This window comes from Scyliorhinus torazame, chromosome 14, assembly GCF_047496885.1.
Source record: "Scyliorhinus torazame isolate Kashiwa2021f chromosome 14, sScyTor2.1, whole genome shotgun sequence".
In the NCBI taxonomy this organism is placed as follows: domain Eukaryota; kingdom Metazoa; phylum Chordata; class Chondrichthyes; order Carcharhiniformes; family Scyliorhinidae; genus Scyliorhinus; species Scyliorhinus torazame.
In genome coordinates, this window is record NC_092720.1 from 192,697,346 (window position 1) to 192,769,434 (window position 72,089).

Below are 72,089 nucleotides of genomic sequence, written 5' to 3' on the forward strand. Positions count from 1 at the left end.
TTCCCCTTAATGCCATTCATCTTTATCTTATGCAACAGCCTTTTGTGTGGCACCTTGTCAAAGCCTTTCTGGAAATCCAGATATACCACATCCATTGGCTCCCCGTTATCTGCCGCACTATTAATGTCCTCAATAAATTCCACTAACTTAGTTAGGCACGACCTGCCCTTTACCAACCCATGCTGCGTCTGCCCAATGGGACAATTTCCATCCAGATGCCTCGCTATTTCTTCCTTGACGATAGATTCCAGCATCTTCCCTCCTACTGAAGTTAAGCTCACTGGCCTATAATTACCCGCTTTCTGCCTACCTCCTTTATTAAACAGTGGTGTCAAGATTGCTAATTTCCAATCCGCCGGGACCACCCCAGAGTCTAGTGAATTTTGGTAAATTATCACTGGTGCATTTGCAATTTCCCTAGCCATCTCTTTTAGTACTCTGGGATGCATTCCATCAGGTCCAGGAGACTTGTCTACCTTTAGCCCCATTAGCTTGCCCATCACTACCTCCTTGGTGATAACAATCCTCTCAAAGTCCTCACCTGCCATAGTCTCATTTCCATCAGTCACTGACATGTCATTTGTGTCTTGCACTGTGAAGACCGACCCAAAAAACCTGTTCAGTTCCTCAGCCATTTCTTCATCTCCCATTATTAAATCTCCCTTCTCATCCTCTAAAGGACCAATATTTACCTTAGCCACTCTTTTTTGTTTGATGTATTTGTAGAAACTTTTACTATCTGTTTTTATATTCTGAGCAAGTTTACTCTCATAATCTATCTTACTCTTATTTAAAGCTTTTTTAGTAGCTTTCTGTTGCCCCCTAAAGATTTCCCAGTCCTCTCGTCTCCCACTGATATTTGGGACTTTGTATGTTTTGTCCTTCAATTTGATACTCTCCCTTATTTTCTTAGATATCCACGGTGGATTTTCCCTCTTTTTACCGTCCTTCCTTTTTGTTGGTATAGACCACTGTGAAAAATCACTTGGAAGGTTCTCCACTGTTCCTCAACTGTTTCACTGTAAAGTCTTTGCTCCCAGTCTACCTTAGCTAGTTCTTCTCTCATCCCCTTGTTATCTCCTTTGTTTAAGCACAAAACACTAGTGCTTGATTTTACCTTCTCACCCTCCATCTGTATTTTAAATTCCACCATATTGTGATCGCTCCTTCCGAGAGGATCCCTAACTATGAGATCCTAAATCAATCCTGTCTCATTACACAGGACGAGATCTAGGACCGCTTGTTCCCTCGTAGGTTCCATTACATACTGTTTTAGGAAACTATCGCGGATACATTCCATAAACCCCTCCTAGATTAAAATCCCCCATGAGAGCTGCTGTACCATTACTACATGCATCTGTTATTTCTTTGTTTATTGCCTGCCCCACCATAATGTTACTATTTAGTGGCCTATAGATTAATCCTATCAGTGACTTTTTCGCGTTACTATTCCTGATTTCCACCCACATGGATTCAACCTTCTCCTCCATAGCACCGATGTCATCCCTTACTGTTGTCCGGATGTCATCTTTAAATAACAGAGCTACACCACCTCCATTACCATCCACTCTGTTCTTCCGAAAAGTTTGATACCCTCGGATCTTTAACTCACAGTCGTGACCATCCTTTAACCATGTTGCAGTAATGGCCACTAAATCATTGTCATTCATGATGATTTGCGCCATCAACTCATTTACCTTATGACGAATACTACAAGCATTCAAGTAAAGCACACTTATGTTGGCTTTTTTACCTCTGTTCTGAATCTTAACACCTCGATCAGTAACCTCTCCTAAGTTATATTTCCTCTTAACCTTTCTCCAAAGTTTCCTTCTCGTCGAACCCATATCTTCATGTAACAACCTGCCGCGTTGCTTACCATTAATGTTTACACTTGCCGTTTTATTTCTTTTAGTATTCCTGGTCCTATTCACTGAGCTCCCCTCAGTCACTGTACCTTGTACTGTCGTCCTTTTTGATTTTTGACTATGGCTTCTCTGCTTTACACTTTCCCCCTTACTGCCTTTTATTTCTGCCCCTGTATTACTACCTTCCAACTTCCTGCATCGGTTCCCATCCGCCTGCCACACTAGTTTAAACTCTACCCAACAGCTCTAGCAAACCGCCCCCCCCCCTTCCAGGACATCGGTTCCAGTCCTGCCCAGGTGCAGACCGTCCGGTTTGTACTGGTCCCACCTCCCCCAGAACCGATTCCAATGTCCCAGGAATTTGAATCCCTCCCTCTTGCACCATCTCTCGAGCCACGTACTCATCCTCTCTATTATGCCATTCCTACTCTGACTGGCTCGTGGCAATGGTAGCAATCCTGAGATCACTACCTTTGAGGTCCTACTTCTTAGTTTAACTCCTAGCTCCCTAAATTCAGCTTGTAGGACCTCGTCCCGTTTTTTTACCTATATCGTTGGTGCCTATGTGCACCACGACAGCTGGCCGTTCACCCCCCCCCCCCAGAATGTCGTGCAGCCGCTCCGCGACATCCTTGACCCTTGCACCAGGGAGGCAACATACCATCCTGGAGTCTCGATTGCGTCCGCAGAACCGCCTACCCATTCCCCTTACAATTGAGTCCCCTATCACTATAGCCCTGCCATTCTTCCTCCTGCTCAGCTGTGCAGCACAGCCAGCCACGGTGCAATGAACCTGGCTGCTGCTGCCTTCCCCTGGGGGGCCATCTCCCTCAACAGTAGCCAAAGCGGTATATCTGTTTTACAGGGAGATGACCGCAGAGGAAACCTGCACTGCCTTCCAACTCTTGCTCTGTCTTTTTGTCACCCATTTTCTATCTCCCTCAGTACCTTTCACCTGCAGTGTGACCAACTCGCTAAATGTGCTATCCACGACGTCCTCAGCATCGCGGATGCTCCAAAGTGAGTCCATCCGCAGCTCCAGAGCCGTCAAGCGGTCTAACAGGAGCTGCAACTGGACACACATCTTGCAGCTAAAGGAACCAGGGACCGTGGACGTGTCCCTGAGCTCCCACATCGCACACGAGGAACATGACACGGATCTGAGATCTCCTGCCATGTCTTAAACCTTCGCTTAACTTCAACAACTACAATTTCAACAAAAAAAACCAAAGAAAAAATAAATAAATATACCGATGAAAAGAAACAGAAAAACATAACGTGGTTTATTTGTATGCTAGAAATTATGCATCGGAATGGCTTATTTCAGTCTTTCTTTTCCAACTTTGAATGTCTGCTCTTCTGACATCTGAATGTCGTGATCAAGCATTGAAAATCACGCTTCTTCCTGATACCTCTATACTTTTCAAGTCAAATAGTTGCAGCAATACACTCCATTGAAACAGTTGATCAATAAGATTCTCGTAGACCGTCACTGCATTATCGTCTGTACAAACAATTATCTCTGACGAAATATTAACATATATATCAACATGTTGCAAAGAAAATACCAAACTGAATGTCTGCCTCAAGACTATCGACTGTGTCAAACAAAATCAACAGGTATTTCTATACCTGTGTCATCTTCTGCAACAGTCCAGCACCAACGCCGTCATTACTCACTTCAATGGTCATCTTCAATTACTTGATGTAATATGGTGTCGCCAAAATTCTAACGGTGGTTAGTACAGTTTTCAGATTGTTAAATCACTCCTAATATTTTGACTTCCAGTGACATTTCCGGTTCTTTCTTTAAAGTTCAATCAGTGGTTCAACGACTCTGCTGAAATTTGGCACGGACTTTTTCCAGAAGTTCTCTTCTCATTGATAGTGTTGGGGACTACTAATGGCTTTCGTTTTCACATTTCTTGGGACCATCTAAACATGTCCAATATGATGGCCTAACATATGACTTGGACTTGCTGAAACACATTATCATTCAGTTTTACCATTAATCCAGCCGAAAACAGCTCATTTAAATGTCCCAAGTACAGCTTCCACATTTGATTGAGCACCAAAAAAATTGTCTATGTCCATTGCATTATACATTACGACAGAAATTATCTTATTGGTTAATTTTTGGATGAAGCTGGCGCATTGTTCACGCCCAATGGAATAACTTTAAACTGATACAAACCATTTTGCACGAGAGAAGCCGGCACCTCCTTTTCCTTTTTGATAAAGAAAGTTGCAGTATCCTATATGTAAGCTAATTTTGGTTTAAAAAAAAAACTTTGCTCATGTCATTTGTTCAAAGCAATCTTCCAAATCAGAAATATGGTATATCTGACTTTGTTACGGCATTGAATTTCCTACAGTCCACACACAACCGTTGTTTTCCAAATGAGTTTGGTGTCATCAGAAAAGCTGAGCTCCAATCGCTGCTAGTCTCTTGAATGATATGAATTTTAAGCGTGCTTTCATTCTTCTTCTCTGCACCTGCCAACGTTAGCTGTTTGAATCTACCTGGAAGTTGCTTAATTGGAATATAATGTGCTACATCTGCAGCATATATCATTCCTTTTGTACTTACTAGTTCGCTCCCATTTTATAGTTATTATAGTTACAAGTTTGTGTGACTATAATACCTCTCTGACATTACTCAGATTTTCGTCAGGAAGCAACTCATTAATTTGTCCAAATCATCGAATCATGGACTTTACAGGACAGAAGGTGGCAATTCGGCCCATCGAGTCTGCACCGGCCCTCGGAGAGCACCCTACTTGAGCCCACGCATCTCCCCTTCCCCGTGAACCAAATAACGCGACTTAACCTTTTGGATACGAAGGGGCAATTCAGCATGTCCAACCCACCTAACCTGCACATCTTTGGACTGCGGAGCACCCGGCCGAAACGCACGCAGACACGAGAAAGAAGTGAAAACTGCAGACAGACAGTCATCCGAGGTCGAATTGAACACGGGTCCCTGCACCTGTGAGGCAGCAATGCTAATTACTGTGCCATCGTGCCCACCAAATGTCTTATTACTTTCTGATTGTCCAATTATATTTGATGAATGTCAAATTCAGAATCGTCTAAATGTTTCTCTTGTGACTAATTTATATAAAATTGACACAGCCGCCCTTTCCCCCCTTCCTGATCAATATATATTTGGAGCATATTAGCACGACACACTCTGTGAGTTTCCATCTATCTGGCAATTTTTCGCAATTTTTTCACGTCACAACTTCCGGTTGTGGCCATGAACTAAGCAGTCGCACGCAGGGTGGCTTTCATTTAAATATCCGTTTCTTTCACCGCAAGAGGCACAGCTGTGGTAAAAAACGCTCCTTTTGTTCCTCGGAACTTCCCAGTGTCAGATTATTCATTAAACACTTCCTTGTTGCATTATATCTTCCAAAGTCTGTCACCTCACACTTTTCCGGTATAAATTCCATCTAACACTAGGCTGCCGAACTGAGCATCCCATCTATATCTTCCGGCAACCCAAGACACTGAACCTCACTGCCAACCACCCGGCCACCCTTTGTGTCATCCGCTAATACACTAATCCTACCCCCGACATAGACACCTCTGTCATTTATATCCATGTCCAATATAGGGACCCAGCACAGATCCTCCTGGTGCGTCACTGGACACTGGTTTCTAGACAGTAGAGCCACCGTGTGTGATCACCCTGTTTCCTATATGTCAGCCAGTTTTAATCTACTTTATCAATTTATCCTGTATCCCGTGTGCATTTACCTTCTTTATAAGTCTCAATGATCGATTTTGTCAAAGGCGTTTCTGAAGTCCACGTAAACTAAATCAACGTCTGTGTGCTCATCTACACACCTGTTCAAATGCTCAAAAAAATTAACCAAATTTGTTTAGCATGACCTCCGTCTGAGAAGCCATGTTGACGATTCCTAATCAAATCGCACCTCTTCAAATTTCGATGGATTATCTCCTTCAAAATGATCTCCATTGTTTTTCCCACCACTGACACGAGACGTACTGATCTCTAGTTCCTTGACTTTTCTCGACAAAACTTCTTAAATACTGGAAACACATGAACTGTTCTCCATAGTCTGGCACATCCCCCGTGGCCATCGAGGAATTTAATGTTTAATGCGGAGCTCCTGCAATCCCCACTCTCGCCTCCCACAGCAGCCTCGGACACAATTCATCCGGACCTGTAGATTTTCCCACTTGTAAACCTGCCAATACCTGCAATGCCTTGTCGCTTTGTCCGACAATTTGCTCAAAAACCTCATAGTCTCTCTCTCCCCGGGTTCAATATCTGCCTCCTCATTCTCTTGATAACCACTTTTTTCTCTCCTAATCGTTGTGAAAATTCCATCCTGCACTTTCTGCACTCCACTGATGCCTCCCTTGATTGTATCCCCTGTACTGACTAACAGTTTCGATTTTGCTTCACATTGTATACTGGTGTCTCTGGTCATTCATGCGTTTCTGGTCTTTTTACTCCATCCTATTGCCATGCTGGCTCCGAGCAGCCGTTGGATAACCTCGGTTTGCTCTCACTGGAACGACGGACGTTGAGGGGCGACCTGATAGAGGTCTACAAAACTATGCGGGGCATACACAGTGGATAGTCAAAGGCGAATTCCCAGGGTTGAGAGGTCACTTACTAGGGGGCATAGGTTAATGGTGCGACGAGCAAGGTTTAGAGGACATTTACACGGCACGTCTTTTACACAGAGGATAGTGGGTGCATGGAACTCGCTGCCGGAGGAAGTGGTGGGAGCAGGGTCGACAGTAACATTTAACGGGCATCTTGACAAATACATGACTAGGATGTGAACAGAGGGATACGGACCCAGGACGTGTAGAAGATTTTAGTTTAGACGGGCAGCATGATCGGCACAGGGTTGGAGGCCGAAGGGCCTGTTCGTGTGCTGTACTTTTCTTTGTTATTTGTTTTCGGGAGCTTGCTGGGCCTGTAGTCTTCCCATTTCCTATTTGAACGCACCCCGCTGCTGTTTTGTCGTGTTCCACACAAATAACTATTTCCTTACAACTCGACCAGATCCTGCCTTATTTTACTCAAATCCGCTCTTCCCCAATCCCAAACCTTTATTTTTGCAACTAGCTGTTACTTTGTCTATTCAACATTAATTGTAGTATCTTGTGATCAATATCGCGAAAAGTTTCCCCTACCAACACATCAACAACCTGTCTGGCTTCGTTTCCCAGAATTAGGTCCAACAGTGCACAATCGCTTATTGGAACCTCAACATATTGAGCTAAAATGTTATTTTGTTGAGCTAAACAACGCCATTCCATCTCGGCCCGTAACGCGATGATTATCCCAATTATTGTTGTGAAAGTGGAATAAAAGTACGCGATTATTAGTTTTACACTACTCTGCGAATTGCACACATATTTGGTACAAAATTTCCCTATGGCTATCTGCGGGTCGATTCTTAACAGGAAGAACTGTGGCTGTCCCTTTATTATTGTACGCTTGACCCATAATGCTGAATTTGATGCTCCCTCCAAGATAAAATCTCTCTTTACCGCAGTAACTGATTCCTTAACTAATGACTTATGCCTCATTCTCTTTTAACCCCTCCTCTATCTCGCCGAAATGTTGTATATCCCAGGATGTTGAGCTGCCAATCCTGCCCCTACTTCAACCACGTCTCCTTCATGGCTACTACGTCTCATTTCCACGTGTCAATCCTCGTCCTCAACTCATCCGTTTTAACTGTAATACTCATGGCATTAACCCTGAGACCAGTCAGCCTTATCTTACGACCTTGAATTTCCGAAGAGTTCTGACTTGATGGTTTTTATATGAGGAAAATGGGATGCAGTCCCGCTCTCACTGGGGGTGAAAATGAATGTATTACCAAAATTCCTATTTCTGTTTCGATCGCTTCTGATGTCCCTCCACAGTTCCTTCTTCGCGAAAGTGGATCAATTGGTTTCGACCTTTCTGTCGCCAGAGACGACATCGAGGATTCGGAGAGCCATGTTAAAGAGGAGACGGCATTTCGAACGTAGAACCTGACCAACGATAATGTTTTTCTACTTTGCAGTGAATACTGAATAGGAAGGGGATGACTTGGGGAATTAGGTTCGTAATGGGTCCAGATGGAGGAGGCCTCCTGTGTATGGTTGTCCTTGCACGCCCTTATTACGGCTCCGCTCCCCTATTTTCATCGGAAATGCCCAAGACAATTACACATTTGTCCCAATCTGCTATTAAATTGCACCAAAGACGCAAATTTACCAGCTGCCCAGTAATGCTATCTGTCTAAATCATTCAGGCATTGTGTCAAACGTGTCAAAAATGTCCCAGATTTAGTAAACACAAAGCATGACTTAATTGTACGACAGTAATATCGTGAAAAGTCTTTGTTCAAATCACGCCCATAAATTCTCTGTCGTAAAATGAATCTTGCCAATTTGGTGGCCATGTCTGTGCTGAGGATCGTCAGTTTCTTCACAGCACCCCATTCTGGCTTGAGGATCTTCTGCGACGTTTGCTGCAGAAGTGGGAGGATTTTAAGTATGGTCCCAATTACTGGACTTCGTTTTCTTCGGATCGTCTTGTCGCCCAGTTGAAGTTTTGCTTTCTTCCATAGCTCTTCCAAATAGTCCACTTCCAGAGTTCATGGCATCAGATCCTGTCTTTCAGTTCTTCTTGATAATACTGGAAATCTCCAAATCCCGCTCACATGTATTCATGTACTGTTCTTCAGAAATAAATCATTTGCAAGATGTGGACGTTCAGAAGTTGTGGGTAAGCTGCCTTCTTGAACGGATGCAGTCCACGAGGTGCAGGTAAACTCACGTGCTTTTAGCGTGGACGTTTCAGGTTTTTGCCCCAGTGACAGTCAAGAAGTGACAATATATTTCCAAGTTCAAGTGCTGAATAACATGGAGGGGAGCCTCTGGAGGGAATTCCCAGGTATCTGCTGTTCTTGCCGATATTGATGGCACTGGTCCTGGGTTTGGGAGGTGAGGTATTGAAGCAGGACGGGTTATCACCCAGTGGTCAATTGACCGTGCATGTTGCCGCTGGGTATTCTGTCTTTATCCATCAAATGCACGAAGTCGAACCAACTTTGAAGTCGTTCGTTTCGCACGTCGTGTGCTCTGATCACATTAGCCCTATGGTGAACGAGTAAGTTCTTGATTTAAGCAATGCCGGCCGCTTGTTGCAGGCAGTGAATGTGGAAACAGTTCAACTTTTATATATCCGCACACTTGTCCAGACATCACTACTGCAGAGCAGTGAGCTCAGGGTTGATTAGCTAATTGATTTTCAGTTTTTAATTTTCAGATTACATCCGTTTCTCTCTCTCTTACTCAGCTTGCTATTTTATAACGGGAATGAAGATATTAGAGTTATCTTCAGCTCCTGCGTTGTGTGGACAATTGTTGAGGACGGATGTACGGCGATATTCTGGCTGACGACACATTTTACTGATACTGATGGTTAAAGCTTTTCACAGGCATGGGATCATCTGTATATTTACTACAGAAGGTTCTCGTGGTCCTGAAGTGTTAGTGTGCTATCGTCCGAATGATTATATTTCACATTAGAAATTCTGAATTATTTAACCATCAGTTATGCAAGTAGTCACGCTCTGCTGCTGAACCGAAGGCTCCGGACATCAGCATATATCACTGACTGTCCGTAGCAATGAACACCACTGCTGGACCCCACTGTGAATCGCAAATGTATCTAATTGTCCTAATCACACGTGCCCTCGCCGTGTTAGCATGGAGTGAATAGTTTACGTTGAACATTGTTACCGCACAATCATATTCTCTAGAGGCTTACACAAACCTCCGCTACATCCAGTGTCGCACGTTTTAGTGGGGTTCGTGGAAGGAATTCGTCGTGGTCTGCTGTGCACAGCTTTCATTTGACAGCTGCCAGATTGAGAAAATTGCAATTATGTTTGTTCCCATTATTGAATAATTTAAAAATATATTTGAACTTGGGATAGATATGTGCAGCTACGGGTTTTTATGGTCATAATTCAACAAAATGTATTTTCCCATGATGCTCAGCAGGGCGATGAACAGATGGTACTGTGCATGCGTGACGTCGCAGTTCTTGCAGGTTTACTGTTAATGCATCCCAAATGTTATGGCGTCCGAAGTCGCATTCTCAAGCAGAGTGAAACAATTCCCTGCAGATCCTGTAGCAGTGCAGGTTTGCCATGCTTACTGATATCAGGCGATTTACCGCCAGGAACTGGAGCTTTAATCTGTGCAAGTCAGTCCCTTGCTTTGCTGAATTTTACGAATATAAAATATTTTCATACTTGGTAGTTTTATTTTCAGCAATGTTATTAAAACATTTGTTCAAATTCTTCCTGAGAATATGCGCGCTAGATTTGTGATCAAAAGCCCTTTAATCTGTATGCAGATAGAGAGCTAATTTAATGTTGTAGCTGTTTGAACCTGGCTAAAAGCATCATGGTACAACATAGGTCCGATCAAGGACAGTAGCGGGAGATTGCGTATTGAGTCTGAAGAGATAGGAGAAGTCTTGAACGAGTACTTTTCTTCTGTATTTACAAATGAGAGGGGCCATATTGTTGGAGAGGACAGTGTGACACAGACTGGTAAGCTCGAGGAATTACTTGTTAGGAAGGAAGATGTGTTGGGCATTTTGAAAAACTTGAGGATAGACAAGTCCCCCGGGCCTGACGGGATATATCCAAGGATACTATGCGAAGCAAGAGATGAAATTGCAGAGCAGTTGGCAATAATCTTTTCGTCCTCACTGTCAACAGGAGTGGTACCAGGGGATTGGAGAGTGGCGAATGTCGTGCCCCTGTTCGAAAAAGGGACTAGGGATAACCCTGGGAATTACAGGCCAGTTAGTCTTACTTCGGTGGTAGGCAAAGTAATGGAAAGGGTACTGAAGGATAGGATTTCTGAGCATCTGGAAAGACACTGCTTGATTAGGAATAGTCAGCACGGATTTGTGAGGGGTAGGTCTTGCCTTACATGTCTTATTGAATTCTTTGAGGAGGTGACCAAGCATGTGGATGAAGGTAAAGCAGTGGATGTAGTGTACATGGATTTTAGTAAGGCGTTTGATAAGGTTGTCCATGGTAGGCTTCTGCAGAAAGTAAGGGGGCATGGGATCGTGGGTAATTTGGCCAGTTGGATAACGAACTGGCTAACCGATGGAAGTCAGAGAGTGGTGGTGGATGACAAATATTCAGCCTGGATCCCAGTTACCAGTGGCGTACCGCAGGGATCAGTTCTGGGTCCTCTGCTGTTTGTGATTTTCATTAATGACTTGGATGAGGGAGTTGAAGGGTGGGTCAGTACATTTGCAGACGATACGAAGATTGCTGGAGTTGTGGATAGTAAGGAGGGCTGTTGTCGGCTGCAAAGAGACAGAGATATGATTCAGAGCTGGGCTGAGAAGTGGCAGATGGAGTTTAACCCTGAAAAGTGTGAGGTTGTCCATTTTGGAAGGACAAACATGAATGCGGAATACAGGGTTAACGGTAGAGTTCTTGGCAATGTGGAGGAGCAGAGGAATTGTGGGGTCTATGTTCATACATCTTTGAAAGTTGCCACTCAAGTGGATAGAGCTGTGAAGAAGGCATATGGTGTGCTAGCGTTCATTAGCAGAGGGGTTGCATTTAAGAGCCGTGAGGTGATGATGCAGCTGTACAAAATTTTGGTAAGGCCACATTTGGAGAACTGTGTACAGTTCTGGTCTCCTCATTTTAGGAAGGATGTGGAAGCTTTGGAAAAGGGGCAAAGGAGATTTACCAGGATGTTGCCTGGAATGGAGAGTAGGTCTTACGAGGAAAGGTTGAGGGTGCTAGGCCTTTTCTCATTAGAACGGAGAAGGATGAGGGCTGACTGGATAGAGGTTGATAAGATGATCAGGGGAATAGTTAGAGTAGACAGTCAGAGACTTTTCCCCCGGGTGGAACAAACCATTACAAGGGGACATAAACTTAAGGTGAATGGTGGAAGATATAGGGGGGATGTCAGAGGTAGGTTATTTACCCAGAGAGTAGTGGGGGCATGGAATACACTGCCTGTGGGAGGAGTTGACTCGGAAACATTAGGGAGCTTCAAGCAGCTATTGGATAGTTACATGGATTACGGTGAAATTATATAGTGTAGATTTATTTGTTCTTAAGGGAAGCACGGTAGCATTGTGGATAGCACAATTGCTTCACAGCTCCAGGGTCCCAGGTTCAATTCCGGCTTGGGTTACTGTCTGTGCGGAGTCTGCACATCCTCCCCGTGTCTGCGTGGGTTTCCACCAGGTGCTCCGGTTTCCTCCCACAGTCCAAAGATGTTCACGTTAGGTGGATTGGCCATGATACATTGCCCTTTGTATCCAAATCTGCCCTTAGTGTTGGGTGGAGGTGTTGACTTTGGGAAGGGTGCTCTTTCCAAGAGACGGTGCACACTCAATGGGCCTCATGGCCTCATTCTGCACTGTAAATTCAATGATATCTATGATTCATCTGGGACAAAGGTTCGGCACAACATCGTGGGCCGAAGGGCCTGTTCTGTGCTGTATTTTGCTACGTTTCTACGTTTCTATGTGTGTCAAAATATGCAGCTCGAGCAGATAGTGGGAGCGGCCAGATATGTCTTTAAAACGGAGTCACTTCCAGGACGCGAAGCAGAAGCTTTTTAACTTTAAATTTGTGTTCAAATTAAAGTGATCTTATGGTGAGTGCTATCAGTCCTGTTGTGCAGTGACAGTCCCCGATAGTTTTACCAATTGCAAATAGTTAGTTTCTCGTCCGGGATATTAACCAAAATTTGAGATCTTGTCCGTTCTCTTAATATTACCATCTACAGTAGGTGTTCGCTAACTAGCTCCACCAAGACAGCAGGCTTTCCATCAGCATTCAGAGTGTGCCCAGTCGCCCCAGCTGGGAAGACCCGCAATACATCGTGGAAAAGCTGGGAGTGATTAACTCAAATGGAGCTTCAGGTCGCATTAATTTCCTTGCATCAAAATAAAAATAAGTAAAGAGTGCAGTGGCTAGCACTGGGACTGCGGCGCTGAAGACCTTGTTTCGAATCCCGGCCCTGGGTCACTGTTCGTGTGGAGTTTGCACATTCTTCCCGTGTCTGCGTGGGATTCACCCCCTCAACCCAAATATGTGCAGGTTCGATGGATTGGCCACGCTAAATGGCCCGTTAATTGGAAAAAAATATATATAATTGGGTACTGAATTATTTTTTAAAATTGGATAAATAAATCTCTTTCACAAATCATCCTTCTTTGCTAACTGTGGCTTCGTAGAAGACAGGTACATGGATATGGCAGAGATATCTGTCTACCAGATTGGGCCTGCAGAAAAGAAGGAAACCCCAGTTGACACCAAATTTAACATAAGCCTGATGCAATTGCCTCCAGAAATACGTACTACACGGTTCTTGTGGAGGCACATTGCAAACTTCATGTTGGTGATACCATCTGTTTTGTTGTGCGTCATTACCAGAGTGATAACGGCTAAGATTAGGAACAATTTAAGAGTTCTCAACAGTGCATCAACGAGAGAAATGCGTGCCTTTATATGTTGAATAGCATAGCATAAGTTCGACCATTATTCTGAAGCGAGTGGATCAGTGCTGTTTCTTTTTTAAAAATAAATTTAGAGTACCCAATGACAGTATTTTTCCAATTAAGGGGCAATTTAGCCTGGCCAATCCGCCTCCCTGCACATCTTTGTGTTGTGGGGGTGAGACCCTCGCAGACACGGGGATAATGTGCAAGCTCCATACGGGAAGTGACCCAGGGCCGTGATTCTAACCCGGCCCTTCGTGTTGCAGGCAGCAATACTAACAACTGTGCCACGTGCCGCCCTGGATCAATGCTGTTTCAATCAGGAGTTCAACAAGTCATACCAGCAACGGAACACGATTTATGAAATGCTGCCAAAAAACACGCGCGACACACATTTGAATCATTGCATCAGAACAAAGCGCCTCATTGATCCAGAATTCTGTGATTAATGGTGCTGTAAAATTTGCAACTTGGCGGAAGGAGGAAGCTGGACAAATGCTGACGTTCTCACCAATGCATTAACCAAGCACGTTCGTGTAATTGCATTTTTGGGGAAAAAAAATTCCACGATAAGCAATCTCGTCCTTTTCCTAATGTCGCCAACATCACATAGGCCAGCTCTCATACAATTCTCATCACTCCCTGTGATGTCAATCATCCAGTAAATTCACGGGATACAAAAAAGATTACATTCCTGACAACAGTTTTGATGAATAATTTTGCTTCAGCTTGCCTTGACACCCCTGTAATGTCAAGGCAAGCTGCATCTCTTCAAAATAAACTGTGGTATATACTGGACATCGCGCATAATGCACACATAGCACAGTGGGCTAAAGAGCTGGCTTGCAATGCAGAACAATGCCAGCAGCACAGGTTCAATTCTCGTACCGACCTCCCCGAACAGGCGCCGGAATGTGGCGGCTAGGGGCATTTCACAGTAACTTCATTGAAGCCTACTTGTGACACTAAGCGACTATTATTCAAATGTTATATACAAATAATACAAAGAGCAGTACAACACACGAGCTCACATTTCGGCCCTCGAAGCCTGCGAAGATCACGATGCCTCTGCAAACTAAAACGTTCTGCAATTCCGGGGTGCATTTCCATTTATTCCCATCCTATTCATCTATTTGGCAAGATACCTTTTAAGTGTGGCTATCATATCTGATTCCACCACCTGCCCGGCAGCGCATTCATGGACTGCACATTCGCTGTAAAATCTTGCCACGCACGTCTCCTCTAAACTTTGCCCTCGTAGCTTAAAAATATTTTCCCAAGTAATTGACATTACCATCCTGGACAAAAATCGTCTGCCGACACACTCTGCCCATGCGACGCATAATTTTATAAACCTTTATCAGTTCGCCCCTCACGTTCCGTCGGTAGAGTGAAAACAATCCTAGTTTATGCAACCTCTCCTTATAACTAATGCCATTTATATCAGGCAACATCCTTGTATACCTCTTCTGTACGCTCTCCAATGCCTCCACACCCTTCTAATGGTGTGGCGACCTGAATTGTGCGTTATATTCTAAGTGTGGCCAACGAAGGTTCTGTGCAGCTGTACCACAATTGCCTATGTTTGTACTCAATGCCGCGACCGACGAAGACAAGCATGCCGCATTTGTCCTGATTAAAGTCAGTCTGCGATTTTTCCACCCGATTTTCCAAACGATCCATCGCCTGCTTTATCCTTCGACAATCCAGATCACTATCCGCAGCCCCACCAATCTGCATGCCGTCCGCATAATAACATGAAAAAAGGAAACATCTGATCTATTCTTGATACATACACAATAAATGTAATGCTTCGTTGACTGAGCTCTGCAGTATCGCTTACAAAGCATTATCCTGCTTTTTTCAAATGCATCTCCCTATGACGGTATTAGCATGAGCAATCACTGTGCTGCACCGATGGCGAAGGAGATCAGATTACAGACTGTGTAAACATTTGGTTATGTTCTGTTCCGAAAACATTTTGCGAACGAATGTAGAATAAGGCTGAGCTCGCGGCTGAAAAGTTATACTCATTAAATTTCAGCAGCAATCAGCGGCAACCATGTTAATTGCTTCTGTAACCTTTGACCTCCTGCCCTGACTGACTATTAATATTGCCATAAAACAAGTGGCGAACCCTTATGCAGTGAGGAGTTGAAGTGAGAATGTCAGAAGTACAAATCTTGAGTGAAAGTAAAACGCCAGGTTGGTGAATCTGCAAGTCACAAAATCCATTCCGAAAGGCAAGTAAACATTAATTTCTGAAATATTTCGCAAGTCTGGGCGTACCTTTGAAGGAGGAGCATTTTACTGTTTAATTAGACACGTGTTATGCTGGAGTTTAATGAGTAGTGTCCCAGACCTCAGAGTGGGGGAAATTTTTCTGGAAAGTCCGCAGACTCTGTTGGAAACGATGATGTCACGTCGGCTCCAGTGCACTCAAGGCGGCTCATCAGATGGATTGAATGGAGGCGAAGGTAGCGCTGAGCAGAGGAATGGAGCCCTGAGATGTGTCGCCAGGGTTCGAGCCAGGTAACACCGTGGGAGATGCTCGCTGCACATTTGAACAGCAAAACTCAACTGCTCAAATGTGTTGTCTGCTTGACTGCTTCATCCAAACATACAATTTTAGTGTGCATCTGCTGTCACGAACCTCAGGACTCATCAAGCCGACTGCTGTCGTTAACCAAGCCCTCAATTACTGCACGAAGGTTTGCAGAAAACATGGCAGAATGCAGTGGCCGAAGGCCTCCAATGTTTAGCGATGCCTCCCTGCAGGTTCTGTCCCTTCTTTCAATGGAAAGACTGGAGACGACATGGTATTGGTTCGTTCACATGACCCAATACGCCTGGCAGAGTACAACAGGCAAGGTTGTCATACCTTTCGTCACCCAAAAATACAATGTTTTATGCACTTTAATAGTCTCCGCATATCAGCCATACTGAAAATCTTACATTTTTCTCTGATCACATGTCGCATTTGGAGGAAATGCAGTGACTGTCCCTTTTTCCCATAAATTTCAGAAAGCACCATACCCGTAAGACGCATCACTGTGTCACGTCAAGTAGTAGCCAACAGCCAATGCCGACATACATCAAATGTGTGGAGTGTCACGTCATTTGGTTAGAGGTGCAGCACGTTCTAGACCACTGATCTTCAGTCCTGATCGCACGTTAGTGCCAGGGCACTACCTTTATCAACTACATATCTAAGTTAACCTACCAACACACTAACTACCGATTGCGGATACCAAACCGAATCCCCTCCTTAAATTCCGATATACCACTGACCTACCTCATTCATCTATCCGCCAACACATATCACCAAACCTCCGAAAACACCTACTTACCTAATAATGCAACAATCTGCGCATTTATCTATCCATTTCACCTATGTACGTTCCCACCCACCTACCTCCCTTCCACATACCTACTCACGACCTTATCCAACTCCCCAGCTTACCGATTTGGCCCAACCAACCACTAGTTACGTCAGGAGAAATGAAATTGGTTAAGACAAACTAACGACCATTACAGTCAGAAACAGGGGAACTTATAATGGGGACACAGTCATGGTTGAGCAAGGAAATTCATTATCTGGTTCTGTCTTCAAACATAAGCACAAAAGAATATCACAAATATTGAGGAATGCAAGATCCAGTGAGCGGGAGGAAATTAAGAAGAGCAATATTAGTAGAGCAATGCTGCTGGGGATATTGACAGGATTGAAGACTGATAAATTCCCACTGCATAATATTCTGCATGCCGGAATACTTAAGGAGGTGGCTCTAGTAATAGTGGATGCATTGGTGTAATGTTCCAAAATTCTATTGCTTCTTGATGAGTTCTTACAAATTGGACGGTATCAAATGTAATCCTACAATTTAAAAAAATTGTTAAAGATAAACCAGGGTTTAATTGACTACTGAACCTAACGTTTAGTTCGGCCCTGTAAAGCCTTAATTACCTTCAAATGCTTGCATTCAAATTATCGTATTGTATCTTTGACTTTATCTATATCAATGTTTCTGCAACCTACCTCTCCATTCACCTGAGGAAGGAACAGTGCTCCGAAAGCTAGAGTTTTAAAACAAACCTGTTGGACTTTAACCTGGTGTTGTAAGACTTCTTACTGTGCTCACACGAGTCCAACGCCGGCACCTCCACATCAAACCGAACGTTGGTAGAGGGAAAAATTGTAGAATCCATTATGAAATATTTGATAGCACAGCACGTAGAAAGCAGAGGGAGGATCGGACAGAAGTCACATTGATTCGTGAAGGGCAATTCAGTGAAGTTGATGAGGGACAGCCAATATTTGGACATTCAGAAGGCTTTCGACAAAGTCCTACAAAAGAAATTAGCATGTGAAATTAAAGTGCATCGGATTAGGAGTAGCGTACTTAAATGGATAGCAAACTGGTTGTCAGACATGAAACAACGAGTCGGAATTAACGGGTGTTTTTCCAAATGGCAGGCAATGAGCAGTGGTATGCTGCAGAGGTCGGAGCTGGGAGACCAACCATTCACAACATACATAAATGAGGTAAATGAGGGAAATTCATTTTATATCTCCAAATTTGCAGATGACACAAAGTTGGGTGGTGTGGTGCGCTGTGATATTGGTACAGAGATCCTGCAGTGTGATTTGTATAAGTTGAGTGGCTGCCCAGTGAATGGCAGATGCAGTATAATTTGGATAAATGAGAGGATATCTACTTCGGTCGCAAAAGCACAAAGGGAATGACAATAAATTATGTGCAAATAAATATCGGTGTCCCCGTACACCAGTCACTGATGGTAAGAATGGTCGTGGTGCAGCAGGCAGTAAAGAAGGCAAACGGAACGTCGGCCTTCATAGCGATGGGATTTTAGGAGTGGAACAGGTCGGATTTGCTGCAATTTTCCAGGACCTTGTTGAGGCCACACCTGGAATATTTTGCACAGTTCTCTTCTCCTTCTGAAAGGAAGGATGTTCTTGCTCTAGGTCGAGGACATCGAAGCTTTATCAGATTGATTCGTACGATGGCAAGACTGACGTACAAGGAGCACATAAGTTGGTTTCGATTGTATTCGCTGGACTGCAGACGCATGGGTGGGGATTTCATAAAATCTTTAAAATTCTAACAGGACGAGATAGAATAGAATTAAGAAGGATGTTCCAAATGCTGGCGTTATGCAGAACCAGAGGCCACAGCTGGACCATTTAGAATAGATATGAGGGAAACCTTCATGACCGATAGAGTGATGAGCCTGTGGAATTCGTTACCACAAAAAGTAGTTGAGGCCAAAAAATGGATGTTTTTAAGAAGCAGTTAGATATAACAGATCGGGCGAAGGGGGATCAACGGAAATGTGTAAAGCCGGACTGGCTGTGGAGTTCGATGAGCAGCCATGACCATAATAAATGGCGGAGCAGCCTCAAAGGGCCCAAAGGTCGACTCCTGCTTCTCATTTCTATGCTTCCATATACATGCACTGAACGGATTACCCAATATAAATACTCCATTGTCTGAGGTCCAAACGCCACAATCCTCCTTACCACTATGGACCGACCAATCTACCCACATCACCCATTTGGCCACCTATTGACGTCACCCTACTAATAATAACATTTATTAGTATCACAGGTAGACTCACCTGAACACTGCAATGAGGTTTATCTGAAATTCCCCAGGTCGTCACTCTCCTGTACCTGTTCGGGTACACAGAAGGGACTATTCAGAATGTCCAATTCACCTGGGAGGAAACTAAAGCGCCCGGAGGAAACCTACCCAGACATGGGGAGAACCTGCCGACTCCACACAACTTGTGACCCAAGCAGGGAATGGAATCAGGGACACTGGTGCTGTGAAATAACAGTGCTAACCATTACCGCCAAAACCCACCGACCGCATGCCAAACAATGCATCTATCAATGACTAATCCACCACAACGACAGGAAAAACTCACAAATAGGGACACTTGATTTTCCTATTGACCAAACACCCAAGTACATCATTGTCTAATACATATCAATACTAGAGTGCAACATTATTTGAATGAGCTGCGGATCGCAATAGATTCCAAGTTCTTCGTAAGGGTCAACTTTACTCTCATGTTCTCGTGGTAAGAAGAGTTTACACTGAACTGCTCAGTTGGGCAGCTATTGTTTCTCATAGAATCGGAAACAAACCACCTCTTCTCGTACTGCTGAATGTTTTGAGGAAGGAAATATAGAACGATCGGTAGAGTTTAAAGCATTTATCTTTCTGTTTCCAAGCTGATAACCTTTCAATTGCAATTCTACCGGTTCTTGAAGGTTGGGTCGGGCGGAGAATGCAGGTGGTGTTACAGTTTGGAATTTGGGAGAGATGTTGTCCGATACGGTTTTCAGTCCGACAATGACAACGCAGCAAATACATGTTCCCATGATGCTCAGAGTGTAGATGCCTCGAAGAATTTTGCAATTGATGTTGTCGGCGAAGTTTCTTCCCGTTCACATTCATTGGCATTATGATAGCGTACTGTCCATTTCTTGCAACAGAGGGAAACGACTTATCGATTTCAGGAGGTCGAACAGGAATAACTTGATTTTTTTCCTGAGCAAGTGAGCTAATTCATTTGCCAACGTTAACAGCGTGGGTGCGATAACCATTTATGGCACGGCATGCAGGCTTTCTATCACATTGCCGTGGACCGCTCCCAGTCCACAGATTCTCCTGTAAACCAGCTGCATAATTCCCGGCGGTGCCCAGTCCCTGGTGGTGGGATTATATCTTACCGTCCATTGTCTACGATGTCCCATTGAAAGGGCGGCATGTGGCACAATGGTTAGTACTGGGACTGGGTCGCTGAGAACCCTGATTCGAATCTCGGCCCTGGGTCACAGCCCATTTGCAGTTTGCACATTCTCCTCATGTCTCTGTCGGCTTCATCCCAAAACCCAAAGATGTGCAGGTTAGGTGGATTGGCCACGCTAAATTGCCCCTTAATTGGAACAAAATAGCATGCACATATTTGGACTGTGAGAGGAAACTTGATCACCCGGAGGAAAACCACGCAGACACGGGAAGAAAGTGCAAACTCCACAGGGAGTTATTCGAGGCTGGAATTGAATCGGATACCTGGCGCTGTGAGGCAGTAGTGCCAGTGTGCCACACTCAACTGACGAACCTTCAAAAATCAGCCTCTGACAGCTGATGAATATATAAACATATAATGATGTCTCAAGAGTGAGGGAACCCAACTCATCCGTGCAAGAGGCAGGACTGAAGAATTTCCCATCAGCTTGCACCAGGTGTGCAACTCTGATGGTTAATCTCGACATTGGCTTGAGCTCCCTAGCATTACAGCGCCAGAAATCACGCAATTCTAATTGCCCTCCCTGATGTAAAGGAGCGGTCATAGACAAAGGATACAACCAACAATATTTCCACCGGCGACTTAACCGCGCATCTGGTGATAGAGACACATTCTCAAGTTGGGGTACCATCCATTTTAATATGCAACACTCACTGATTGATGACGGTTTATTTCAGGACACATTCAGAGTTCTGATCCGTGCGTTGACGAAAGTTTGGTTGATCAAAGGATCTACCACGTTCTTCAAAATCGAATATTAACACTGGCAGGAACTCTGCCGCCGTTTGGATTCTCTTTTCCAACAGTTCCCACATCACAGAGATGAAAGAGGACTAAGTGCATTCTAAAGAATAAAGGGATTAAGGGTTATGGTGTTCGGGCCGGAAAGTGGAGCTGAGTCCACAAAAGATCAGCCATGATCTCATTGAATGGTGGAGCAGGCTCGAGGGGGCCAGATGGTCTACTCCTGCTCCTAGTTCTTGTGTAATCACTCATGCAGATCATTTCACTGCCTTTCCCTCCCCGGTGCCACAAGTGTCTACACAAAATATGATTTCACCACTTAGACCACAGACATGTCAACGGAACAAAGGGAAGCTTTGTTTTTACTCGTTCTCAATCACAAGCCACTACAAGAAAGCCATGAATGGATTGCAGACTGTGGACCTGTGTGAAGGAGTCGGAGGCATAACTGTTTGCAACAGAGGAATGGACACGTGCAGCTGCAATGTTAGTGTTACAGGTATAATGCTTTCCACAGCCGATATCTGGATGCTCTTTCGATTCTAGAGGGATGGGGGGGGGGGGGGGGGGGTCTGAGTGTGTGGGGAGGGTGGCTTTGTGTGGGGGTAGGGCAGCCTGTGGAAGGGGGTTCGTTTCGGCACGTGTTCACATTGGGGGTCCACATATTACAAAGGTCCGTGTTACTCCTATCACAGGGATCTCTTTTGGGTTGCACTGCCACAGATGCCTCTGTGGGGTCCCCCTGTTAGAAGGGTCATTGGAGTCCAGGGGTTTGAGGGTTGCTGGGGGGCACGTAGGCAATTCAGGTGTTGGGGGTGCTGAGCGATGTGCCATGCCGGGCCTGATTTACGATGCTGAGGGTAGATGGGATCGGATGGTTTCGACCATCGTGGCACTGGCATGACAGATGTCGCGCTGGGCCAGCGGGCAACGGTTGCTCCCTCGTCCCGCCAGCAGGTCAAGGTCACGGATGCAGAGAGCACACGTGAACCTCGACAGCTTGATTCCCGGCAGAAGGGACCGGAGCATCACGGAAGGGCGGAGCTCATGGCGCTGGGTTCCATAAATACAGACACATTAGTCATTGCATTGCCATGCTGCTCAGCACCATGGAACTCGTTAATGCCACCAGCGAGAAACCGGAGACGCCTATCTCATTTTTGCTCGATCCCTCGATTCTCCGTCCCATTGGGAAACGCATTGTGGGCGTTCCGGGAATGGAGAATCCCGCCGCAATCGAACGATTTTCCGATGAGAAAAACGGTGCTTGGGAACCGGAGATGTCAAGGAGCGCTCAACGTCGCGGGATACAGGAAATTTCGGGATCGATGGTCCGTTCGCAGATCAAATTGTCTTCAGTTGTTTCATCACTGATGTTCCCTCCATACTGTGACCACAAGTGGGAATAATTTAAGATTGTTTAACACTGTTCAGTACCATTATGTTCATCCTGACATTGGAATGTCCATGCACGGCAATATCTGCACCAGTTGCAAACTGGCAAGAATGATTCACCCACACAGTGTCAGGCAACGACCTCGTTCAACAGTAGAAAACCGAGCGATTTACGTTAAATGGCATTGCAATTGCTTCATGGCCTCACCGCTCCTCAACCCCCATAACATTGTGGAATGCCTTGGTCAGCAATTTAGCTTGAGAAGCCAAATAAATGCAATGGCTAGAAGAGCATGTCAGACGCCAGAGAAACACATTTTACGAGACAGTCGGTCAGATCAATACCCCGGTAATCTGACTTGTGTCTTGTCAAAGATATTCCACAACTTACACAACAAAACGAGAAGCACAACCGCATATGTCCTCCGATATGATAAGTTCAATCGCAACAACATTGAAAGTGCTCGGTAGACTCCAGAGACGGAAAAGCTTCTTGATCAGATACCCAACCAGTATCTTGGTCAAGAGTGGCCTCGACGGCATAAGACGTTTCATTATGATAATAAATAACTGCAGCAGTGACTGCTTTTCCCTGGACTCCACCAGACGAAAGTCGGATTGAATGACATCAACATGTGGACACATGGAGAATTCCCATTGCGACGTCAATTGACCTGAATAGCATGCGGACCTTTATGGAGCGCGATTTTCGCCATGAGATTCAGCTTATACGAACATCTATAAATATTATATGATTATTTTTTCTCTCCGACTTTTACCTTGCAAAGCCTTTTTATGGTTTCGGATTTCTAAAAAGATTCAAATGTCAGCATCGTTAGTTGCCTACCTTCAATTTAAACACGATTGTACAAATCACTCTACTTTACTTAGCTTGTATTATTTACTGGATACTTTTGTATTTGAATGATCAAACTCGTTTTTGGTTGCAAAAGAAAGCCTGAGAGAAATTTCAATAAGAACACGGGGATTTGTTCTCAACAGTTCCGCTTTGGGAATTGGTCAAATTCTTAATTGGAGAGAACATCCACAACACAATTTGCAATTGGGCCTATGCGAATTGTTCAACGTAAGCAAAAACATTTCCATTTAGCAACAATCAAAATACATCTGCTACTGTAAACGGAACTGCGATCAAATATTGCTGAATTTAAGCATCCCAAGCCAATAAGTTAACATAATATTTGCACAGAGGCTACTTGACTTGTTTTGCTTCTGCAACGTATTGATTTTTTTATGGTGATGTAATCGATGTTTTACTTTACAAACCTGATCTTGCAGGACCGAGCAGTAATATAGACACTGACTCGTATTTCACATATATGTATCATTTAGACTCCAATAGTTTATAAGCCCCGGCGTGAGTGGATTTGTTAATACAATTCCCAAGTCAATTCCATTCTAAACAGCTTAATGTATCAGACTACCAAACAAAAGGCAACAGAATATTGTTGATGGGAGAATTATTAACGACTGCAACTGGGGTGGGGAGAGGTGGGGCATTTCGTCACACGCAGAATTGTGAATTTCCGATCTTCTCATGTTCTCATGCGTATACTGTGGTTGTAGTTTTGTTTTTCAGTATACTCAAGGTCAATATCGAGACATATATTTTTCCTCCTGAGACACAATATGGGAAGTGAATGAGAAGGTGGAGTTAAGTTAAACGATCGTGAGTAATCGTACTGTATTGTAAAGTAGGGTTTATGGACAATGTCTTCTATGCTGACGTTATTTATTGTCTTCGTATCTCTGGCTATGCAAATAAAATAAGAAAACGTATTTAATTCGTATTTGAAGAGCACACCTCGATATGTTGCAACTGATCCCCATGATCTTCAAATAAATATTGCCACGATCATCCATTTGGGAGACTCTGGGTAGGATTCTCCTTTGGCTGTCGCCAAACTCGCGAAACGTGATTGGTTATAGAATAGGATCTGATGCCAAAATTACGGCGGCCATCCATTTGATGGCAAATCGCAATTCTCCATCACCGGGCAAGTGGCGTCAATACAGTGCGGAACTCATGTGCAATTAACATCGGCTGCATGTCACTAGCAGGCCTTGGCGATACCGCATATCCGAGGAACCGAGTTCCCGACAGGCAGTTTAATTCTGATTTTGAAAATCGTCTATCCGGCGCCGTGACAAATGAAGGTGTGACAGAGAAGGTAGGACACAGCCTCGCGCGACTGCAGGCTGCCCCGGGCTGGTAATTATCCGGGCTGGTTGCGGTGGGAGGAATATCTGCCATGGCGGGGAAGGGGAGTCGATGTGAAAACGGGCCGAATAGCCGGGGTGGCACCCTACGGAACTGGGGCGGCGTCCTGTCACTGACCGACATTGCTGCGGCCTCCAAGGCAGCCATCTTGCTGCGAACCCCACTGACCACCCACCTTGGTCCCACGGTCTGGCCAGTGACATCGGCAATATGAGTGCCCGCCAACCAGTACACCACGCTCTGACATACCCCCACGCCACATCCACGCCACCCACCGTTGGCCCATACAGTAAACTCCCACAGTAGCCTCTGCGGGCGGGAAGACAGGGTCCGTGGACGTCCCTCTGCAAGGGCAGTGCCAGCAGACGGTGCACATGGCAGCTCGGATGGGTGCCAGGGGTGCGGGAATGGGGACGACGACATGCGGAGGCAGAGCCCTCATTGCCAACTGGGGCATCATGTATCCGGGTGGACCTGTGTGGGCGCGTAACAACGCACCATGTTAACATGTCTGCCTTTCGTTCCGTGCAGGCAACGGATATTGGAATTAAAACAGCAATTGTATCCTTGCTGCTCATCACCGCAGCCCTGGAGGATGGCGTGTTCCTGTACGAGCTAGTGTTGCTTGAGGAAGAGCAAGCTGCTGCAGCGGAGTGTGCAGCAGGTGAGCGTGCCGTAGAGAAACCGAAGACAGCCACCCAGGATGGAAAACCAACTGCCCAACACGCCAAGAAGGAGGAGGTGCCGACGAGTTATCACATGAGACCTCAAATGTACTGACAGGAGCTGATATTCGAGGCCGGACAGGGGAAGCTGTCAAATACTCCGGCTGAGCAGCGAAAGAGTGCAGCATATCTGCCAGGTCATGCCGCACGTGGCACAGTGGGACTTTTTGGGAGACACCCGCTACTCCAGCGCGACAGGCGCTATCCACTGTGATGGTGGCGAAGACCTATCCGGAGGCCACAGACCGATGCGGAGACCCGCTGCAGCGACACCCCTGCATCAACCAGGAGCGTGATAGATCGGGGCACTTGAAGATGCGGTTCAGAAGACTGGACTGCTGTGGAGAGACACTCAAGTCTAGCGCTGAGAGCGTCTCCCTTATCGTGAAATCTTCTCTGCCCTCCACAACATCACGCAGCAAAGGAGCGATGTGCCGGAGGAGGAACAGGAACGCCAGGCCTTTTCCGACGAGGGGGACAATAGGCAGACATGAAGTCCAGGCAGGCACGGGAGGCCGCACCACACATGTGCTAGGATCAACGGACGCGGGACGCTATGATCGCCTCCAGGTTCAGCAATTAGTGGGGTGCACTGCCCAGGATCAAGGCAACCCAACCCCACACCCTTCCCCTCCCCGCCCGCACGCGACTGTCGCCATTCTCCGTCAACTCCTTCCGTCATACATACCTGCCGCTGTCCGGGGTTTGCCATGTGTTGGCAGTATCACCGGGTCTGGTCTATGGGATGGCAGATTATGACAACCCGCTCTTCCATGAGCACTGACGTTCCGCATTGTTTGTCAACGACTGGCACTTGCGCATGGTCGCACTTTCTACTGTCCACCTGGTTCATTTCTGCTTGCGAGCTGGCCATTCCATCACACGGAGTGGCAGAGGTGCGGTGGTCGGTGGACGGGAGGGGTGGTGAGGGCGGCCGGGGCGGAAGGGCTAGGATCCCAAGCCACCTACAATATCTTCCGATTCCCCCACCCGTGACCAAACTAGACCAGCCTATCCACACACCCATCCGGCAGAGCACCGAGAACGTGTGCAACAGTGTGATCAGATGTTTAATGTGGCAATGTATACATTGAATTCTGCCATAGCCCTTAACATTTAAACATGCCCCGCACATGTCAATCTAACTAGTGTATAACTTTCTAACCTTCTGGGCCCTAATGCTTCGACTAAAATGCTCTTTAGCTGGTACAGCAGGAGTGGAGGTGGCCTGCTGGGAGTTCTGCCCCCTGACCTCAGTTCTAATTGGCGGCCGTCTTCTGCGGCAACCAGGCTGCTTGGGTGTCACGGGTTTCGTGGTGCCGCCCTGTTGTGCCCGCTGCCCGCCAGATGCACCACGCACTGGAGTTAGGTAGTCTGTGGTGCTGCGATATTCCGTGAGTCACCACCATGTGCCCCACCACCTACTCCTTCCTCGGTGTACCCGGTGGGCAATCCATAGGGCGAGGATGCGAGCGGAGCTAGCCAATGAGGCTACCGGCGATCTGCCGATGGATGTCCGATCTGGTCTTGAACAGGGTGTCCATACTCGCGGCAGTGTAGCACGGCGAATGGGCCATTTCCATCTGGGACTGCGCCATGTCACCCATGGACTGTCCCACCACCTTTTGGGATTGTGTTATTTCACACAGTGACTGCGCCATCTCCCTCTTGGACCGGGCCACCTCCCTCTCTATCTATGGGGCAATGCTGCCGGCGTTTGAAGCCATGGCCTGCTGTACCTGTCCACGGTCAGGACCGCAGCTGTAATTTACAGAACGCTCTGACCCATGCTTGCGTGTCCGGCAGCAACCCTGCCCGGCCCTCGGTCATCACACGCACAGTATTTTCCAGGCGTGTACATGCTGGTCCAGAGCCAAAGCCCACGTCCTAATGCTTCCATCGCTGACGCCACCCGTGCGCTGCTGCGCTAGATGGCACGCATGATATCCATGACCTCCTGCACACGGTTGGACTCCTCCACCTACACTGCAGGTACTGGATGCTCGCCGACAGCCCCTCACGTAGTCCGTGGCAGTGCCCTGCAACTGCACACTCGATAGGAATGTCCGTTCCAGAATACCGAAACTGTCTGGACGGCAGACTCTACCTGCGGTCACCTTTCCCTCTGCCAATCCGTCGCCTCGGTTATTCCAACCTTCGCTTTCTCTCTACACAGGATCTCTGTGTGGTGCGGACAAGATAATGTCCCAGGAGATTCTTCATTAAAGTGCCCAACCGACATGAGAGTCTCTGGGCTGGTAGAGGGTGTTGGAGACAACTGTGACGGGAAGTCCATGTCACCCACATTTTCAAACCACAGGGTGTCTTGCGACTCAAATGGAGGGCAGTCGTCCGAGCTGCACTCAGCCTCGCTGCTCGTCTCACGGGAGTGCTTTAGCTGTATCAGTGGTTGGTGACAAGAGACACCAGATAGTCCCACCGCATCTCCAAAAGGTCCTGTTAGACACAAAACAAGCCGCATGGTTAGACCACGAGCTGCGGGGACTGTGGGTGGTAGACGTAAGCTCTGGGTGAGGGTGGGACTGCTGTGAGACAGAGGTTTGTGGTGAGGGTAGCATGGAGTTTGGGGTGAGGGTGGTGATGGTGGGGTGAGGGAGATGTCGGGGTGAGGAGGGCTCGAGTGTATGATGGGAGGGTTGGCAGACATGTCACGGGGAACCACAACTCAACGTGATCTCATTACCTCTCCCACGACGTAACTACACCCCGGCGATCTCCTTTCCTGCGGGCCACCAACCATGTCCAGTGCCCTCTGCTCTTCCATGGTGAGGGGCCACAAGTGAGACGTTCCCCCTTCTGTCCTCTCCACCTCCCGTCAGTTGTGGGTTTGGGTGATACGGTGTGGCCTACTCTTCCTGGCCTCAATTAGGAGGTCGTGCAAGATTATGCGGAACTGCTATCAAATCCACATGGTGTTATTGGTGGCGCTGACCACCTCTCCCATCTGTGCCCAGTGGCTGGAAGCGTTCTTCCCAGGGCTGGGTATAATTTCATGCGCCGCTCCTCGATGGTATCCAGAAGGGTCTCCAACTCGGCCTCAGTGAAGCATGGAACCGCGCATCGTGCTGCCTACTTGTTGTCTGTGATGGTGTGTGGAGAGTGAAATGTGTATATGTGGCTGCAGATGGTTACCCTCCCGAGTGTGAATCGTGCACCTGGTGAACCCAGCAACGTTTCCCATTGGGATCGATTGGGATCCACGTGACGCCCGTGCACGCCCCTTAACAGTCGGCGACACATTCCAGGGGCGGCGCCAGTTTTGCCATAGTGTAAGTCCAATAATTCTGCACTGCCATGCACGCTTAAGTTCAGAAGCGGAGAATCCAGTCCCCTGTACTGTGGCCCGCGAGGAAGGGTATCAGGCGCTGACGTTCGCTGTGGCTTTACTCAGCTGTTAGACACAGTGAGCGCCGTGATCAACGTCGGCCGAACTGCCATCGAGTGCAGGAAGAAACTGCACGCCCTCCTCAGGGCAGCCAGGGTAAGTAGGCAACGCTGTGCCCCTGAAACTAATCCCGCCCCCCACGAACCCGTTCCCGGCACCAAACGCACATCCTGCCCCACTCGCCAGCACCCATGCCGGCCACAATGGCCGGCTTCGCTGTGCACTGATGCCATAATCTCTCCAAACCTTGTGCTTCATGCGTCAGAACGTCTAAAAGTGTCGTTATTTGGGTATGCAGCCCTCCCCCCCGCCCACCCAGGTGAAGGCACAACCCTAGGGAGTGGGAGAACACTGAAGGGGGAACCAGCAGACTTGCGGCCCCTCATCATGCCCGAGCAGAGGGTACTCTATGTGGTCGCCGGCACTGAGGAAAGGGAGGTCACCAACGCAGAGATCGGCGGCGGGCGAGCAAGTGAGACGCCCTGCTTAGTCCCTGATCGTCATGACACATGTGTGGACACCCCCAAATCCCCAACCCCTCACACCCCACATGCCCTTACCAACCCTCATCCCCCTCACCCTCGAACCTTTCCCCTCACCGTCACTCTCCCGTAAACCCCAACCCTCACCCCAGACCCCCGATTCCAACCCCTGCCCCGTGCGCTCCCCAATCCGGCTGTCTCACGATGCATGTCGTCTTGTGTCTTACAGGACCTGTCGGAGATGGGCCCGGTGCATCCAGAGACACCCGCCCCCAGACAGTGCCAGAGGCATTGTCATCCACGCGGCAGAGCACTGACGGGGAGAGCACCCTGAGCACCAGCCCTCTGCCCGAAGCTCAGGAGACTCCGGAGGTCTGGTCGGAGGTGGACACGGACTTTCCACCACCCCGGTGACTATCACATCGGTTGGGCAGATTAGTCAGGAGGCTCCTGGGACACTATCTGGTGTGCAGCACAGAGTTGGTCCGCTGCAGAAGGTGGAGGTAGGAAGAGCCGAGGTGACGGACTGTCGGAGGACAGCACGACCCAAGGAACCAGCTCCCACTGAGTTGGATCCTGGCCTCTTGGAACATCCAGTCTCACCCACAGTGGAGATGCAGTCAGAGACCCAAGGTCTACAGGAGGGGATGACAGCTGGCTTCCAGAACCTGAAGGCACAGGTGAAGCATCAGAAGCTGGTGATGGCCATGCGTGCCATTCAAGGTGGAGGTATTGGGGGCGACGGTGTCGGATATGGGTCAGTGTGTGCAAGGCCTGGGGCATTCTGTGCAAGTGGGGCCGCGGCACAGGATAAGGCCGCCCTCTGACAGGTAGCCATGTGCCAGAGCCACCTGGATATTGCAGCGGCGCTCCTCAGCGTGGCCCAGTCAAGGCAGGCAATGGCTACGAGCGTCGGCGTCATTGCCCAGGTGCTGGCCGGCATGGTGCTGGTTCAGAAGGAGGTAGCCACAAGCAGGGGGACGCCGCTCACACCAGAGGGATCTGGACCGGACACTGGCCAACGTGCCCACACCAAGAGGGACATGGCCCAGTCACTGGCTTATGTGGCTTGCATCCAAGTGACGTAGCACAGTCACTGCCTGATGTGGCCCACGCCAAGAGGGAGGGGCTCAGTCACTGGTTGATGTGGCACGGACCATCGGTGTGGTGGCACATTCGCAGCATGATGTAGTGCAATCGCAGCCGGAGATGGGAAATTCCCTGTGCTCCACGGTTGCAAACCTGCAGACCCTTTTCGAGACCAGAGTGGGCCTCCATGACTGGTAGCGCCAGGTTACAGGGAGTGTCTCAGCGAATGGCTCTGCTCGCACCCCGTTCCATTTAGTAGCCCGGGGGGCATCGGGCACATCAGGAGGTGGTGCTGGGGCCCATGCCGGTGACGCCCGCAGCGCTGGTGACAGAGCAGCGCAGCACCTCGGACTTCTGTCTCTGGTGCATCTGCTGGGCAGCTTGCAGATTAGGGCAACATCACGCTTCCCGGGACGCCCGAGCAGCAGGCAGACCCATCGAGGCCGGGTCTCCCCAGGCGGCGTGCGCCAACCTTGTCGCAGGGCAGGAGTCACTGCAGGCCGCCTCCACTCCTGCTATACCGTTTGTGGAATTATTAGGTGTAGTGTTACGGCCCTTAAGGCCTGAAAGTTGGATACTAGCTACGGTAGTACGGTTGCAATGCACAGTTGAGTAAACGGGGCGAGGGCCAGACTGTATATATTTTTCACAAGACACACATATTAACACCGTTCAAACATACTTTGGTACTCTGTCTGATGAGTGTGGCGGTGGGGCGGTCCGTGCTGGCCAGTGATAGTGGGGGCTGGGGGACAAGTGCAGGCCCCGTGGAGTGAGTGTGCTCACCCCTCCACCTACCCCGCCCCGACCGTTCCCGGCACCCCCACGCTAGCGAATCGACAGGACTGTGTAATGGACTGGACAATTCACATGCAGCGTTCACACAGGTGGTAGGTGCCACTGTGGGCACGAGTCAGATATTGTTATACGATGTGGAGCAGGGAGCTCATCGCAGAGCGGGTTGTCATCATCCTGCATCCCATGGGTCAGGCCAGATGTCACTGCCAACCCAGTGCCCCCAGTTTTAGCGTCGCAGGCATATATAACGTAGGGGAAGGGGGGGAGCATATGGGTGGTTTGGTGGTGTGGGGGTGAGGGGGTTTGGTGGTGTGGGGGTTTGGTGGTGTGGGAGGTGAGGGGTTGTGGATCTGGTATGGTGGTGTCCGTGTCACTGGCCAGCAATCGCCCTCCTCCCCTGGCCAGTGAAAGGAGAAGCGACGAGGGGGTGCCATGTTTGCTGGCCCTGGCGATGGTGTTGTGTGGTATCCGATGCCTGCCCTGGCCCATTTTCCCATACAGTGTCCGCCTACCACTCATCCTTCCCGTCTCACGAGTCCTGCGCTTCCTCCAAAAGCTCCTACAGCACATCAACCCCTCAGCTGGTCGATTTTGTGGAGGAGGCAGAATACAACACCGATTCGGCGGCTCTCCTAGCCTCGTACTGGAGTGCCCCTCCAAACTGTTACCGGCATCAGAAGTGCATGTACAGGATCCTAAAGCACTGCTCGCCAACACCCCTGTGGTCGCTGTATGTGCATCATTGTAGCGGGACTCTGCGTCAGTCTGTGGCCTCTGGATAGTTGTCATCAGCCACTACAGTGACTGCAGCAGATAACTCCGGTCGGCCAGTAGCGTGCCTCGCAACCGGTGGGGAGGGGGCGCCCCTGGACTATAGCGGGAATTACCGAGTGTGCCAAGATGAATGCGCCGTGCACACTGCCCGGGTACTGGGTGCACACATGCATAATGCGCATCTGTTGCTCACAGACCAGCTGAATGTTCATCGAATGACTGCACTTTCTGTTTGTGTATAGCTGCCTGTTATGCACCGGTGGAGTAGGGCGACATGCATCCCATCGAACACCCCCTGCACCAGTTCATCCGGGCGGCGGAAGCGAAATCCGCAGCTCGGGCATCTTGGTGGGCGCAGTTCAAATGGTACGATGTGTGCCACTCCACCTGTGTATATAGGGCGCGCATGATGGCGCGGATGCACATGTGCGCCAATGCATGCAAAATCCCGTAAGTGCCCCACTCGGCGACTGGAAGGATTCCGTCGCATCGACGTTGAGGGCGACCATCAGCTTGACAGTCACGGGGAGCGTATGTCCTCCCCCATAACCCGGCGGTGCCAGGTGTGCCACCATCTGACAGATGTGTCGCGCACTCGATCTGCTTATTCACAGTCTCTTTCTGCATGCCGGGTTCGGAAGATCCTGGATTGACAGGCGGAGCCGATTGTGTGGTGCCTCATCCAGTGCCTCCTTGGCACCTCCTCCTCCTTGACCTGTTGGCGGCTGGCCCTCCAGTCTGAGAAACTGTCACCTGCCCATCTGCTGCCCGTTCCTCTGCAATAGCCTCCGCCTCCTCTCTGAGCGGCCTCCGCTCACGCTGCCGCAGGGAATCGTGCAGCTATGTGGCTATCGCCACAGCGGCCAGCATCATGGGTTGAATTCCGAATTGTCAGCCGGGGGTGAAAGTCCAACCTGTTCGCCTGGCGTATACCCCCGTGCCCAACCAGTTACCATGGGATACATGGTGGCCCCGGTTGGCACTGCTGGCCCCGCCGAAGCATTTCGCCATCCCCCCAAATCGCACTCAGGCCAGTACAGTTCCACCTCTCCTCGCGACCATCCCTGTTGCCAAGGGCACCGTTGGCTGGCACTGCCTGCACTGAAGGCTGCCGTCAGTCTGGCCCTTAGTGGTCCCTGCTAGATGTCTGCGTGTTGGGGCGGGTGTCCGTTGGCCGGGTTTGGGGGGGGGGGGCACTCCCATATTGCCGGTGTCACTGTGTGAAACGATGGGCTCGGGTGGGTGGTCAGCAATATTGACACTAATGGCGGTCGGTGCCTGGCACCACAGTCCTGGGGGTGCGGTGGGTGGGGGTGCTCCCCGGCTGTTCTGCCCTCCCTCCCCCTCCGCCTGCCCCTCCTCTCCCCCGATCCTGTCAGGTGCAAACCCCGCCGCTGCTCGCACGGCCGCTGTCCGGGCTGGCGGCCCACAGTCGCTCCACATCAGTTACTACCTCCGCTCTCTCGCTCATCAGATAGGATGCTAGATTCACGATTTGTATAACCATAAGTGAACCTCGCTGTCGAGAAATCGGCCCATGGGAGGAACTGATGCGCGGAGGCCCCTAGGAATCGGGCATCAGGCCCCCAAATGATATGCGTACTGTACTTTCAGGCCGTGGGCGAGCACCCGATTTACGCCATACTGGGGGGGGGGGGGGGGGTACCGGCGCATCCCGATTTGTCGTCACACTGGCGTTTACAGTGATTTCGTTTTATGAAGCTATTCTCCGCCCAATTGTGTTTCCCGATTTCAGTATCGGCGATTGGAGAATCCAGCACGACAAGTGAACCACATCCACGGAATTCCCGCAATGCGGAGCGAAGAATCTCGGGAGTGCGGAGCATAGGAAGCTGGGCCCGCGAAACAGATGCAAATGGTCATCATCAGCCATTTGTATTTATTTCCATATGCTGGCTGGCAAGGGCAGCGCGGAGCCCGTTCGCGCCGCCAGCGAGGAGTTGAGGCATTACATTCGGCTTAGCGCACGGCGTCAATCCCGATTTAGCCTCGACAAATCCCACCCAATTGTTTCTGGACATTCCAATGGGTTGAACTTGTATCAAGTACAGTCTGTGTCTCACTAGGTTACTTGATTTTGAATCTTGGAAGCAGATCGTCATGATTTATATTTTGTGGTCATTTTACCATCATAAAAGGGCATAATGGCGAAAATGTGAATTTCGCACGCATATTGATTCTCAAATTAATTACATGGCAATTCGATAGGATTTCCTTTATTATTGCCAAGGGTGCCCTCTGCTATAAGCCTTCTCTTAATTGGAAATGGCATGATTTTAGAATTGAAAACTTTAGTCCAGGGAAAATAACATTTTGTTCAGGAGAATTGAAGTCTTACTGAGTTCCTCACTTCCACTGAAATGTTCGACTGGCATCATGGAGCAAAATGTACTTTTTCAAAACAGAATATTGATATATTGGAAAAGCAAAGTCCTTTCAATTCCTTCGTAATCGGCGTAAAGGTTCACTTTTAGGAGGAATATAGTGAAACACGCCCTACAATTATGCTACAGCTCCTTTTTCACCTGCATCTTTTCTGTCCACTTCTTCGTCTGAAAGGAAAGTATGATCAGTTCATGAAAAAATAAACTGAAATAATTATCTCCAAATTACTTCCAGGATTTACAGCGAAATGGTTCCATTAGTCCACAAGGAAAGAAAAGTGGAGCAATAACCTCACTTGCTTAAAAGGTTCGTGTCCAAATCGGGTCACTGTCTGCTGAGTCTGAAGGTTCCCCTGTGTCGGCGTGGGTACCCTCCGGCAAACTGGTATTGCAACTATGTCGTCATGCCAGTACCAAGACTTAAAGTCTCTGTTCAGTTCTGGAGTACATCGTGACTGGCAATTTACATTCCTTGAGAAATAGACCACAGGTTTCTCTATGCTAAGGTCTTCTTCCTGCAGCTGTATGGCTCTCACATAATTTTCTCGAGCATTCACAACCAGCTCAAACTGTTTTTCGAAGATTGCTGAGGCTAACGTTGTTTTTTTGTCGACACAGTATTTCAATACGTGAATGCTCTTTTGTTGGCCTCCATTCAATTCATGTTTTTGTTGTTCTTTAACTGTTCTGTGAGTGGTGCTGCTACACTACTGAAGTTCAGAACGAACTTACAATAAAATCCGCTCATTTCCAGAATCATTTGAAATGGTCAAACAGTGTTGTTCCCGTTTTTCAAAAAATTGATGTCCGTTTGTTGGCGTATCTGACCAGGCCTGTATTTATTGCCTGCCCCTAATTTTCCTTCAGAAAGTAGTGAGTCGGCTCCTTGAACCGTTTCAGTCCTTGAAGTGTAGGTACACCTACTGTGCTGTTAGATAGGGGTTTCCAGAATGCTGCCACAGTGAGGAAACGGAGACATATTTCCAAGTCACGGTGGTGAGTGACTTGGATGGAAGCCTCCAAATGGTCGTATTCACAATTACCTCCTGCTCTTCTCCTTCCACTTGGTCGTGCAGATAGCCATACCATATTTGACTGAACGAGGCCACGCCATAAATTTTTATTTCTCAGTGACCCAGTCTTTCAATGCCTTTGTTCGTGATTCTCTGAACATTTGCAGGTTCGTTCTTGGTTACATAGGGCATAATCTGCATTGACGGTACACATGTGGAGATCTCCTTTTCCCTCTCATTCGAGGATACTTGTTAAAACTCCTTTAACAAGTCCACCTTCGTGATCATTGAATCATAGAGTCCTTACAATACACACGGCTGCCATTCGGCACATTAAATCTGCATCGGCCCTTCGAAACTAGCCATTTCCCCGTCACATCCCACAACTCCAGAACCTAACATTAACATCTTGGATACGAATGGGAAATTTAGAATGGCCAATGCACCTAACCTGAACATCTCAGGAAACCGGAGCACCCGAGGATACCAATGCAGAGACAAGGAGGATGTGAAAACTCCACACAGACAAAGCTCGGAATCCAACTTGGATCCCTGATGCCGTGAGGCAGCAGGGCGAACCACTGTGCCACCTTCCTGCCCTTGATGAATTTGGGATGCCGAAATCTTTTGATTTCATTTTCCAAACGTGGAATAGGAAGCGGATACCTCTTGGTGAAGGTATTCAGTCACCTGTCGTCCCAAAAAAATCTTTGCGTTCAATCAATTTTCGGCATCAGTGTCATAAGGTAGCTGCAAACATGAATTCAATAATGTCAGCATTGAACATTTGTTTAATGTTCTTCTGCACTTGTGATAACCTTTCTAAAGTTAGCCTGTATGACAGGTTGCGCCTTAGCAGAATTTCGTCGACCAAACCCACACCCCACCCCCACCTCTCCATCTACATAATGCATTACAAACCTTGATGTACATAATTTGACCCCACAAATGCATTTATCAGACTGCAGAAACTCTTTCAATTTGCTGCAGCTCTGATTGGAAAGCAGGTTAACCGGATGATTCGATTTTTTTGGATCGTTGCTTGGGTTTTCCTTATTCCTCGTTGTCCCTCTAATGGAATTTCATCGGCTCTCCTGAGAAATTCTTTCCTACACTCAGTAGTTATTAGAATTTGGTTCAGTTCTGCCATTTGTCCTCTGCACTAACCCGTGGTGCGTTCCATTTTTTCTTTATATTTTGTCCTGTGAAGAATAAAGGTCCCGAAAACCCTGAGCTCCGAAGCTGAGGAAGCAGTATGATGGCTTCTATTTAATTTCGAATTTATTCTAACAGTATCTCTGAATAAAACACAGCTGTCCCTTTCCCTTTAACCACTCCACCCATCTATCCAATTAGCTATCTCAGCCACCAACTTACCACATCCACTTATTCATATCAAACATCAACAGCGAATGAAACTTAAAGACCACATTCACAACGCCCAGCTACCAGCGAAGACTGACTAATCTCACCAAACTTCAAAGACCCCTCCCAACATTCACACATGGAAAATTCACGCATCAATTCATCAGCACCAAACACTCGCTCAACTATTGATCCCACAAAATTATCCCAGCACCCCCATTTACACTCTTCACTCAACTGCCCAAATCCCACCCACAACCATATACAGTCACGATATCAGTCGCATGCCCTTCGACGTAAACATCTACCCTTCCATTAAGTCACCTACACATTACACACAATTACATCAATAGATGCAATAATATGGTGTTCGCTTAGATGGTTTTTTTGGTTAGCATTGGTGAGTTTGGATCTAAGGGTCTGTCGACTTGGCGTAGATTCTACGATACACACTTTCTATCTCTCTTACTCACCTAGCTGCCTACCCATCAGACCCATGTACGATCTTCGTCATGCATCTCTGAAAGGAACACATTTAATCAGCAAGTAGTACCTGTCCATATTATCCACTTACTTACCTACTCATACACGCCATCTTCCCATACAAAGATCATTAGCTACTCACCTATCGACCTCACGTTTTTACCTCCAGACTCAATAATCCAGTTAATCGAGCTTGCATCAACATTTGGAAACACATCCAAATTTACATGCCGAGCATTTCACAGACGGACTCTGCTAAACTATGTTCCCGCCCATGCACATAACCACCTCCCCATCTACGTGTAACTCCCAACGCGCGAAATCAGAGCTTTACTTAGCGCCAAGAGCAATGCGCTGAGTCATTCAATCATCCTCCACTCACTCATTGGCTCATTCGATCACGAAACCAAAAACATGCATTCAAAAACCCTTTAAACTGGTATAAATACTGAGACTAGTGCCAGAAACGTGGGATGTATCACTTAAATTTCCCACATTCACTCTGCTCTTTCGACTTAAATGGTGACTCTTCATTTCCCATTTCCTTTTCAGATGGAATCGTAGGACCCTGGAAGAAATGATAGTATCAACTAATCCATTAAGTCATCGTGGGAAGCGAGACTTCGCCGAGCATTCATATTGATCTGACATTGTGGATAATTCTGTTTTGCATAGGTGATTGGTTGCTTCCTTTCATGTGTTTTTCACCCGGTGAGAAACAGTGTTTAACGTTCTCCTATAATGAATGTATGTCAATATTATTCTCTGAAATAAAATATTTCAGATTAGAAATGACATTTGAGACATACGAATTGTAAACAGCATTAATCAGTCCAGACCTTCATTGAAGGATGGATATGCAGCTGCAGAACGGTAAATTTTCCCACCTGACTTTTTGAGTGCCACTTTGAATTCTTCCAGTTCTAAAGGCCAAATATAAGCTCCTGGTTAATCACATCATATCAGCAATATTTGTTCTATTTGGAACGTGATTTAGGAATCAGGAATTCGGGGGAATTGAGGCGTTCAAGACGGAGACATACACATCCCATCAGAAGAAAAAATCTAAATAACATCACACTGAAAAAATTCGACAATGTTGGGCAGGCAGTAGCACTGCTCATGCGGCTATCAAAAAGAACACGGCACGATACTACATCAATTTTCATGGAGAGAAGGTAAAGTGTTGCATAATATATCGATCAAGTGAAGTGTTCAACTCAGTTCCTCCGCCGTGCAACTTCCAAAACCTGAATCAGCGAAACACGTAAATCATGCAAACGATTAAGACATATTGTTCCAGACCTACATATTTTTTGAAGATATACAGTGCAAAAATATACTTTCTATTGTGGATATTGCAGCAATGTGCCGATGAACGGCGTGATAATCCAGAAACGCACTCCCTCCTGTGGGGACAGGAGTTTCAATCACCCTGCGATATCTGGCAGATTATCCACTGAATCAGTGTAATCCCTACTGTGCAGAAGGAAGCCTTTGAGCCCATCGAGTCAGCATCTACCTCTGAAAGAGCATTTTACCAAGGCCAAATGTTCCGCCCTATCCCCGTACTCTGCGTATTGATCATAGGCAATCCACCTAACCTGCACATCTTTGGGCAGTGAGAGGAAACCGAATCACCGGAAGAAACCCGACGCAGACAATGGACGAACGTGCAAACTCCACAGAGTTAGTCACCAAAGGCCGGAATCGAATTATGTTTCGTGGAGCTGTGAGACACCAGTGCTAAACACTGTGCAGCCCTGCTGTAATCCAATAAAGTAATAAAATACGGAAGTAAAACCATAACTTTAGCGAGAATGAGAATATTAATCCACGGTCGTAAGCACTCAGAAAGTTCCTGAATGACCATGGCCAGGTAAACGAACACTCTGATTATATACGGAGCCGACATCAAGACAAACAGGATGTGTTTGACTTCTATTTGCTTTTAAATAGCCGAGCTCATCACTCAATTGTACTTCTCATCGGCACAAATGCATCAATGCTACATCCTGCCCAAGTGATCTTGCAAAGAAATCAGCACAAAAATATTGAGGACTAGTGCATACATTTTCAGAACTGTCCACAACCCATTCGAGTAAAGCAGAATGTGACTGAATTAACAGAATGCCACAAAAGAAAGCTGTTTTCCAAACTGTTCCAAAAGAATTTGCAGTTTTTAAAAAGTTCATTCATAGGATGTTTGCGTCGCTGGCCGGGCCAGCATCTGATGCCCATTCCTGAGAATTTAGGATTGAACCTCATTGCTGTGGGTCAGAAGTCACATGTAGGACAAATAAGGATGGCGGATTTCCTTCCCAAAACGACATCAGTGAACAAAATGGGTTTCCACAACAATCGACAATGGTTTCACGGTCGTCGTTAGAGTTTTCATTCCTGCTTTTTATGGCATTCAAGTTCCACCATCTACCCTAGCCGGATTCGAACCCTTGTCCCTACGGAATTCCCGTGGGTCTCTGGATTACTAGTCCAGTGGCAATACAGCTATTCCACAATCTCCCTTCCTGCCTTGCCATATAATGCTTTGCCATGTGGTGGCCATCTCTACTTTGACGATCACCTGCTCTGACATAAGATCCATACACGTGAATGGCAGTTTGTGCAACATTTGCTGGAGCAGATATTGAATAGATACATTGCATGTTTCGCTGGCCCTGTATTTTATTTTATAGCTTTTATCGGCTGTTACTCTGCTGGCCCAGATGCCGACATTTGCAACTGGTCAAGAACTCCAAAAGGGTTTTGTTAATTTTTTAACCTGGGAAGAAGGGATAAATAATGTTTATTCGTGTCCCGGTAGGCATACATTAACACTGCAATGAACTTACGGTGAAAATCCCCGAGGATCCGCACCCCAGCCCCTGGTCGGGTATACTGAGGGAGAATTCAGAATGTCCAATTCCCCTGACAAGCACGGCTTTTGGGACTTGTGTGAGGAAATCGGAGTACCCGGAGGAAACCAACGCAGACATGGGGAGAACGTGAAAACGCCAAACAGTCAATGAGCCAAGCTAGGAATCGCACCTGATACACTGACGCTGTGAAGCAACAATGCTAATCAGTGTGCTATATTGCCGCCCGAATTTCACCCAGGAGTGATGTCTCTGACTCTGAACAATTGGTACAGTTTCCAATAAAAAAATCTTTAATTTGAACACGGAATAGATCACACCACATCAAAGACTGTACGTTACAATTACCAATTAAACAGTTCTTAAACCAAATGAAAAATATAACTGATATCTAAACTTGCAAGTAGCTCCAACTGAGCAGGCAGATGCAGTTCAAATGTCACTTTTAAATAAAGTTAACAATTGGATTGATTGCTTTGTTGTGCAGTGAAATTGTGATGAAGAGAGTTCCTTTGAAGAGCAGAAGCAGTGCACTTCTGCTCAACCTAGCGGCGTTTGGTAAAATAAAATATTGGCCATCTTTTATATTATTCAGCCTTGTCAGTCTTAAAGCCTATGCCAAGTTCCAAAATTACAGAAAGACCTGGCTCCTCCAACGAATGACATAATCGGTAGCCCACTGATATGTCACATGACCGGCTTATCCAGGAGTAAATGCAACGCCCCATAATTTATCTCCCCTGCAGAGAATCACCAGTAATCAAAGGAATATCCCATTGATCCCCTATCCATAAATAATTAAATGGTTAGAAACCATTATGATCTCGCATATTACGATTCCTTACAGCTTTCGCGGACAGAGCTTGCAATAAAATACATTCTTTAACACTGGCTTTTAAAACGCTTCTTGCAACTGATATCAATACAATATACATACTAAGTTGTTACTTTAATCTTACCTCTCCCTTAAAACCAATACATCAGCGATATAGAAAGGTGGCATCATTTTCAACCCTTTTTCAATGTCAAACACTATTCATTACTAAACTCTACCACTGTAGCATATGATATAAGAACAAGGAGCAGGAGTAGGCCATCTGGCCCCTCGAGCCTGCTCCACCATTCAATGAGATCATGGCTGATCCTTTGTGGACTCAGCTCCACTTTCCGGCCCGCACACCATAACCCTTAATCCCTTTATTCTTCAAAAAACGATCTATCTTTATCTTAAAAACATTTAATGAAGGAGCCTCTACTGCTTCACTGGGCAAGAAATTCCATAGATTCACAACCCTTTGGGTGAAGACGTTCGTCCTAAACTCAGTCCTAAATCTACTTCCCCTTATTCTGAGGCTATGCCCCCTAGTTCTGCTTTTACCCGCCAGTGGAAACAAACTGCCCGCATCTATGCTATCTATTCCCTTCAAAATCTTATATGTTTCTATAAGATCCCCCCTCATCCTTCTAAATTCCAACGAATACAGTCCCAGTCTACTCAACCTCTCCTCGTAATCCAACACCTTCAGCTCTGGGATTAACCTAGTGAATCTCCTCTGCACACCCTCCAGTGCCAGTCCGTTCTTTCTCAAGTAAGGAGACCAAAACTGAACACAATACTCCAGGTGTGGCCTCACTAACACCTTATACAATTGCAGCAGAACCGCCCTAGTCTTAAACTCCATCCCTCTAGCAATGAAGGACAAAATTCCATTTGCCTTCTTAATCACCTGTTGCACCCGAAGACCAACTTTTTGCGACTCATGCACTAGCACACCCAGGTCTCCCTGCACAGCAACATGTTTTAATATTTTATCATTTAAATAATAATCCATTTTGCTGTTATTCCTACCAAAATGGATAACCTCACATTTGTCAACATTGTATTCCATCTGCCAGACCCTAGCCCATTCACTTAGCCTATCCAAATCCCTCTGCAGACTTCCAGTATCCTCTGCACTTTTTGCTTTTCCACTTATCTTAGTGTCGTCTGCAAACTTGGACACATTACCCTTGGTCCTCAACACCAAATCAGCTGTGTAAATTGTGAACAGTTGTGGGCCCAACACTGATCCCTGAGGGACACCACTAGCTACTGATTGCCAACCAGAGAAACACCCATTAATCCCTACTCTTTGCTTTCTATTAATTAACCAATCCTCTATCCATGCTACTACTTTCCCCATAACGCCATGCATCTTTATCTTATGCAACAACCTTTTGTGTGGCACCTTGTCAAAGGCTTTCTGGAAATCCAGATATACCACATCCATTGGCTCCCCGTTATCTACCGCACGGTTAATGTCCTCAAAATATTCCAATAAATTAGTTAGGCACGACCTGCCTTTTATGCTGCGTCTGCCCAATGGGACAATTTCCATCCAGATGCCTCGCTGTTTCTTCCTTGATGATAGATTCCAGCATATTCCCTACTACCGAAGTTAAGCTCACTGGCCTATAATTACCCGCTCTCTGCTTACCTCCTTTTTTAAACAGTGGTTTCACGTTTGCTAATTTCCAATCCGCCGGGACCACCCCAGAGTCCAGTGAATTTTGGTAAATTATCACTAGTGCATTTGCAATTTCCCTATCCATCTCTTTTAGCACTCTGGGATGCATTCCATCAGGTCAAGGAGACTTGTCTACCTTTAGCCCCATTGGCTTGCCCATCACTACCTCCTTGGTGATAACAATCCTCTCAAGGTCCTCACCTGTCATAGCCTCATTTCCATCAGTCACTGACATGTTATTTGTGTCTTCCACTGTGAAGACCGACCCAAAAAACCTGTACAGTTCCTCAGCCATTTCCTCATCTCCCATTATTAAATCTCCCTTCTCATCCTCTAAAGGACCAATATTTACATTAGCCACTCTATTTTGTTTTATGTATTTGTGGAAACATTTACTATCTGTTTTTATATTCTGAGCAAGTTTACTCTCATAATCTATCTTACTCTTCTTGATTGCTTTTTTAGTAGCTTTCTGTTGCCCCCTAAAGATTTCCCAGTCCTCTCGTCTCCCACTGGTATTTGCTACTTTATATGTTTTGTCCTTCAATTTGATACTCTCCCTTATTTCCTTAGATATCCACGGTGGATTTTCCCTTGTTTTACCGTCCTTCCTTTTTGTTGGTATAAACCACTGTGAAAAATCACTTGGAAGGTTCTCCACTGTTCCTCAACTGTTTCACTATCAAGTCTTTGCTCCCAGTCTACCTTAGCTAGTTCTTCTCTCATCCCATTGTAATCTCCTTTGTGTAAGCACAAATCACGAGTGCTTGATTTTACCTTCTCACCCTCCATCTGTATTTTAAATTCCACCATATTGTGATCGCTCCTTCCGAGAGGATCCCTAACTATGAGACCCAAAATCAATCCTGTCTCATTACACAGGACCAGATCTAGGGCCGCTTGTTCCCTCGTAGGTTCCATTATATACTGTTCTAGGAAACTATCACGGATACATTCTATAAACTCCTCCTCAAGGCTGCCTTGACCGACCTGGTTCAACCAATGAACATGTAGATTAAAATCCCCCATGATAACTGCTGTACCATTTCTACATGCATCTGTTATTTATTTGTTTATTGCCTGCCCCCACCCTAATGTGACTATTTGGTTGCCTATAGATTAATCCTATCAGTGACTGTTTCGCCTTACTATTCCTGATTTCCACCCACATGGATTTAACCTTATCCTCCATAGCACCGATGTCATCCCTTACTGTTGCCCGGATGTCATCCTTAAATAACAGAGCTACACCACCTCCATTACCATCCACTCTGTCCTTCCGAAAAGTTTGATACCCTCGGACATGTAACTCCGAGTCGTGACCATCCTTTAACCATGTTTCAGTAATGGCCACTAAATCATAGTCATTCACGATGATTTGCGCCATCAACTCATATACCTTATTCCGAATAATACGAGCATTCAGGTAAAGTACACTTATGTTGGCTGTTTTTAACCTCTGTTCTGAATCTTAACACCTCGATCAGTAACCTCTCCTAAGTTATATTTCCTCTTAACCTTTCTCCTAATTTTCCTTGTCGTCGAACCCATATCCTCATGTAACAACCTGCCACGTCGCTTACCATTAATGTTTACACTTTCCGTTTTATTTCTTTTAATATTCCTGGTCCTATTCACTGAGCTCCCCTCAGTCACTGTACCTTGTACTGTCGCCCTTTTTTACTTTTGACTATGGCTTCTCTGCCTTATACTTTCCCCCTTACTGCCTTTTATTTCTGTCCCTGTTTTTCTAATTTCCAACTTCCTGCAGCGGTTCCCATCCCCCTGCCACATTAGTTTATACTCTCCCCAACAGCTCTAGCAAACATCACCCCCCCCCCCCGCCCCCCCCGGCAGGACATCGGTTCCAGTCCTGCCCAAGTGCAGACCGTCCGGTTTGTACTGGTCCCACCTCCCCAGAACCGGTTCCAATGGCCCAGGAATTTGAATCCCTCCCTTTTGCACCATCTCTCGAGCCACGTATCCATCCTCTCTATCCTGACATTCCTACTCTGACTAGCTCGTGGCACTGATAGCAATCCTGAGATCACTACCTTTGAGGTCCTACTTCTTAGTTTAACTCCTAGCTCCCTAAATTCAGCTTGTAGGACCTCGTCCCGTTTTTTACCTATATCGTTGGTGCCTATGTGCACCACGACAGCTGGCCGTTCACCCCCCCCCCCCCCCCCCCCCCCCCACACACACACACCAGAATGTCTTGCAGCCGCTCCGAGACATCCTTGACCCTTGCACCAGAGAGGCAACATACCATCCTGGAGTCTCGATTGCGTCCGCAGAACCGCCTGTCTATTCCCCTTACAATTGAGTCCCCTATCACTATAGCCCTGCCATTCTTCTTCCTGCCCAGCTGCGCAGCAGAGCCAGCCAAGGTGCCATGAACCTGGCTGCTGCTGCCTTCCCCGGGTGAGCCATCTCCCTCAACAGTATCCAAAGCGGTATATCTGCTTTGCAGGGAGATGACCGCAGGGGATACCTGCACTGCCTTCCTACTCTTGCTCTGTCTTTTGGCCACCCATTTTCTATCTCCCTCAGTACCTTTCACCTGCGGTGTGACCAACTCGCTAAATGTGCCATCCACGACGTCCTCAGCATCGTGGATGCTCCAAAGTGAGTCCATCTGCAGCTCCAGAGCCGTCAAGCGGTCCAACAGGAGCTGCAACTGGACACACGTCTTGCAGGTGAAGGAGCCAGGGACAGTGGACGTGTCCCTGACCTCCCACATCGCACACGAGGAGCATGACACGGGTCTGAGATCTCCTGCCATATCTTAAACCGTCGGTTAACTTCAACAACTACAATTTCAACAACAAAAAAACAAAGAAAAAAAAATAAATATACCGATGAAAAGAAACAGAAAAACATAACGTGGTTTATTTGCATGCATAGAAATTATGCATCGGAATGGCCCATTTCAGTCTTTCTTTTCCGCTCTTCTTACATCTGAATGTCGGGGTCAAGCATTGGAAATCACGCTTCTACCTGATACCTCTCTACTTTTCAAGTCGAATAGTTGCAGCAATACACTCCATTGAAACAGTCTTGCATGTTGATCAATAAGATTATCGTAGACCGTCACTGCATTATCGTCTGTACAAACAATTATCTCTGACGAATTATTAACATAAATATCAACATGTTGCAAAGAAAATACCAAACTGAATGTCTGCTTCAAGACTATCGACTGAGTCAAAAAAAATCAACAGGAATTTCTATACCTGTGTCATCTTCTGCAACAGTACAGCACCAACGCCGTCATTACTCACTTCAATGGTCACCTTGAATTACTTGATGTAATATGGTGTCGCCAAAATTCTAACGGTGGTTAGTACAGTTTTCAGATTGTTAAATCACTCCTAATATTTTGACTTCCAGTGACATTTCCGGTTCTTTCTTTAAAGTTCAATCAGTGGTTCAACGACTCTGCTGAAATTTGGCACGGACTTTTTCCAGAAGTTCTCTTCTCATTGATAGTGTTGGGGTCTACTAATGGCTTTCGTTTTCACATTTCTTGGGACCATCTAAACATGTCCAATATGATGGCCTAACATATGACTTGGACTTGCTGAAACATATTTTCATTCAGTTTTACGATTAATCCAGCCGAAAACAGCTCATTTAAATGTCCCAAGTACACCTTCCACATTTGATTGAGCACCAAAAAAATCGTCTATGTCCATTGCATTATACATTACTCCAGAGATTACCTTATTGGTTATTTTTTGGATGATGCTGGCGCATTGTTCACTCCCAATGGAATAACTTTAAACTGATACAAACCATTTTGCACGAGAGAAGCCGGCACCTCCTTTTCCTTTTTGATAAAGAAGGTTGTAGTATCCTATATGTAAGCTAATTTTGGTTTAAAAAAAACTTTGCTCATGTCATTTGTTCAAAGCAGTCTCCCAAACCAGAAATATCGTATATCTGACTTTGTTACGGCATTGAATTTCCTACAGTCCACACGCAACCGTTGTTTTCCAAATGAGTTTGGTGTCATCAGAAAAGCTGAGCTCCAATGGCTGCTAGTCTCTTGAATGATATGAATTTTAAGCGTGCTTTCATTTTTCTTCTATGCACCTGCCAACGTTAGCTGTTTGAATCTACCTGGACGTTGCTTAATTGGAATATAATGTGCTACATCTGCAGCATATATCATTCCTTTTGTACTTACTAGTTCGTTCCCATTTTATGGTAATTATAGTCACAAGTTTGTGTCACTATAATACCTCTCTGAAATTACTCAGATTTTCGTCAGGAAGCAACTCATTAATTTGTCCAAATCATAGAATCATGGACTTTACAGGACAGAAGGCGGCAATTTGGCCCATCGAGTCTGCACCGGCCCTCGGAGAGCACCCTACTTGAGCCCACGCCTCTCCCCTTCCCCGTGAACCAAATAACGCGACTTAACCTTTTGGACACGAAGGGGCAATTCAGCATTTCCAATCCACCTAACCTGCACATCTTTGGACTGCGGAGCACCCGGCCGAAACGCACGCAGACACGAGAAAGAAGTGAAAACTGCAGACAGACAGTCATCCGAGGTCGAATTGAACACGGGTCCCTGGACCTGTGAGGCAGCAATGCTAATTACTGTGCCATCGTGCCCACCAAATGTGTTATTACTTTCTGATTGTCCAATTATATTTGATGAATGTCAAATTCAGAATAGTCTAAATGTTTCTCTTGTGACTAATTTATATAAAATTGACACAGCCGCCCTTTCCCCCTGCCTGATCAATACATATTTGGAGCATATGAGCATGATACACTCTGTGAGTTTCCATCTATCTGGCATTTTTCGTAATTATTTCACGTCACAACTTCCGGGTTGTGGCCATGAACTCAGCAGTCGCACGCAGGGTGGCTTTCATTTAAATATCCGTTTCTTTCACCGCAAGAGGCACAGCAGTCGTAAAAAACGCTCCTTTTGTTCCTCGGAACTTCCCAGTGTCAGACTATTCATTAAATACTTCCTTGTTACATTATATATTCCAAAGTCTGTCACCTCACACTTTTCCGGTATAAATTCCATCTGCCACTTGGCTACCGAATTGACAATCCCATCTATATCTTCCGGCAACCCAAGACACTGAACCTCACTGCCAACCACCCGGCCACCCGTTGTGTCATCCGCTAATACACTAATCCTACCCCCGACATAGACACCTATGTCATTTATATACATGTCCAATATAGGGACCCAGCACAGATCCTCCTGGTGCGTCACTGGACACTGGTTTCTAGACAGTAAAGCCACCGTGTGTGATCACCCTGTTTCCTATATGTCAGCCAGTTTTAATCTACCTTATCAATTTATCCTGTATCCCGTGTGCATTTACCTTCTTTATAAGTCTCAATGATCGATTTTGTCAAAGGCGTTTCTGAAGTCCACGTGAACTAAATCAACTTCTCTATGCTCATCTACACACCTGTTCAAATGCACAAAGAAATTAACCAAGTTTGTTTGGCATGACCTCCGTCTGACAAGCCATGTTGACGATTCCTAATCAAATCGCATCTCTTCAAATGTAGATAGATTCTCTCCTTCAAAATTATCTCCATTGTTTTCCCCACCACTGACACGAGACTTACTGATCTCTAGTTCCTTGACTTTTCTCGACAAAACCTCTGAAATAGTGGAAACAGATGAACTGTTCTCCATAGTCTGGCACATCCCCCGTGGCCAGAGAGGAATTTAAAGTTTAATGCGGGGCTCCTGCAATCTCCACTCTCGCCTATCACAGCAGCCTAGGACACAATTCGTCCGGACCTGTAGATTCCCCCACTTGTTAGCCTGCCAATACCTGCAATGCCTTGTCCGACAATTTGCTCAAGAACCTCATAGTCTCTCTCTCCCCGGGTTCAATATCTGTCTCCTCATGCTCTTGATAACCACTCTTTTCTCTCCTAATCGTTGTGAAAATTCCATCCTGCACTTTCTGCACTCCACTGATACCTCCCTTGATTGTATCCCCTGTACTGACTAACAGTTTCGATTTTGCTTCACATTGTATACTGGTGTCTCTGGTCATTCATGCGTTTCTGGGCTTCTTACTCCATCCTATTGCAATGCTGGCTACGAGCAGCGGTTGAATAACCTCGGTTTGCTCTCACTGGAACGACGGACGTTGAGCGGCGACCTGATAGAGGTGTACAAAACTATGAGGGGCATACACAGTGGATAGTCAGAGGCTTTTTACCAGGGTTGAGGGGTCAATTACTAGGGGGCATAGGTTAAAGGTGCGAGGGGCAAGGTTTAGAGGACATCTACACGGCACGTATTTTACACAGAGGATAGTGGGTGCCTGGAACTCGCTGCCGGAGGAGGTGGTGGGAGTAGGGTCGACAGTGACATTTAACGGGCATCTTGACAAATACATGAATAGGATGTGAACAGAGGGATACGGACCGAGGACGTGTAGAAGATTTCAGTTTAGACGGGCAGCATGGTCGGCACAGGGTTGGAGGCCGAAGGGCCTGTTCCTGTGCTGTACGTTTCTTTGTTATTTGTTATTGGGAGCTTGCTGAGCCTGTTGTCTTCCCATTTCCTATTTGAACGCACCCCAGCTGCTCTTCTGTAGACTTCCGTCTGACAAGCCATGTTGACGATTCCTAATCAAACCTCACCTCTTCAAATGTAGATAGATTCTCTCCTTCAAAATGATTTCCAATATTTTCCCCACCACTGACACAAGACTTACTGATGTCTAATTCCTTGACTTTTCTGGACAAAACTTCTAAAATTGTGGAAACACATGAACTGTTCTCCAGGGGGATCCAGGGGAGCTTGCTGGGCCTGTAGTCTTCCCACTTCCCATTTGAACGCACCCCGCTGCTGTTTTGTAGAGTTCCACACAAATAACTATTTCCTTACAACTCGATCAGATCCTGCCTTATTTTCCTATAATCCGCTCTTCCCCAATCCCAAACCTTTATTTTTGCAACTAGCTGTTACTTTGTCTATACAACATTAATTGTACTATCTTGTGATCAATATCACGAAAGGTTCCCCTACCAACACATCAACAACCTGTCTGGCTTAATTTCCCAGAATTAGGTCCAGCAGGGCACAATCGCTTATTGGAACCTCAACATATTAAGCTAAGAAGTTATTTTGTTGAGCTAAACAACGCCATTCCATCTCGGCCCTTAACGCGATGATTATCCCAATTATTGTTGTGAAAGTGGAATAAAAGTACGCGATTATTAGTTTTACACAACTCTGCGAATTGCACACATATTTGGTAAAAGTTTCCCTATGGCTATCTGCGGGTCGATTATAAACAGGAAGAACTGTGGCTGTCCCTTTATTATTGTACGCGTGACCCATAATGCTGAATTTGATGCTCCCTCCAAGATAAAATCTCTCTTTACAGCAGTAACTGATTCCTTTACTAATAACTTAATGCCTCATTCTATTTTAACCCCTCCTCTATCTCGCCGAAATATTGTATATCCCAGGATGATGAGCTGCCAATCCTGCCCCTACTTCAACCACATCTCCTTCATGGCTACTACGTTTCATTTCCGCGTGTCAATCCTCGTCCTCAACTCATCCGTTTTAACTGTAATACTCATGGCATTAACCCTGAGACCAGTCAGCCTTATCTGACTTCTGACTTGATGGTTTTTATGTGAGGAAAATGGGATGCAGTCCCGCTCCCCCTGGGGGTGAAAATGAATGTATTACCAAAATTCCTATTTCTGTTTCGATCGCTTCTGATGTCCCTCCATAGTTCCTTCTTCGCGAAAGTGGATCAATTGGTTTCGACCTTTCTCTCGCCAGAGACGACATCGAGGATTCGGAGAGCCATATTAAAGAGGAGACGGCATTTCGAACGTGACCAACGATAATGTTTTTCTACTTTGCAGTGAATACTTAATGGGAAGGGGGATGACTTGGGGAATTAGGTTCGAAATCGGTCCATATGAAGGAGGCCTCATGTGTATGGTTGTCCTTGCACGCCCTGATTACGGCTCCGCTCCCCTATTTTCATCGGAAATGCCCAAGCCAATTACACATTTGGCCCAATCTGCTATTAAATTGCACCAAAGGCGCAAATTTACCAGCTGCCCAGTAATGCCATCTGTCTAAATCATTCAGGCATTGTGTTAAACGTGTCTAAAATGTCCCAGATCTAGTAAACACAACGCATGACTTAATTGTACGACAGGAATGTCGCCAAAGGTCTTTGTTCAAATCACGCCCATAAACTTTGTGTCGTAAAATGAATCTTGCCACTTTGGTGGCCATGTCTGTGCTGAGCATCGTCAGTTTCTTCTCAGCACGCCATTCTGGCTTGAAAATCTTCTGCGACGTTTGCTGCAGAAGAGGAAGGATTTTAAGTGTGGTGCCCAATTTCTGGACTTCGTTTTCTTCGGATCGTCGTGTCGCCCAGTTGAAGTTTTGCTTTCTTCCATAGCTCTTCCAAATAGTCCACTTCCAGACTTCATGGCATCAGATCCTCTCAGTTCTTCTTGATAATATTGAAAATCTCCAAATCCCGCTCACATGTATTCATGTACTGTTCTTCAGAAATAAATCATTTGCGAGATGTGGGCGTTCAGAAGTTGTGGGTAAGCTGCCTTCTTGAACGGATGGAGTCCACGAGGTGCAGGTAAACTCATGTGCTTGTAGCGTGGACGTGCCAGGTTTTTGCCCCAGTGACAGTGAAGAAGCGACAATATCTTTCCAAGTTCAAGTGCTGAATAACATGGAGGGGAGCCTCTAAGTAGTGGAATTCCCAGGTATCTGCTGTTCTTGTCGATCTAGATGGCACTGGTCCTGGGTTTGAAAGGTGAGCTATTGAAGCAGGACGGGTTATCACCCAGTGGTCAATTGACCGTGCATGTTGCCGTTGGGTATTCTGTCTTTATCCATCAAATGCACGAAGTCGAACCAACTTTGAAGTCGTTCGTTTAGCACGTCGTGTGCTCTGATCACATTAGCCCTATGGTGAACGAGTAAGTTCTTGATTTAAGCAATGCCGGCCGCATGTTGCAGGCAGTGAATGTGGAAACAGCTCAACTTTTATATATCCCCACACTGTTGTCCAGACAACACTACTGCAGAGCAGTGAGCTTATGGTTGATTAGCTAATTGATTTTCAGTTTTTAATTTTCAGATTACTTCCGTTTCACTTTCTCTTACTCTGCTTGCTATTTTATAACGGGATTGAAGATATTAGTTATCTTCAGCTCCTGCGTCGTGTGGACAATTGTTGAGGACGGATGTACGGTGATATTCTGGCTGACGACACATTTTACTGATACTGATGGTTAAAGCTTTTCACAGGCATGGGATCATCTGTATATTTACTACAGAAGGTTCTCGTGGTCGTGAAGTGTTAGTGTGCTATCGTCCGAATGAAACAGTTCCGTTTTGAGGATCTATCACCCATTTATATAATATTTCACATTAGAAATTCTGAATTATTTAACCATCAGTTGTGCAAGTAGTCACGCACTGCTGATGAAACGAAGGCTCCGGACATCAGCATATATCACTGACTGTCCGTAGCAATGAACACCACTGCTGGACCCCACTGTGAATCGCAAATGTATCGAATTGTCCTAATCACACGTGGCCTCGCCGTGTTAGCATGGAGTGAATAGTTTACATTGAACATTGTTACCGCGCAATCATATTCTCTAGAGGCTTACACAAACCACAGCTACATCCAGTGTCGCACGTTTTAGTGGGGTTCGCGGAAGGAATTCGTCGTGGTCTGCTGTGCACAACTTTCATTTGACAGCTGCCAGATTGAGAAAATAGTAATTATGTTTGTTCGCATTATTGAATAATAAAAACATATATTTGAACTTGGGATAGATATGTGCAGCCACGGATTTTTAGGTTCATAATTCAAGAAATGTATTTTCCCATGATGCACAGCAGGGCGATGAACAGATGGTATTGTGCACGCGTGACGTCGCAGTTCTTGCAAGTTTACTGTTAATGCATCCCAAATGTTATGGCGTCCGAAGTCGCATTCTCAAGCAGAGTGAAACAATTCCCTGAAGATCCTGCAGCAGTGCAGGTTTGCCATGCTGGCTGATATCAGGCGATTTACCGCCAGGAACTGGAGCTTAAATCTTTGCAAGTGAGTCCCTTGCTTTGCTGAATTTTTCGAATATAAAATATTTTCATACTTGGTAGTTTTATTTTCAGCAATGTTATTAAAACATTTGTTCAAATTGTGACTGAGAATATGCGTGCTAGATTTGTGATCAAAAGCCCTTTAATCTGTATGCAGATAGAGAGCTAATTTAATGTTGTAGCTGTTTGAACCTGGCTAAACACATCATGGTACAACATAGGTCCGATCAAGGACAGGAGCGGGCGATTGCGTATTGTGTCTGAAGAGATAGGAGAAGTCTTGAACGAGTACTTTTCTTCTGTATTTACAAATGAGAGGGGCCATATTGTTGGAGAGGATAGTGTGAAACAGACTGGTACGCTCGAGGAATTGCTTGTTAGGAAGGAAGATGTGTTGGGCATTTTGAAAAACTTGAGGATAGACAAGTCCCCCGGGCCTGACGGGATATATCCAAGGATTCTATGCGAAGCAAGAGATGAAATTGCAGAGCCGTTGGCAATGATCTTTTCGTCCTCACTGTCAACAGGGGTGGTGCCAGGGGATTGGAGAGTGGCGAATGTCGTGCCCCTGTTCAAAAAAAGGACTAGGGATAACCCTGGGAATTACAGGCCAGTTAGTCTTACTTCGGTGGTAGGCAAAGTCATGGAAAGGGTCCTGAAGGATGGGATTTCTGAGCATCTGGAAAGACACTGCTTGATTCGGGATAGTCAGCACGGATTTGTGAGGGGTAGGTCTTGCCTTACATGTCTTATTGAATTCTTTGAGGAGGTGACCAAGCATGTGGATGAAGGTAAAGCAGTGGATGTAGTGTACATGGATTTTCGTAAGGCGTTTGATAAGGTTCCCCATGGTAGGTTTCTGCAGAAAGTAAGGAGGCATGGGATAGTGGGAAATTTGGCCAGTTGGAAAACGAACTGGCTAACCGATAGAAGTCAGAGAGTGGTGGTGGATGGTAAGTATTCAGCCTGGATCCCAGTTACCAATGGCGTACCGCAGGGATAAGTTCTGGGTCATCTGCTGTTTGTGATTTTCATTAATGACTTGGATGAGGGAATTGAAGGGTGGGTCAGTAAATTTGCAGACGATACAAAGATTGTTGGGATGTGGGTAGTGAGGAGGGATGTTGTCGGCTGCAAAAACAAAGAGATAGGATGCAGAGCGGGGCTGAGAAATGACAGATGGAGTTTAACCCTGAAAAGTGTGAGGTTGTCCATTTTGAATGGGAAATATGAATGCGGAATACAGGGTTAAAGGTAGCGTTCTTGGCAATGTAGAGGAGCAGAGAGATTGTGGGGTCTATGTTCATACATCTTTGAAAGTTGCCACTCAAGTGGATAGAGCTGTGAAGAAGGCCTATGGTGTGCTAGCGTTCATTAGCAGAGGGATTGAATTTAAGATCCGTGAGGTGATAATGCAGCTGCACAAAACATTGGTAAGGCCACATTTGGAGTGCTGGGTACAGTTCTGGTCTCCTCATTTTAGGAAGGATGTGGAAGCTTTGGAAAAGGTGCAAAGGAGATTTACCAGGATGTTGCCTGGAATGGAGAGTAGGTCTTACGAGGAAAGGTTGAGGGTGCTAGGCCTTTATTCATTAGAACGGAGAAGGACGAGGGCCGACTGGATAGAGGTTTATAAGATGATCAGGGGAATAGTTAGAGTAGACAGTCAGAGACTTTTCCCCCGGGTGGAACAAACCATTACAAGGGGACATAAATTTAAGGTGAATGGTGGAAGATATAGGGGGGATGTCAGAGGTAGGTTCTTTACCCAGAGAGTAGTGGGGGCATGGAATGCACTGCCTGTGGAAGTAGTGGACTCGGAAACATTAGGGAGCTTCAAGCAGCTATTGGATAGTTACATGGAATACGGTGAAATTATATAGTGTAGATGTATTTGTTCTTAAGGGAAGCACGGTAGCTTTGTGGATAGCACAATTGCTTCACAGCTCCAGGGTCCCAGGTTCTATTCCGGCTTCGATCACTGTCTGTGCGGAGTCTGCACATCCTCCCTGTGTCTGCGTGGTTTCCTCCGGGTGCTCCGGTTTCCTCCCACAGTCCAAAGATGTTCGTTAGGTGGATTGGCCACGATAAATTGCCCTTTGTGTCCAAAACTGCCCTTAGTGTTGGGTGGAGGTGTTGACTTTGGGTAGGGTGCTCTTTCCAAGAGACGGTGCAGACTCAATGGGCCGAATGGCCTCATTCTGTAGTGTAAGTTCAATGATATCTATGATTAATCTAGGACAAAGGTTCGGCACAACATCGTGGGCCGAAGGGCCTGTTCTGTGCTGTATTTTTCTATGTTTCTACGTTTCTATGTGTGTCAAAATACGCAGCTCGAGCAGGTAGTGGGAGCGGCCAGATATGTCTTTAAAACGGAGTCACATCCAGGACGCGAAGCAGAAGCTTTTTAACTTTAAATTTGTGTTCAAATTAAAGTGATCTTATGGTGAGTGCTATCAGTCCTGTTGTGCAGTGACAGTCCCCGATAATTTTACCAATTGCAAATAGTTAGTTTCTCGTCCGGGATATTAACCAAAATTTGAGATCTAGTCCGTTCTCTTAATATTACTACCTACAGTAGGTGTTCGCTAACTAGCTCCACCACGACAGCAGGCTTTCCATCAGCGTTCAGAGTGTGCCCAGTCGCCCCAGCTGGGAAGACCCGCAATACATCGTGGAAAAGCTGGGAGTGATTAACTCAAATGGAGCTTCAGGCCGCATTAATTCCCTTGCATCAAAATAAAAATAAGTAAAGAGTCAGCGGCACCTGGCGCAGTGGCTAGCACTGGGACTACGGCGCTGAAGATCTTGTTTCGAAACCCGGCCCTGCGTCACTGTTCGTGTGGAGTTTGCACATTCTTCCCGTGTCTGCGTGGGATTCACCCCCTCAACCCAAAGATGTGCAGGTTCGATGGATTGGCCACGCTAAATGGCCCGTTAATTGTAAAAAATATATATATAATTGGGTACTGAATTATTTTTTAAAATTGGGGAAATAGATCTATTTCACAAATCATCCTTCTTTGCTAACTGTGGCTTCGTAGAAGATAGGTTGATGGATCTGGCAGAGATATCTGTCTACCAGATGGGACCTGCAGAAAAGAAGGAAACCCCAGTTGACACCAAATTTAACATAAGTCTGATGCAATTGCCTCCAGAAATACGTACTACACGGTTCTTGTGGCGGCACATTGCAAAATTCATGTTTGTGATACCATCTGTTTTATTGTGTGTCATTACCAGAGTGATAACGGCTAAGATTAGGAACAATTTAAGAGTTCTCAACAGTGCATCAACCAGAGAAATGCGTGCCTTTATAGGTTGAATAGCATAGCATAAGTTCGACCATTATTCTGAAGCGAGTGGATCAGTGCTGTTTCTTTTTAAAAAATAAATTTAGAGTACCCAATGACAGTATTTTTCCAATTAAAAGGCAATTTAGCCAGGCCAATCCGCCTCCCTGCACATCTTTGTGTTGTTGGGTGAAACCCTCGCAGACACGGGGAGAATTTGCAAGCTCCATACGGGAAGTGACCCAGGGCCGAGATTCGAACCGGGCCCTTGGTGTTGCAGGCAGCAATACTAACAACTGTGCCACGTGCCGCCCTGGATCAATGCTGTTTCAATCAGGAGTGCAAAAAGTCATACCAGCAACGGAACAAGATTTATGAAATGCTGCCAAACAACACGCGCGACACACATTTGAATCATTGCATCAGAACAAAGCGCGTCATTGATCAAGAATTCTGTGATGAATGGTGCTGTAAAATTTGCAACTTGGCCTAAGGAGGAATCTGGACAAATGCTGACGTTCTCATCAATGCATTAACCAAGCACCTTCGTGTAATTGCATGGTGGGGAAAAAATTAATTTCCACGATAAGCAATCTCGTCCTTTTCCTAATGTCGCCAACATCACATAGGCCAGCTCTCATACAATTCTCATCACTCCCTGTGATGTCAATCATCCAGTAAATTCACGGGATACAAAAAAGATTACATTCCTGACAACAGTATTGATGAATAATTTTGCTTCAGCTTGCCTTGACACCCCTGTAATGTCAAGGCAAGCTGCATCTCTTCAAAATAAACTGTGGTATATACTGGATATCGCGCATAATGCACATATAGCACAGTGGGCTAAAGAGCTGGCTTGCAATGCAGAACAATGCCAGCAGCACAGGTTCAATTCTCGTACCGACCTCCCCGAACAGGCGCCGGAATGTGGCGGCTAGGGGCATTTCACAGTAACTTCATTGAAGCCTACTTGTGACACTAAGCGACTATTATTCAAATGTTATATGCAAATAATACAAAGAGCAGTACAACACACGAGCACACATTTCGGCCCTCGAAGCCTGCGAAGATCACGATGCCTCTGCAAACTAAAACGTTCTGCAATTCCGGGGTGCATTTCCATTTATTCCCATCCTATTCATCTATTTGGCAAGATACCTTTTAAGTGTGGCTATCGTATCTGATTCCACCACCTGCCCGGCAGCGCATTCATGGACTGCACATTCGCTGTAAAATCTTGCCACGCACGTCTCCTCTAAACTTTGCCCTCGTAGCTTAAAACTATGTCCCCAAGTAATTGACATTTCCATCCTGGACAAAAATCGTCTGCCGACCCCCTCTGCCCATGCGACGCATAATTTTATAAACCTCTATCAGTTCGCCCCTCACGATCCGTCGGTAGAGTGAAAACAATCCTAGTTTATGCAACCTCTCCTTATAACTAATGCCATTTATATCAGGCAACATCCTTGTATACCTCTTCTGTACCCTCTCCAATGCCTCCACACCCTTCTAATGGTGTAGTGACCTGAATTGTGCGTTATATTCTAAGTGTGGCCAACGAAGGTTCTGTGCAGCTGCACCACAATTGCCTATGTTTGCACTCAATGCCGCGACCGATGAAGACAAGCATGCCGCATTTGTCCTGATTAAAGTCAGTCTGCGATTTTTCCACCCGATTTTCCAAACGATCCATCGCCTGCTTTATCCTTCGACAATCCATATCACTATCCGCAGCCCCACCAATCTGCATGCCGACCGCATAATAACATGAAAAAAAGGAAACATCCGATCTATTCTTGATGCATACACAATAAATGGAATGTTTCGTTGACTGAGCTCTGCAGTATCGCTTACAAAGCATTATCCTGCTTTTTTCAAATGCATCTCCCCATGACGGTATTAGCATGAGCAATCACTGTGCTGCCCCGACGGCGAAGGAGATCAGATTACAGACTGTGTAAACATTTGGTTATGTTCTGTTCCGTAAACATTTTGCTAACGAATGTAGAATAAGGCTGAGCTCGCGGCTGAAAAGTTATACTCATTAAATTTCAGCAGCAATCAGCGGCAACCATGTGAATTGCCACTGTAACCTTTGACCTCCTGCCCTGACTGCCTATCAATATTGCCATAAAACCAGTGGCGAACCCTCATGCAGTGAGGAGTTGAAGTGAGAATTCAGAAGTACAAACCTTGAGTCAAAGTAAAACGCCAGGTTGGTGAATATGCAAGTCACAAAATCCATTCCGAAAGGCAAGTAAACATTAATTTCTGAAATGTTTCGCAAGTCTGGGCGTATCTTTGAAGGAGGAGCATTTTACTGTTTAAGTAGATCCGTGTTATGCAGGAGTTTAATGAGTAGTGTCCCAGACCTCAGAGTGGGGGAGATTTTTCTGGAAAGTCCGCAGATTCTGTTGGCAACGATGATGTCACGTCGGCTCCATTGCACCCAAGGGGGCTCACCTGATGGATTGAATGGAGGCGAAGGTAGCGCTGAGCAGAGGAATAGAGCCCGGAGATGTGTCGCCAGGGTTCGTGTCAGGTAACGCCGTGGGAGATGCTCGCTGCACATTTGAACAGCAAAACTCAACTACTCAAATGTGTTGTCTGCTTGACTGCTTCCTCCAAACATACAATTTTAGTGTGCATCTGCTGTCACGAACCTCAGGACGTCTCCAGCCGACTGCTGTCATTAACCAAGCCCCTCAATTACTGCACGAAGGTCTGCAGAAAACATGGCAGAATGCAGTGGCCGAAGGCCTCCAAAGTTTAGCGATGCCTCCCTGCAGGTTCTGTCCCTTCTTTCAATGGAAATACTGGAGACGACATGGTATTGGTTCGTTCACATGACCCAATACGCCTGACAGAGTACAACAGGCAAGGTTGTCATACCTTTAGTCACCCAAAAATACAATGTCTTATGCACTTTAATAGTCTCCACATATCAGCCATATTGAGAATCTCTACATTTTTCACTGATCACATGTCGCATATGGAGGAAATGCAGTGACTGTCCCTTTTTCCCATAAATTTCAGAAAGCACCACACCCGTAAGACGCATGACTGTGTCATGTCAAGTAGTAGCCAACAGCCAATGCCGACATACATCAAATGTGTGGAGTGTCACGTCATTTGGTTAGAAGTCCAGCATGTTCTAGACACTGATCTTCAGTCCTGATCGCACGTTATTGCCAGGGCACTACCATTATCAACTACATATCTAAGTTAACCTACCAACACACGAACTACCGATTGCGGATACCAAACCGAATCCCCTCCTTAAATTCCGATATACCACTGACCTACCTCATTCATTTAGCCGCCAACACATATCACCAAACCTCCGAGCACACCTACTAACCTAATGATGCAACAATCTGCGCATTTATCTATCCATTTCACCTATGTACGTACCCACCCACCTACCTCCCTTCCACATACCTACTCACGACCTTATCCAACTCCCCAGCTTACCGATTTGCCCCAACTAACCACTAGTTACGTCAGGAGAAATGAAATTGGTTAAGACAAACGAACGTCCCTTACAGTCAGAAACAGGGGATCTTATAATGGGGACACAGTCATGGTTGAGCAAGGAAATTCATTATCTGGTTCTGTCTTCAAACATAAGCACAAAAGAATATCACAAATATTGAGGAATGCAAGATCCAGTGAGCGGGAGGAAATTAAGAAGAGCAATATTAGTAGAGCAATGCTGCTGGGGATATTGACAGGATTGAAGACTGATACATCCTCACCGCATAACATTCTGCATGCCGGAATACTTAAGGAGGTGGCTCTAGTAATAGTGGATGCATTGGTGTAATGTTCCAAAATTCTATTGCTACTTGATGAGTTCTTACAAATTGGACGGTAGCAACTGTAATCCTACAATTTAAAAAAATTGTTAAAGAGAAACCAGGGATTAATTGACTACTGAACCTAACGTTTAGTTCGGCCCTGTAAAGCCTTAATTACCTTCAAATGCTTGCATTCAAATTATCGTATTGTATCTTTGACTTTATCTATATAAATGTTTCTGCAACCTACCTCTCCATTCACCTGAGGAAGGAACAGTGCTCAGAAAGCTAGAGATTTGAAACAAACCTGTTGGACATTAACCTGGTGTTGTAAGACTTCTTACTGTGCTCACACGAGTCCAACGCTGGCACCTCCACATCAAACCGAACGTTGGTAGAGGGGAAAATTGTAGAATCCATTCTGAAATATTTGATAGCACAGCACGTAGAAAGCAGAGGGAGGATCGGACAGAAGTCACATTGATTCATGAAGGGCAATTCAGTGAAGTTGATGAGGGACAGCCAATATTTGGACATTCAGAAGGCTTTCGACAAAGTCCTACAAAAGAAATTAGCATGTGAAATTAAAGTGCATCGGATTAGGAGTAGCGTACTGAAATGGATAGCAAACTGGTTGTCAGACATGAAACAACGAGTCGGAATTAACGGGTGTTTTTCCAAATGGCAGGCAATGAGTAGTGGTATGCTGCAGAGGTCGGAGCTGGGACACCAACCATTCACAACATACATAAATGAGGTAAATGAGGGAAATTCCTTTTATATCTCCAAATTGGCAGATGACACAAAGTTGGGTGGTGTGGTGAGCTGTAATATTGGTACAGAGATCCTTCAGTGTGATTTTTATAAGTTGAGTAGCTGCGCAGTGAATGGCAGATGCAGTATAATTTGGATAAATGAGAAGATACCCACTTCTGTCGCAAAAGCACAAAGGTAGACTATTATTGGAATGACAATAAATCATGTGCAAAGAAATATCGGTGTCCCCGTACACCAGTCACTGGTAGTAAGAATGGTCGTGGTGCAGCAGGCAGTAAAGAAGGCAAACGGAACGTCGGCCTTCATAGCGACGGGATTCTACTACTGGAACAGGTAGGTCTTGCTGCAATTATACAGGACCTTGTTGAGGCCACACCTGGAATATTTTGCACAGTTCTCTTCTCCTTCTAAAAGGAAGGATGTTCTTGCTCTAGGTAGAGAACATCGAAGCTTTATCAGACTCATTCGTAGAATGGCAAGACTGACGTACAATGAGCACATGAGTTGGTGACGATTGTATTCGCTGGAGTGCAGACGCATGGGTGGGGATTTCATAAAATCTTTAAAATTCTAACAGGACTGGACAGAATAGAATTCAGAAGGATGTTCCAAATGCTGGCGTTATGCAGAACCAGAGGCCACAGCTAGACCATTTCGAATAGATATGAGGGAAACCTTCATGACCGATAGAGTGATGAGCCTGTGGAATTCGTTACCACAAAAAGTAGTTGAGGCCAAAACATACATGTTTTTAAGAAGCAATTAGATATAACAGATCGGGCGAATTCCGATCGGGGGTCAACGGAAATGTGGAAAGCCGGACTGGCTGTGGAGTTCGATGAGCAGCCATGACTATAATAAATGGCGGAGCCGCCTCAAAGGGCCCATAGTCCGCCTCCTGCTCATCCTTTCTATGCTTCGATATGCATGCGCTGAACGAATTACCTAATACAAATACTTCATTGTCTGTGGACCAAACGCCCCAATCCTCCTTACTAGCTACGGACCGACCAATCTACCCACATCACCCATTTGGCCACTTATTGACATCACTCTACTAATAATAACATTTGTTAGTATGACATCTAGGCTCATATAAACACTGCAATGAAGCTTCTGTGAAATTTCCCACGTCGTCACTCTCCTGTGCCTGTTCGGGTACACTAAGGAAAATTCAGAATGTCCAATTCACCTGGGAGGAAACTAAAGCACCCAGAGGAAATCCACCCAGACATGCGGAGAACCTGCAGACTCCACACAACTTGTGACCCAAGCAGGGAATGGAAGTAGGGACCCTGGCGCTGTAAAATAACAGTGCTAACCATTGACGCCAATACCCACCGATCGCATGCCAAACAATGCATCTATCAATGACTCATCCACCAGAACGACAGGAATAACTCACAAATCGGGACACTTGATTTTCCTATTGACCAAACACCCAAGTACATCATAGGCTAATACATATCGATACCAGACAGCAACATTATTTGAATGTGCTGCGGATCGCAATAGATTCCGAGTTCTTTGTAAGAGTCACCTTTACTCTCATGTTCTCGTGGTAAGGAGAGTTTACACTGAACAGCTCAGTTGGGCAGCCATTGTTTCTCATAGCGTCGGAAAAAAAAGCCACATCTTCTCGGACTGCTGAATGTTTTGAGGAACGAAATATAGAACGATCGGTAGTGTTTAAAGCATTTATCCTTCTGGTTCCAAACTGATAACCTTTCAATTGCAGTTCTGCCCGTTCTTGAGGGTTGGGTAGGGGGCGGATAGGGTGCAGGGGGTGTTACCATTTGGAATTTGGGAGAGATGCTGTCCGATACGGTTTTCAGTCCGTCAATGACAACGCAGCAAATACATTTTCCCATGATACTCAGCGTGTAGATGCCTCGAAGAATTTTGCAGCTGATGTTGTTGGTGAAGTTTCTTCCCGTTCACATTCATTGGTATTATGATAGCGTTCTGTCAATTTCTTGCAACAGAGAGAAACGACTTATTGATTTCAGGAGGTCGACCACGAATAACTTGATTTTTTTCCTGAGCAAGTGAGATAATTTATTTGCCAACGTCAACTGCGTGGGTGCGATAACAGTTATGGCACGGCATGCAGGCTTTCTATCACATTGCCCTGGCCCGCGACGAGTCAACAGATTCTCCTGTTCACTAGCTGCATATTGTTCGGCGGTGCCCGATCCCAGGTGGTGGGATTATAACTTACCGCCCATTGTCACGGATGTCCCATTGAAAGGGCGGCATATGGCACAATGGCTAGCACTGGGACTAGTTCGCGGAGACCCGGATTCGGATCTCGGCTCTGGGTCACTGCCCGTTTGCAATTTGCACATTCTCCTCATGTCTGTGTCGGCTTCATCCCAAAACCCAAAGATGTGCTGGTTAGGCGGATTGGCCAACCTAAATTGCCCCTTAAATGGAACAAAATAGCATGCACATATTTGGACTGTGAGAGGAAACTTGATCACCCGGAGGAAACTCGTGCAGACACGGAAAGAAAGTGCAAACTCCACACGGACAGTTATGTCCATGCACAGTAATACCTGCACAAGTTGCAAACTTGCAAGAATGATATACCTACAGAGTGTCAGGCAGCGAACTCGTTCAATAATAGAAAATCGAGCGGTTTACATTAAACGGCAATGGAATTGCTTCATGTCCTCATCGCTCCTCAACCCCCATAACATTGTGGAATATGTTGTTCAGCAATTTAGCTGAGAAGCCAAATAAATGCAATGGCGAGAAGAGCATGTCAGGCGCCAGAGGAACAAATTTTGCGAGACAGTCGGTCAGATCAATACCCCGGTAATCTGACTTTTGTCTTGTCAAATATATTCCACAATTTACACAACAAAATGAGAAGCACAACGGCATTTGTCCTCCGATATGATAAGTTCAACCGCAACCACATTGAAAGCGCTCGGTAGACTCCAGAGACGGGAACGCTTCTTGTTCAGATACCCAATCAGAATCTTGGTCAAGAGTGGCCTCGACGGCAGAGTAAGACATTTCATTATGATAATAAATAACTGCAGCAGTAACTGCCATCTCCTGGCCTCCACCAGACGAAAGTCGGATTGAATGACAACAACATGTGGACACAAAGAGAATTCTCATTACGACGTCAATTGAATTGAATAGCATGCGGGTCTTTATGGAGCGCGATTTTCGCCATGAGATTCACCTGAAACAAACATCTATAAATGTTATACGACTATTTTTTCTCTAATACTTTTACCTTGCAAAGCCTTTTTATGTTTTCGGATTTCTAAAAAGAGTCAGCATCGTTAGTTGTCTATTTCAATTTAAACATGATTCTACAAATCACACTCTACTTTACTTAGGTTGTATTATTTACTGGATACTTTTGTACCTGAATGATCAAACTAGTTTTCAGTTGCAAAATAAAGCCTGGGAGAATTTTCAATAAGAACACGGGGATTTGTTCTCAACAGTTCCGCTTTGGTAATTGGTCAAATTCTTAATTGGAGAGAACATCCACAACACAATTTGCAATTGGGCCTATGCGAATTGTTCAACTTGAGCAAACATGTATCCCTTTAGCCACAATCAAAATACTTCTCCTACTGTAAACTGAACTGCGATCAAATATTGCTGAATGCAAGCATCCCAAGCCGATAAGTTAACATAATATTTGCACAGAGGCTGCTTGACTTATTTTGCTTCTGCAGCATATTGATTTTGTTTAGCTGATGTAATCGATGTTTTACTTTACAAAACTGATCTTGCAGGACCGAGCAATAATATAGACACTGACTCATATGTCACATATATGTATCATTTAGACTCCAATAGTTTGTAAGCACCGTAGTGAGTTGATTTGTTAATACAATTCCCAAGTCAACTTCATTCTAAACAGCTTCATGTATCAGACTACCAAACAAATGGGATCAGAATGTTGTTGATGGGAGAATTATTAATGACTGCAACTGGGGTGGGGTGAGGTGGGGCATTTCTTCACACGCAGAATTGTGAATTTCAGATCTTCTCATGTTCTCATGCGTTGACTGTGGTTGTATTTCTGTTCTTAAATATACTCAAGGCCAATATAGAGACATTTATATTTCCTACTGAGACACAATGTGGGAAGTGAATGAGAAGGTGGAGTTAAGTAAAATGATCGTCAATAATCGTTATGTATTGTAAAGTAGGGTTTATGGACAACGTCTTCTACGCTGATGTTATTTATTGTCTTCGTATCTCCGGCTATACAAATAAAATAAGAAAACGTATTTAATTCGTATTTGAAGAACACATTTCGATATGTTCCAACTGATCTCCATGACCTTCAAATAAATATTGCCACGATCATCCATTTGGAAGACTGTGGGGAGGATTCTCCTTTGGCTGTCGCCAATCTCGCGAAACGTGATTTGGTATAGAAAATGTTCTGATACCAATATTACGACGGGCATCCATTTGATGGAACATCGCAATTCTCCATCACCTGGCAACTGGCTTCAATACAGGCCGGAACGCACGTGAATTTAACATCGGTTGCATGTCACTAGCAGGCCTTGGCGATACCCCATCTCAGATTAACCGAGTTCCCGACAGGCAGTTCAATTGTGGTTTTAAAAATCGTGTAACCGGCGCCGAGGCAAATGAGGGTGTGGCAGAGAAGGTAGGACACAGCCTGGCACGACTGCAGGCTACCACGGGCTGGTCATTATCCGGGCTGATTGCAGTGGGAGGAATCTCTGCCTTGGCGGGGAAGGGGAGTCGATGTGAAAACGGACCGAATAGCCGGGGTGGCATCCTACGGGTCTGGGCCGGCGTCCTGTCACTGACCGCCATTGCTGCGGCCTCCAAGGCAGCCACCTTGCTGCGAACCCCACTGACCACCCACCTTGGCTCCACGGTTTGGCCAGTAACATCGGCAATATGAGTGCCCACCAACCAGCACACCACGCTCTGACATACCGCCACCCCACATCGACGCCACCCAGCGTTGGCCCACACAGGGAACTCGCACAGTAGCCCCTGCGAGCGCGAATACCTGTCAGTGGAACGTCGCTCTGCAAGGGCAGTACCAGCAGACGGTGCACCTGGCAGTGTGGATGGGTGCTAAGGTAAGAGGGAGCCAGGGGTGCGTGAAAGGGGGGGGGCATGCGGAGGCAGAGCCCTCAGTGCCAACCGGGGCATCATGTAGCCTGTTGGACCTGTGTGGGCGCGTAACAACGCACCATGTTAACATGTCTGCGTTTCATTCCGTGCAGGCAACGGATAATCGAATTAAAGCAACAATCGCGGCCTTCCTGCTCATCACCGCAGCCCTGGGGGATGGCGTCTTCCTGTACGAGCCAGTGTTGCTTGAGGAAGAGCAAGCTGCTGCAGCGGAGTGTGCAGCAGGTGAGCGGCCGTAGAGGAACCGAAGACTGCCACCCATGATGGAAAACCAACTGCCCAACACGCCAAGAAGGAGGTACCAAGGAGTTATCACATGAGACCTCAAATGTACTGACAGCACCTGACATTCGAGAATCAGCCTGACAGGGGAAGCTGTCAAAGACTCGGGATGAGCAGAGAAACAGTGCAATATATCTGCCAGATCATGCCGTACGTGGCACAGTCGGGCTTTTGGGGAGACACCCGCTACTCCAGCGTGACAGGCGCTATCCACTGTGATCGTGGCTGATGACCTATCCGGAGGCCACGGACCGACGCGGAGACCCGCTACAACGACGCCCCTGCAGCAACCAGGTGCGATAGAGCGGTGCTTTGGGCTCTTGAAGATGTGGTTCAGAAGACTGGACTGCTGTGGAGAGACACTCAAGTCTAGCGCTGAGAGCGTCTCCCTTATCGTGAAATCTTCTCTGCCCTCCACAACATCACGCAGGAAAGGAGCGATGTGCCGGAGGAGGAACAGGAACGCCAGCCCTTTTCCGACGAGGGGGAGAGTAGGCAGACATGAAGACCAGGCAGGCACGGGAGGCCGCACAATACATGTGCTAGGGTCAACGCACGCGGGACGCTATGATCGCCTCCAGGTTCAGCAATTAGTGGGCTGCACTGCCCAGCGTCAAGGCATCCCTCCCCCACACACCTACCCCCCTCCCCTCCCCTCCCCGCCTGCCCGCCGCTGTCGCCCATTCTCCGGCAACCCCCTCTGTCATACATAACTGCCGCTGGCCGGGGTTTGCACCCTGCGTTGGCAGAAAAACCCGGTCTGGTCTATGGGATGGCAGATGATGACAACCCGCTCTTCCATGAGCACTGACGTTCCGCATTGTTTGTCAACGACTGGCACCTGCCCATCGTCGCACTTTCCACTGTCCACCTGGTTCATTTCTGCTTGCGAGCTGGCCATTCCATCACACAGAGTGGCAGAGGTGCGGTGGTCGGTGGACGGGAGGGGTGGTGAGGGCGGCCTGGGCGGAAGGGCTAGGATCCCAAGCCACCTACAATATCTTGCGATTTCCACACCACTGACCAAACTAGACCAGCCTATCCCCACACAGAGCACCGAGATGTTTAACGTGGCAATGTATACACAGCATTGTGTCATTGCCCTTAAAATGAAAACATGCCCCGCACGTGCCAATCGAACTAGTGTCTCACTTTTTTTAACCTTATGGGCTCTAATGCTTCGACTAAAAGACTCTAAAGATGGTACAGCAGGAGTGGAGATGGCCTGCTGGGGGTTCCGCCCTCTGACCTCAGTTCTAATGTGCGGGCGCCTTCTGGGGCAACCAGTGTGCTTGGGTGTCACAGGTTTCGTTGTGCCGCACTGTTGTGCCTGCTGCCCGCCAGATGCACCACGCACTGGAGTTCGGTAGTCTGTCGTGCTGCGATATTCCTGGAGTCGCCACCATGTGGCCCACCACCTCCTCCTTCCTCGGGGTACCCGGTGGGCAACGCCATGGGGCGGGGATGCAAGCGGAGCTAGCCCATGAGGCTCCCCGCCGATCTGCCGATGGCGATCCGATCTTGTCTTTTAATAGGGTGTCCATACTCGCGGCAGCGAATGAACCATTTTCATCTGGGACTGCGCCATGTCACCCATGTACTGTACCACCACCTTCTGGGATTGTGTTATTTCACACAGCGACTGCGGCATCTCCGTCTAGGACTGGGTCGCGTCCCTCTCTGTCTATGGGGCAATGCTGCCGACGTTTGAAGCCATGGCCTGCTGTGACTTGTCCACGGTCAGAGCCGTCGCTGTGATTTCCAGAACGCCCTGACACATGCTTGCGTGTGCGGCAGCAACCCTGCACGGCCCTCGGCCATCACCCGCACAGTATTTTCCAGGCGTGTACATGCTGGTCCATAGCCAAAGCCCACGTCCTAATGCTTCCATCGCTGACGCTACCCGCGCGGTGCTGCGCTAGATGGCATGCATGACATCTATGACCTCCTGCACACGGTTGGACTCCACCACCTACACTGCAGGTGCTGGATGCTCGCCGACAGTTCCTCACGTAGTCCGTGGCAGTGCCCTGCAACTGCACACTTGATAGGAATGTCCGTTCCAGAATACCGAAACTGTCTGGACGGCAGACTCTACCTGCGGTCACCTTTCCCTCTGACAACCCGTCGCCTCGGTTGTTCCAACCATCGCTTTCTCTCTACAGAGGATCTCTGTGTGGTGCGGACAAGATACTGTCCCAGGAGATTCTTCATTAAAGTGCCCAACCGACATGAGAGTCTCTGGGCTGGTAGAGGGTGTTGGAGACAACTGTGACGGGAAGTCCATGTCACCCCCATTTTCAAACCACAGGGTGTCTTGCGACTCAAATGGAGGGCAGTCGTCCGAGCTGCACTCAGCCTCGCTGCTCGTCTGACGGGAGTGCTTTAGCTGTATCAGTGGTTGGGGACAAGAGACACCAGATAGGCCCACCGCATCTCCAAAAGTTCCTGTTAGACAAAAAACAAGACGCATGTTTGACCATGAGCTGCTTGGAATGTTGGTGGTAGAAGTAAGGTCTGGGTGAGGGTTGGACTGCTGTGAGACAGAGGTTTGTGGTGAGGGTAGCATGGAGTTTGGGGTGAGGGTGGTGGGGGTGGGGTGAGGGAGATGTCGGGGTGAGGAGGGCTCGAGTGTATGATGGGAGGGTTGGCAGACCTGTCACGGGGAACCACAACTCAACGTGGTCTCATTTCCTCTCCCACAACGTAACTACACCCCGGCGAACTCCTTTCCTGCGGGCCACCAACCATGTCCAGTGCCCTCTGCTCTTCCATGGTGAGGGGCCACAAGTGAGACGTTCCCCCTTCTGTCCTCTCCACCTCCCGTCAGTTGTGGGCAGCCTTCCCCTGGGGTGTGGCAAGCATAAACATCAGTGTTGACAGTCCGACGTATGCAGCCCAGCGGTTCATAACTTGTGGCCTCAGTGACCAGGGCACCCATCCGTCATCGCCGGTATCGGTCCTGCCACGTACTGAAAGGTGAATTTCCGGCCGCCCTCCACTGGACGGCGGCGTAGGGTCACTTGTATGTTGAACGTGGGTTGGGGTGATACGGTGTGGGCTACTCTTCCTGGCCTCAATCAGGAGATCGTGCAAGATTATGCGGCACTGCTATCAAATCCACATGGTGCTATTGGTGGCGCTGACCACCTCTCCCATCTGTGCCCAGTCACGCGAATGGCGGTGGCTGGCAGTGTTCTTCCCAGGGCGGGGTACAATTTCATGCGCCGCTCCTCGATGGTATCCAGAAGGGTCTCCAGCTCGGCCTCAGTGAAGCATGGAACCGAGCATCGTGCTGCCTACTTGTTGTCTGTGATGGTGTGTGGAGAGTGAAATGTGCATATGTGGCTGCAGATGGTTACCCTCCAGAGTGTGAATCGTGCACCTGGTGAACCCAGCATCGTTTCCCATTGGGATCGATTGGGATCCACGTGACGCCCGTGCACGCCCCTTAACAGTCGGCGACACATTCCAGGGGTGGCGCCAGTTTTGCCATAGTGTAAGTCCAATAATTCTGCACTGCCATGCACGCTTAAGTTCAGAAGTGGAGAATCCAGCCCCCTGTACTTCGGCCCGTGAGGAAGGGTACCAGGCGCTGTCGTTCCCTGTGGCTTTACTCAGCTGTTAGACACAGTGAGCGCCGTGATCAACGTCGGCCGAACTGCCATCGAGTGCAGGAAGAAACACGCCCTCCTCAGGGCAGCCAGGGTAATTGGGCAACGCTGTGCCCCTGAAACTAATCTCGCCCCCCACGAACCCGTTCCCGGCACCGAATGCACATCCTGCCCCACTCGCCAGCACCCATGCCGGCCACAATGGCCGGCTTCGCTGTGCACTGATGCCATAATCTCTCCAAACCTTGTGCTTCATGCGTCAGAACGTCTAAAAGTGTCGTTATTTGGGTATGCAGCCCTCCCCACCGCCCACCCAGGTGAAGGCACAACCCTAGGGAGTGGGAGAAGACTGAAGGGGGACCACCAGACCTGCGGCCCCTCATCATGCCCGAGCAGAGGGCACTCTATGTGGTCGTCGGCACTGAGGAAAGGGAGGTCACCAACGCAGAGGTCGGCGGCGGCCAAGCATGTGAGACCCCCTGCTTTGTCCCGGATCGTCATGACACATGCATGGACACCCCACAACCCCAACCCCTTACACCCCACACGCCCTTACCAACCCTCACCCCCTCACCCTCGAACCTTTCCCCTCACCCTCACCCTCCCATAAACCCCAACCCTCACCCCAGACCCCCGATTCCAACCCCTGCCCCGTGCGCTCCCAAATCCGGCTGTCTCACGATGCATGTCGTCTTGTGTCTTACAGGACCTGTCGGAGATGGGACTGGTGCATCCAGAGACACCCGCCCCCCAGCCAGTGCCAGATGCATTGTCCTCCACGCGGCCGAGCACTGACGGGGAGAGCACCCTGAGCACCAGCCCTCTGCCCGAAGCTCAGGAGACTCCTGAGTTCTGGTCGGAGGTGGACACGGACTTTGCGCCACCCCGGAGACTATCACATCTGTTGGGCACATTAGTCAGGAGGCTCCTGGGACACTATCTGGTGTGCAGCACAGAGTTGATCCACTGCAGAAGGTGGAGGTAGGAAGAGCCGAGGTGACGGACCGTCGGAGGACAGCACGACCCAAGGAACAAGCTGCCACTGAGTTGGATCCTGGCCTCCTGGAACATCCAGTCCCACCCACAGTGGAGATGCAGTCAGAGACCCAAGGTCTACAGGAGGCGATGACAGCTGACTTCCAGAACCTGAAGGCACAGGTGAAGGAACCCAACCGTGCAGCAGCAGAAGCTGGTGCTGGCCATGCGTGCCATTCAAGGTGGAGGTATTGGGTGCGACGGTGTCGGATATGGGTCAGTGTGTGCAAGGCCTGGGGCATTCTGTGCAAGTGGGGGCGCGGCTCAGGAAAAGGCCACCCTCTGACAGGTAGCCATGTGCCAGAGCCACCTGGATATTGCAGCGGCGCTCCTCAGCGTTGCCCAGTTAAGGCAGACAATGGCTACGAGCGTCGGCGTCATTGCGCAGGGGCTGGCCGGCATGGTGCAGGTTCAGAAGGAGGTAGCCACAAGCAGGGGGACGTAGCTCACACCAGAGGGATATGGACCGGACACTGGCCAACGTGCCCACACCAAGAGGGACATGGCCCAGTCACTGGCTTATGTGGCTTGCATCCAAGTGACGTAGCACAGTCACTGCCTGATGTGGCCCACGCCAAGAGGGACGGGGCTCAGCCACTGATTGATGTGGCACGGACCCTCAGTGTGGTGGCACATTCGCAGCATGATGTAGTGCAGTCCAGCCGGAGATGGGAAACTCCCTGTGCTCCACGGCCGCAAACCTGCAGACCCTTGTCGAGACCAGAGTGGGCCTCCATGACTTGCAGCGCCAGGTTACAGGGAGTGTCTCAGCGGATGGCTCTGCTCGCACCCCGATCCATTGAGTAGCCCGGGGGGCATCGGGCACATCAGGAGGTGGTGCTGGGGCCTGTGCCGGTGACGCCCGCAGCGCTGGTGACAGACCAGCGCAGCACCTCGGACTCCTGTCTCTGGTGCATCTGCTGGGCAGCTTGCAGATTAGGGCAGCATCACGCTTCCCGGGACGCCCGAGCAGCAGGCAGACCCATCGAGGCCGGGTCTCCCCAGGAGGCGTGCGCCAACCTTGTCGCAGGGCAGGAGTCACTGCAGGCCGCCTCCACTCCTGCTATACCGTTTGTGGAACCAGTGAGGTGTAGTGTTACGGCCCTTAAGGCCTAAAAGTTGGATATCAGCTACGGTAGTACGGGTGCAGTGCACAGTTGAGTAAAAGGGGCTAGGGCCAGACTGTATATATTTTTCACAAGACACACATATGAACACCGTTCAAACCTGTTTTGGTACTCTGTCCAATGAGTGTGGCGGTGGGGCGGTCAGTGCTGGCCAGTGATAATGGGGGCTGGGGGACAAGTGAAGACCCCGTGGAAGGAGTGTGCTCTCCCCTCCACCTCCCCCGCCCCGACCGTTCCCGGCACCCCACGCTAGCGAATCGACAGGACTGTGTAATGGACTGGACAATTCACATGCAGCGT

General features: G+C 47.2%; 1 long non-coding RNA gene across 1 annotated transcript; it reads right to left on the reverse strand.

Moving 5' to 3' along the window:
- Positions 1-23,183: 23,183 nt before the first annotated feature.
- LOC140389392 (uncharacterized) lies at positions 23,184-38,111 on the reverse strand. Its single transcript, XR_011934371.1, has 3 exons — positions 38,074-38,111; positions 34,467-34,493; positions 23,184-23,213 (listed from the first exon to the last, which is right to left on the reverse strand). It is a non-coding gene; the product is annotated as an uncharacterized lncRNA (long non-coding RNA).
- Positions 38,112-72,089: the final 33,978 nt, after the last annotated feature.